At 34.9% G+C, this 72,089-nt stretch overlaps 4 protein-coding genes, 1 long non-coding RNA gene and 1 pseudogene across 7 annotated transcripts; 2 read left to right on the plus strand and 4 right to left on the minus strand.

Moving 5' to 3' along the window:
• The first annotated feature begins 3,546 nt into the window (after positions 1-3,546).
• Positions 3,547-31,255, plus strand: LOC110736188 (annotated as a pseudogene).
• Positions 31,256-33,179: 1,924 nt separating this feature from the next.
• LOC110736187 (zinc finger A20 and AN1 domain-containing stress-associated protein 5-like) lies at positions 33,180-34,358 on the minus strand. Its single transcript, XM_021916346.1, has one exon. The coding sequence runs from the start codon at positions 34,116-34,118 to the stop codon at positions 33,606-33,608; it is 513 nt and encodes a 170-aa protein (XP_021772038.1). The 5' UTR covers positions 34,119-34,358; the 3' UTR covers positions 33,180-33,605.
• An 11,121-nt stretch (positions 34,359-45,479) lies between these two features.
• Positions 45,480-49,192, minus strand: LOC110735999 (AP2-like ethylene-responsive transcription factor PLT2). The gene is made up of 8 exons (XM_021916164.1): positions 48,950-49,192; positions 48,112-48,595; positions 47,712-47,794; positions 47,416-47,424; positions 47,192-47,280; positions 46,843-46,916; positions 46,588-46,715; positions 45,480-46,505 (listed from the first exon to the last, which is right to left on the minus strand). Exons 1-8 carry the CDS (start codon positions 49,095-49,097, stop codon positions 45,715-45,717), a joined length of 1,806 nt encoding a protein of 601 aa, XP_021771856.1. The 5' UTR covers positions 49,098-49,192; the 3' UTR covers positions 45,480-45,714.
• A 6,842-nt stretch (positions 49,193-56,034) lies between these two features.
• On the minus strand, positions 56,035-61,451 carry LOC110736189. 3 transcript variants are annotated; one of them, XR_002514212.1, is made up of 3 exons: positions 61,099-61,451; positions 58,152-58,689; positions 56,035-56,358 (listed from the first exon to the last, which is right to left on the minus strand). It is a non-coding gene; the product is annotated as an uncharacterized LOC110736189 (long non-coding RNA). The 3 variants fall into 3 exon arrangements; XR_002514213.1 differs by having other exon boundaries at positions 58,152-59,042; XR_002514211.1 differs by having other exon boundaries at positions 58,152-61,451.
• Positions 61,452-62,383: 932 nt separating this feature from the next.
• LOC110736190 (protein slowmo homolog) lies at positions 62,384-68,209 on the plus strand. The gene is made up of 2 exons (XM_021916347.1): positions 62,384-63,937; positions 65,344-68,209. The coding sequence occupies exon 2, from the start codon at positions 65,352-65,354 to the stop codon at positions 65,907-65,909; it is 558 nt and encodes a 185-aa protein (XP_021772039.1). The 5' UTR covers positions 62,384-63,937; positions 65,344-65,351; the 3' UTR covers positions 65,910-68,209.
• Positions 68,210-69,538: 1,329 nt separating this feature from the next.
• On the minus strand, positions 69,539-72,084 carry LOC110736191 (zinc finger A20 and AN1 domain-containing stress-associated protein 8-like). The gene is made up of 2 exons (XM_021916348.1): positions 71,894-72,084; positions 69,539-70,464 (listed from the first exon to the last, which is right to left on the minus strand). The coding sequence occupies exon 2, from the start codon at positions 70,452-70,454 to the stop codon at positions 69,927-69,929; it is 528 nt and encodes a 175-aa protein (XP_021772040.1). The 5' UTR covers positions 70,455-70,464; positions 71,894-72,084; the 3' UTR covers positions 69,539-69,926.
• Positions 72,085-72,089: the final 5 nt, after the last annotated feature.

Genomic DNA, 72,089 nt, shown 5'->3' on the forward strand with positions numbered 1-72,089 from the left:
TAAATATGAATAATAAATTTAATTAAGGAGGGGATTTAGGAGTGCCATTCAAGTATTTATCAGCCGTCAATTCATATTTAATTTTGTCTAGGATGCAAATTAGTCAACCTAACAATACCGTTGATTTTGGGGTTTGGAATTAAATTTTTGTAAAAATGGTTATAGCTTATAACTTATAAGAGTATAAGACAACATGCTCAATAGTGTGATTATTTCTTTAGCTCAAGTGTTAAACTATATTATATGTTTTACAATTTTGGTTGGTTTTACATCACATTTGTTACTCACAAAATTTATCAAATGATAAATTTTTTTTAAGACGCCTTTTCTCAGTGTATAATGATAATTTCCTGTAAATTAAACTCCGTAATAATAATATTGCACACCTATAATTGGTATCTTTCAAAGGAAGAACATAAAGTTGATATCTCTATGAACTGACCATTAATTAGCCATTATTTCGTGGCATTCCAATTTGGGGAATCCAATTCGTATTAAACTACTACATCATGCTTCAAAACATACCACTTTTAGTTACACCATTCTTCTTATAGTGGATTTTTATGCGAAAATTATACTATAGTACATAGAAATCAACTATTGATTGGATGCAATCGTAAAAAAAAAATAGCACAAAGTTAAGATGGAGTACTTATAATTGATCTCTATATACTAGTATAATTTTTTTGGCAAGGAGAAAGCTCTATCGTGCTAGAACTTATCACAAGTCAACGTAATTTAAGTTAGCAGGCAACCGGACAAAGTGTTTTGGGAGTGGAAAGGGTAAAGAAAGCTCCATTCAAATTGTACTCTAACAAGATTGTGAAGTACAAACCTTATCACTGGACCAAATCTTAATCGGTAACAATTCATTGACAATGTTGATTGAAAGACGAACTACTCCGTATAGTGTATGTGGGTCACAATTGCTTTATACTTTTTCAGTGCTCTTTTTATTTTCCCCTTCACGCAGTATAGTACTCCATTTTATTTGTAGGTTTTGATAATAATTACAGATAAGCGAAGTGGCTTCAAGTACTCATTTCAATTTGAGAATTCAAGTATGAGTATCATTGCAAACTTGCGAAGGATATTTCCCATTATCCTTAAAAGCAAGTGTTACCTTTAATATAGTTGATTAGTTGTCATATCTCATATATATTGTCCCAAGTACACGTATGATATTGACATTGCAATTATTTTTACTTGAGTTGTAAATTATATTGCATGTAATCAGTTTCTAAACATAGGCAAGCTAAGGATGTCTTAATCATTGTAGTATAACAATCTAGTACTCTAATTGTAGCATTTGTTATGAACTAACAATGCAATTACGCTATGTAGTACTCCGTAAGTCCGTAAAGTATTCCATGAGATATATCATGTTTTTTCTAACAAATTCATCAACATTATTATCAATAATATATGTTGTAAAAAGCCAAATATATATATATATACATCTTGGTTATACATACGTATTTCATGAGATATTTTTTCTAACAAATTCATTTGTCTACAATATTATCATAATATATGTGGCAAAAGTATACGGAGCATCCTGATTATTCAAGTGTATAGTCTCTTACACCTAAGCTAGTTCTTTGTTCAGTGATCTAAGATGTTTTCTACATTGGATCTCGAATCATTGAATTTGGCTCAAAAGCGTGAATTAGCCTTGTTTAAAAAGAATTTTCGTATGTCAAAAATAAAAAAAAAATAAAAAAAAAGAATTTTTGACTTTTTTCCGACCTGAAAAGGATGAAGTGCTTTTCAAGGATCCCGGGAGGCCACTAGGGTGGATAATATACTTCATAACTAATTATAAACATGTCTTCCATCATTGACTTAAGACCACCTCGTATTTTTTTTGACCGATTAGTGGACATATATGATTCCACGGTTGCACACATCCTCTTATGAAATCAAAATGTATCTCTCATCATCACTTGAGTTTTCAACACCGGGTTCCAAATTTTCAAAATTGATCAAAAAACATGAATTATATAAGCCTCCATGTTTGGAGAGTGTATAATTTTGATCCAAAAAGGTAAGGAATTATGGTACTTTCCATGCATGGGCACCCGAAACCTTAAGTGATTGGAACCACCTTGTTATACATCACGCACCCATCGTCACTTAAGCTTTCGATATCGAGTCTTAAAATCTTCGAAATTTATCCAATTTTGTGTATTACAGAAACTTCAAATTTAGACTTTGGAAAATATTTCTGGACTTGGCAAAGTAATTCATTTATTTGCTTCCTAACCTATTTGGTGCCCGGATAATCTAATTAATGCTTTAGTCATGCTTTGCCTTGTCAAATTTAAATCATAAAATCTAGTAAAAAGTACAATTTGAAAGTAGTGCAAAGTCAAAGCGTGTTAACTAAAAAAAAAACTTTTATATTGATTTATTTTCAATAATTGTAGCTTGTAGGCCTTGTTGGGATATTATAAACGGCTATTTCACCAAATGTCACTGAGCAATTGCAAAATTCACCAAATGCCAGAAGGTTTTCAAAATTCACCAAATGCCACCGAGTTTAAAAAAATTCACCGAGTGCCATTAATGACAAACGACCGTTAGTTGACCCCAGCACTTGCCACGTGTCACCTTCTGATTGGTCTGTTTTAAAAAAAAATAATTAAACAAAAATTAAAAAATAATTAAAAAAACCAAAAATATTTAAAAAAATTAAAAATAATAATAATAATAAAAAAAAAAACCACCAAATCCCCACCCACCACCCCTTCTACCACCCTCATCGGCCAAACATCAGCCATGCCGACGGGAACTGCAACGGCAGGCGCGTCGGCGGCCGCCGGCCCCCTCCTCTTTCCCTGTCGCAACCCACCCACCCTTAAACCCAACACCAAAACCCGAAACCCCACCCTCCTCCTTTGAGCCTCTGCCATCGCCATTCCGATGGCCTCATCCATCGTTCTTCCAATGGTGGTTCCTGATCGCCATTCCGAACAACCTAGGGAAGGCCACCAAAGGTCGTTACCTGTGTTCCTTCAAGAGAACGAAGAAGTGCGAGGTGAGTCCAGGCCTAGGGTTCTCAGGGGTCAACACCGATGCCAAGCTATACTTCTATTTCCATCGGTTTGCGACCCGTGATGGGGTGAGACCAAGTCGTGAGTTCTGAAGGAATTCCGACCCACCCACGCCGGAATCCTACAAGAACATTGGCTAGTCGTACATCAAACAACGATCGTTGAAGAGTGGGGTTTTGGGTTTAAAGAGTGGGTGGGTCGCGACGGGGAAAGAGGAGGGAATGGGAGGGGGGTTGGCGGCCGACGGCGCGCCTGCCGGTGAAGGAGCAGATTGCCGGCGACAAGGGATCGGGGTTTGGTGGCAGGGAGGGGTGGTGGCTGGGCTTCTGGCTGCCGATTTTGTTTTTTTTTTTTTTAATTTTTAAATTTTATTTTTTAATTGTTTTTGGTTAGTTTTTTTTTTTTTTAAAAACAGACCAATCAGAAGGTGACACGTGGCAAGTGGTGGGGTCAACTAATGGCCGTCAGTCATTAATGGCACTCGGTGAATTTTTTTAAAACTCGGTGGCATTTGATAAATTTTGAAAACCTTCATGACATTTGGTGAATTTTACAATTGTTTAGTGGCATTTAGTGAAATATCAGTATTATAAAACCTCTAAAGCTTTATAATATTCCTCGAAAAAATCTAGATAACAAAATTTGTATGGGCCGGCTCATATGAAGCAGTACCTTGTGATTGAGCTGCTTCTTTACCACCATATCCCCAGCAGGCTAAATACTTCCCACAGCCCGTATTTCATCCAACAACTAATCAGCATAGGCCCAACTATCAGCCCAACAGGTCTATCCAACTTTTGACTCCTATCCAAAATGCAAATTAAAGAACGCATGCTCTTGGACAACTTTGCAATGGAGGTACAATTTTTATTATACAGCCGCTTTTTTAATAGAATTATGCCATTGAAATTACTAGAAGATGACAAAACGTCAAAGCCTCAAACTCTAAAATTGATTGTAAAAAGGCGCGGAATCAAGGAGTGTGTCCTAACGAAGGAAATGGTGACTCAAGAAAAAGTGAAAAACATAATGTTATTCTCGTCTTCTTAAAGTCTCTATTTACAATGAGAAATTTCAAGTTTCTCAACATGAAATATTTCTCAAATGGCAAAGACGTAAATAAAAACACATTTTTTTTTAATTTTTTTTTTTATTGGGGCGGCCTCATTTACAATATTTGATGTGAGATCTTTTAATGTTACCAAATACGATTTTCTTACAAATTTATTTATGTAAAGATGAACTACTTATAGATTTTGATCAAATCAAAGCTCGACATAGGCTCATATTCGAGATGAAATGTTAATGACTCAAGGTTGTTCCAAGTTTCCAACCTTTAATGAGCCATATCAAGAGAACGAAACTTGATTTTGTGAATTGCAATACGAGGTTCAATTTAGAAGATACACATAATATCACCCTCCAAAGTGTGATATCAAAAAAAAAAAAAAAAAAAAACACAACCGGAAAGTATAAATAGTTAAATACTACTTTATCATTTTTTCCAGTTCAAGGGTGAATTCCTCCATTGAAGCGTACTCTGAATCCTTCGTTTCTCTCCGCCATTGAAGCAGCTTCTTAGGTTAGCTACTTTTTAATTAATTTTAAATTTTAATAATTGAATACTAATTTCACAATCTAGGGTTTCGTTTATTGTCAGTATACTCAATTTGGGGTTCGGATTATTGAACTATTGGTTATAAATACTCGTCTACTTTGATAATTAATTCATATTTGGTTGCTAAAGTGAGAAGCGCAATTATGGGATTCAATAATGTAATGAATCAATTGATCATCTGATACTAATTTAAATCGGTCTCTTTGCAAGGCTTAATGGAGGGAAAAGAAGACGGAAATGTAGATGATGACGTAATTGAGGAAGAAGGCTCGACGGACGGAGATGATGAAATGGAAGAGGGGGAAGACTGCTTTGTGGGTTTTGAAGCAAACAAGAATAGTTTGGATTGTGAAGAAGATGGTGGTGGAGGTGAAGAATTCGCTGTAGTTGTGATGTATTGTTTTTTATTTCACGATGGAGATTGGTTAGTTGTTCAACCATCATAGAATTGGAGGAATATATGGGAATAGTTATGAATTAAGTCTCTTTTTACTAGTTCTGTTTGGTAGTTTAATGTGTCATGCCTTACCTTTGCAATTTCGATTCGCCTACTTCTTTGTGTTGGCCTTTTCACACTAGTTATTTACTTATTTTCCTTTTTATACACTACATATGCAAAGCATTAGCATTCATATAAATGGGTCCTGTGTAAGAAGACTAAATGTATTATCTTTGACTTTACTTGTTATGGCCCCAAAGGATGATTTTTATACATGTTTTTTTGCAGGGAAGTGTCTGATAAGAAGCCCGGGAATGGGGTATCTATTGGAGCAACCCTTGAGGAGATGGATGTTATTTATACATGTTATGGTCGATGGAAACGATCTAGGAAGGTATATCTTTCATGTTGTTGATGTATGAACATTATTGTGATATTTGCCTTGTACAGCGTTTATCTTATCATGTTCGAATGTATCTTCTTACCTTACTTCACACAATTTTATTCAGCCTAAGAAGAGAGGGAGACTTAAAGGATCAAGAAATAAGCTTAGTCCTGAAATTGAAAAAAAACTTGGTGATGCTGCTCTTCATTACGCATATGGATGCTTTAAAGATGTATGTCTTACTTTTTTACATTTTAAGTGCAATTCAGTATCTTGATTTCATTGAACATAAATTGAACATTTACTATTCTAGCGAATTTTCCGTTTCTTCTTTATTTTCCTTAAGTTGTGACATGAAATAATCTTTTTTATTTTTTCTCTGCGATGAATGAGAAATAGTGTGGGTCTGATATTGTTTAGCCCCTTTTTCTGCACAATGAGCACCAAACCGGATATGCTTTTGACTAATTGAAGTGACTATTCAGGTTTCTTTATGACAGACCCCTTTTAGAAATGTGTGTAATTGATTGAGTAATTCGTTTTGTTGGCAATGGGGCTTGCTTCTTTTAGACATGAGGATAGCGAACTTTATTGGGTTATATTTCAAGTTTATTACTTGAAATTTAAGTTGGTGTTTTTAGGGGTAATCTAATAATAACAATGGGCAGATTTTTGTTTAGTTTGTTCTAGAATGACAAAGGACAAACACTTTTTGTTGTTTGTGAAATGTGATGCCTTTTTGATTGATAACATAGAAGTACTACCCTAATATACTTGCTAATGAATAATGAGATGTTAGAGAAAGCACATGACTTCCAATATGCGGTGCTCCAGAAGTTTTCACTCTGTTGCTTCCTTGGATTGCCTCCAATCTCATGGGAGCTCTTGTAAAGTGTTTTGAATGTGACAGGGAGTTTTATACATCAGGATGTATGTTTTGCTCGGTTTTATGCTAGCTACTGCTAAAGAAAGAAATTTTCTTTTTTTCCGGAAACAGTATATGTGTTTGTGCCTTGTCCACTTTGATTCATCATGGTTACAATACTGAAAAAATAAATTATGGATAATATGTGTGTAGGGTTTTCTACACTTGTGCCATGGTCTATGTTGTACCACCAAGCCGCCGAGCAGGTTTCAACCCATACCGGCTGTCATACACTCATGCTACAAAACCTCTTAAGGATAACGTGTACCCCAAGTCCTCAGCTAGCATAGAGGATAAGCTGTTGGACCAAGAAAAGTGGTCCTCGTAACCCTCAAGAACTGAGGAGGTAGGCCTAAAAATTGCTCAAACTCTATAACAAAGATTGTCTGGGATTTGTGTATGTGTGCGTGGGGGTGGGGGGTTGGCGGCATAGCCTGTGGTTCATAGTGTTGCGCACAATTATTGATTTGCCAGCACTGACAAACTGTGGAGCATCTCTTGTTTATTCTGGAGCCTGTACTTTTCACTGTGTTGTTGGAGGAGGAACGCTGCCCTTGATTAGTTGATTATCACCCATATGGAGTAACCAGGAGAAGCTCCCTTTGGTTCTTGACTTCTGGCTTTACTCTTGAAAGAAGAATTAGATGGGTTCCTTTTGACTGTAGTACGGTAGTACCATTGAGAAAGCTGCACGCCTGCACACAAGGCACCTTCACTGGAGATGGTTCAATATCTGATCCTTATTTTATATGGTTTTGGAGTTCGGTATCCTCAGGAAGAATTGGGAAGTTCAGTGAGTCAGTGGTAGGAATTTGAGAAATCTTTTGTGCTGATGCTAAAGGCGGAACCTGGTGGGTAGTAATTTATGTGAAGAGAAATTTTTCCATTTTTTAATGTATTCTGGTGAGAAATTTCACATATCCGTTGTGGAGAATGTCCCCTCATCCTTTTAATTAGCTTATTTTGTTCGTATCTTGTTTATTTTGTATATATTTGGCATTATCCTTTAACTAATTAGTTTGCCAATTACAGGTTGATTTGGTTATCATTAAACATTTTCCAATATTCCAACATGTCTTGTCTTTCTGGTTCCGATTTCAGAACTAAAGTGAACCTCGATTTTCTGCTATTTTAGTGGTTATAATTTATGTGTGTTGCTGTTTCTTTCCTGTAGTTTCCTGAGCATGTGTTTATTGTAAACATTTGACTGTGGGGTTGATATAACATTCAATAGTGAGTTAGTGACACGATGTGTCAATACCAGTTGTATGTCCGTCATGGTTTTGTTATTTTGTGACTCATGCTTACCTAAATTCTGTCTGACTTCAGCAATGTACCTCCTCCCTTTTTTCCTCATTCTCTATCTGCATCTTTTTATATTGTTTTAAAATTTTCTGTGAAAGCCATAGGTTATTCGAAAATAGTAATTCAGCCCTCCCTTTTTTATTTTTTATTTTATATATATCTAATGTACTCTGTGTTCATATTTTTTTCTTGTCTTTTGTGTTGCAGGCAATCAACATATTGCTTGAAGTTGTTCAGATAGCACCGAATATATCTGATACATATCATACACTTGGTCTTGTACATAATTCTATGGGTGACAAACATAAAGCTATGGACTTCTATAGTATTGCAGCAATCATGAATCCGAAAGAATCATCTGTTTGGAAGCAGCTTGTGAATTGGTCCATGTAAGCATGCTCAATTTTGTTTGTCCTAGAAATTTGGCTACTTGGTTCAAGGGTGCATACTAGGCCCCTCCAAACAACAGCTTGGATCAGTTGGATGTTAGTTTGAAAAACCTAGACCAACAGCTTTAGCTACGTGACCCACTTTGGTGCGTAAACTCCAAATAGGTTTTATAAAGGCCCACTTAAGCTCAAACAACTGATGTACCAGTAGAAGGCCTAACTTTCTTATAAGCTGCTGCATCCAGTGCAGGACTTGCTTGATTTCTTGCATGTTTAGGTCATAATATGTGATTTTTATGGACTTTTTGCCATGCTTTTTCTATTGTTTCACTGTAACTAGAGGCCAAGATATCTGGCCGAGCATCAACAAACTTTGTCCCTTTTGATGATAATTTTGAGCAGTGAAAGTTGATGCGGACTGTCATAACTCATAATAATTTTAACATCCTTTTTACGCAGAAAAGAGGGAAAGATTATCAAGCCTTGAAGTACCTTCGCAGAGCAATTAGTGCTGATCAAACTGATGTTTCTCTTAGATACCAGCGTGCTTCACTTTACATGGAGAAAGGGGAACACTTAAATGCTGCTAAAGCATACAATGAAATAGTTCAAATGTGTCCAAAAAATGTTGAAGCACTTAAGACTGCAACAAAGGTGTGATGCTTCTGATGTAATCTCTTGTGATATTATTTTATCTGCTGACTCCTTGCTCTCCACCCCTTTTTGGGCTCTTAAGTACATGTTTACTGTGCAGTAAAATTTTGTGATACAATGAGTAAGTAATTATCTTGCTTGCTTTTCTTGCAGTTGCACAAGCAATGTGGCCAGATTGATCAATCAATCAGCATGTTGGAGGACTACCTCAAACAATCTTCGGAAGCTGATCTTACTGTCGTTGATGTGTTGGCTTTGTTATGCATGGGAAGGAATGAGTTTATGAGAGCGCTTCAGCACATTGAGAATGTCAAGGTGGTCTGTTGTCGTTCTGGAAAAGAGTTCCCATTATGTTTGAAAATAAGCGAAGGTGTTTGCCATGCTCATCTTGGGAATACGGAGAAAGCAAAGGTATGGTGTTTGAATGTTATCATGCTACTTTAAGCACTACATGCTGATGGTTAGTTTAATTAGTTTCTGTTTTCGAAATGTGACTACCAATATCAATCAATCAATCAAAACCTTAATCCCATAAGTGGGTTGACTACCAATAACAGATTAAAAAAAAAGAGTTGATAATACAGCCACATAGCAAAGGAAAGGTAACACATCATGGAGTCGTAAACATAGGTTACCCAAAAACCTAGGCTATTGTAACACAAGTAGCTCAACTGCCCCTTTGAGATAAGGGTATTGTTTTGGAGGGAATCACAAAACCTAAGCTATGGCATTACAAGGCTCAGTAAATCAATTAACTACAATAGGGTATGACTGGCTTCAATTTACATCAATTCAGGCTCTGCTCATCTGTTACATCTAGCATTTTTTATGATACTTCGGTGTCTGTGTTTCATGTGAGTGATGGGGTTGCATTCTACATAATAATGAAATTTGATTAAACTTTTACGATAGCTGTCTGTAGGACCTTTGTTTTTGTTTAGTACTAGCCACTAGGTTGGAGAATTTCTGTAGTAGTGATGATGATTGGGTCTCCACTTTTTGGTTTTTACCTGCCATGAATTCACTATCATTCTCAATTTCTGTACAGGTTTGTTTTAGTCTACTGCAAAGGGAAAATGCAGAACATCAGATGGATCTTATCATGGCAGTGGCAAACTCATTTCAAAATCTAAATCAGCATGAGTCTGCATTGAAGTATTATATGATGTTAGAAGGCTGTTTGGCGAACAGTGTATGCTTGCTTACTTCCTAGTGCAATTAACTTCATGACTAATCTAAGATTTCCTCATTAAATCTTGTTCATGCTTTTTGACTTAATACTTGCTTTTTCTGATTTGCTATGACGCCCTCATTCGAGCGTGTGTGGTTTATCATGGCTAAGAGTCCCACTTATTTTCTGCTGGCATTTTGATTTCATATTCCATTTTATTTATTTTGGCAATTAAATTAATGTCTTATCATTTCCATCCTTGTCCCCGTACCATTTATGCCTTCATCCCCGTGTTGGTGCAAAACTATGAGCTGATGAAGTGTAGAAAGACCATTTTGTAGTGCAGATAGTCATCCCAAAAATTTAGGTGTCGATGTTGAACTAAATCAAATTTGATACTGTTGGCAAATCCGGCTGACAAACAAAACAGTTTGTCATAATAGCTCCATGATACATGGCTATTAGGATCTCTTAATTTTGTTTTTTTAAAAAATGTTAACAGAGTATAAAGCATTATTTTCCACCCAAAAAAAAAAAGAAAGCATTATTGCAATTTTAAATAAATTTATTGTAATATATGTTGCATGATGACTGGGATGATATAGCTTTTGGTTTCTTTCTAAATGAGATGCTGTCAACCTATGGATTATTTAGCCATATGCAGAACTTCTGTTGTAACTTATGATGCCTGAGAAGGTTTACCTCATGGTTGATATATCCAGGATTGGGGGTTAGCGACGGGGTATGAAGGACTATGCTTTAGGCTTGAAGAGGATTTGCCTAATGTTTCAGTGTCCTTTCCTCTATAAGCAGTGGAGAGACTGAAGAGAAACCTGGTGAATCTTGTTTTCTGATTATCCGCTTTCTTTTCCTCTCTCTGGCAGGCAAACATAATCTGTACTAATAGATTAAGCTGCCACTTCTGTTGGGAGCTTCACCCTCACCCTGGACTTACAAAATAAGGCTACAAGCCTACAACTTTGTTTCACGGGGAGCCAAGGTAGATTTTAAGGTTTTAAGCTTGTTTTAAATTTGAAACCTCGAAAGCTCCCCCAAAATCTAGAAAAACTCTTTCACTCTGTCTCATTGTGAGCTTAAACTTGAAAAAAGAAAAGTTTAGAAATTAGAATAACTAGAAGTGACGATGATGATTGGAATTTTGTCCTTGCTAAGCAATTGCTTAACAAGGACAAAGCCACAAAGGTAAAATTGAAGTTTGAGAAATAGTAGAAGTGGGTCTTGAATGTTGTTCTATATATATAATGCATGAAGTTCGAGAGGCTCATATTAGTATGGAGTAGTCCTTCAGATCATGAGGGGGCAAACAATGGTGCGACAGCATAGACTTCGAAAAGAATTAGTGTTTGATTTTGAATAATGAAACTACAACAATAGCAGAATGGTCTATTAGAGAATCAACAAAAGAATGTTGATTGGTTAAAGTAACAGTTTTCTTGAATAAATTGTTATTGTGTGACATTCTCATTCTAAATCTTTTGCTGACGTTATTGTGTTGTCATTTTTGCAGGAACTTGTAAATTTAAAAATTGCTCACTGCTACTCAGCTTTGAATAGAGCTACTTCAGCTATCTATTTTTTTTTTACAAAGGTTTGTGACTTTGTTTTGTCTTTAAAAGGTTTTGTATGCTTATAGGCTTGAGTGTAATGAACATTAGTTGCAGTATAAAAATTAGTCAACCAATCTATTTCACAATATATTACCTATAACTAGCTATATAGCTTGTGCTATGTGCAAAGTTTATTCTTATATTAAGTTTAATATGGATTACTTTCCCACCATGAATTTTTGACTTCTATGGAGTGAAATCAAGGTCCAATAATTTATCTACAATATAATAATTTCCATCTTTACAATTTTTTGCAAGATTGGTGGCAGTTTAAATGTTAGTCCACCAATCTATTTCACGATATACTTCGTATTACCTTTAACTAGTCATATAGCTTGTGTTATGCACTTTTTTTTTTCTTTCTTTCTTATATCAAGTTTAATATGTGTTAATTTCCTATTATAATTCTACAAGTGAAATAAGGTCCAATAAGTTGTCCTGAAATATAATATTTTTCATCTTTACAACTATTTGCAAGATTATTATTTATACAAATTGAGAAAAACAAAATTGTACATATTGATTGTTAGAAAAAAAAATGGCTGACTGTATTATATATATAGTCATTACACAGGGGAAGTTAAATAAGAGAAGATATAAAACTGTTAAATAAAAATGGTTAAATAAAGAGGTATAGGAAAAGATCGAGAAGGAAAAGGAGGGGAAAAGATGGGAGATGATGGAGGAATTTTTAAAAGATGAAGGGTAGATTAAGAGGAAATGAAATTATATGCACTTCTTTATTTGTTAATATCATTTCAAAGAAGTTAAGGGAGTTCTTTTAGGCATGAGTGGACACATGGCAACATGGTGCTAGGTGTTTCTGTTTTTAAATACTCTGTATAATTGTATAGATAGATAGATTAATAGTTCTCTCTTTAATCTATTGGACAGTGATTAAAGTGAAAACTATTAATAGGCCTAAAATGCTGTTTTGATTCATGGTCTAAGAGATTTCCATCTATTGGGTTAGTGACGTTTACTGGGCAGCACAGTGGTTCCTTACATGAGCCGTCTTTATAGCTTTCAGTTGTCACAGACTCAAGAGATCCTTAGCACTTTTATGAGTTTTATCTCTCTTTTTCTTCTTTGGAGGCAGACACGGTCCTGTGGAGTGTGGACACATACAAAGTGCGTGCATTTTAATGAAAATTTTCATGAAATAATATGGACTTGGGTCTCATTTCTATCTTCAGACATGACTGTAGCCACCAAATATATCAATATGATGGTGTTTCACTAAACTTAATTGTTGCTCCTGCTATTTAGACTGAGATAATGCCTCATTTCTCAGCTACTGAACTATATGATTTACTGAGGCTGTTTTCTTTTTCATTTTTCAACATAAAGTTCTATACTTCTAGTGTAGGCTTTGAATCTTTTGTGCAGTGTAGATCTTTGCAAGTGGCAATATTGTCTAGTTTTGTGAACTCATCATATTAGCCTAATATGTGATGTGGTTTTATCTTTCATGTCAGTATTGCAAGCACGAGAAGATGATATTGATACTCGTTTGGCTCTTGTTTCTCACCTCCTTGTGGAAAACAGAGAAGATGAAGCCATAGCATTGCTTTTACCTCCATCTAACACAGGTAGATATGGCTTGTATCTTCTGTCTTCTCTCATCCCCTGCCCCTCGTTGGAATAAGTGAGGAGCTAAGTTGGACAATATACATTTATTTTGAAATACCTTTTCTTCTGCCAGAATTGTCTAATGAGATGGATGAAGATAGGCATGAACCTTGGTGGGATAATGTCAAAGTGAAACTGAAGTTATCTGATATCTATAGATCGAAATGGATGCTTGAGGCCTTTGTTGCAGTGATCCACCCTATCATTCTTGAATCCCTGAAAATTGATCCATTGCATCAGAAGGTACGCTTTTAAAATTTGATATGTTCAAAAGCCATTCTCACATGTAGCACCCCAGACATGCTAATTTTCACGCCTGCCCATGGGTGCAGCTTCTTGCATATGCACACACTCATAAAACGTATGCATCCACATGAATAATGTGCTAGTTTGCTTGAAATGTTTTTCAGCTAATTATTAAGTGGGATTAAGGGTTTCTTTTGGTCTTGTTTATGTTTGTATCCTGTTTCTGGCTATTGACATGTTAATATAAAATTAAAATGATTGAAAGATGTCACTGAATAATTTTGAGCTTTTTTAAAAAATATATAATTATGCTGTTAGGAAATAAGGGTGTAATTGTGTTTGATTAATGCGGAACAAGTCAATGAAAAGTATGAACGAGAAAAGCAATAAAGAAGATAAACAAAGAACACAAGGATTTACGTGGTTCGGTCAAATTAGACCTACATCCACGGGTGGGGAATTCGAGAGCTTCTTCGCTATAATGGAGAAAGAAGGAGAGAATAATACAAGGAGTCCTAAATCTAATGGCTCAAAAGGTATGATTGAATTGATCAACTAAAGGGTCCTTTTATAACATAAGGAAACCCTAATTAAACCCTAAAATTGTGCTAGAGATTAATATGAAATCAGCAAGTAAGCAAGCTAGAAGAGGAAGAACAATGGCAGCCAAAGGAATGATAGTAGTATTATCAAACAGAGTGTTTAACAATACAGGTCTTCATTCAAGAGGAAGGAGCTCTCCCAATACAAACTCCTTAATTAATTTCTTAGATGCATTCCCCCTCAACCAATCACCTATTAATACCCCAAAATTAACCCGTAAACAAACTTAAACACAGCTAAAGCATGGCAGCCAGAATAACAAACTCATAACAAACTTTTCTATAGATTACTATTTTACCCTCTACCCCAAAACTGATACTAACAACCTTCCAACTCAGCATTCTTCTAGCTAATTCTTCTTAGGCCTTCTAGCATAAGTGAAACGGATATCGGTTTTAGGCTGATTCCTTGCAATACCCCCCACCCAAAGTTTCACCTTGTCCTCAAGGTGGAAACTAGGGAACCTGAGATTAACTTCTTCAAAGTATTCCCAAGTAGCTTCAAAGTCCTGCAAACCCTTCTAATGAATCAAAACTTCCATAGTAGCTTGAGAATTTCTCACACCAAGCACTGCCCACGGCTCAACCTCCAACACCAGATCAGCAGACAACTATGCAGGAAGGCTGGTTGGTCAATGCCCTGCCCTAAGGCCTTCTTGAACTGAGAGATGTGAAAAATTGGGTGAATTTTCGACCTAGGGGAAGTTGCAACTTATAAGCAACTTTGCCAATGTTGAGTCTCCTGGTAAGGGCCATAGAAGCGAGGAGATAGCTTATCATTGGATCGTCTCACCAAGGACCTTTGCCTATATGGCTGAATTTCAGGTAAACCAGATCACCCACCTGAAAAACTCCCTCACACCTTCCCTTGTTTTCATAGAGTTGCATGTATACCTGAGCCTGCACTAAATGGAACTTCAAGTCATCAAGTATAGCATCGCGTTCGTACAATTGTGCTTCTACGGAAGACACAACTGTGCTGCTAGCTCAGAACCTGATCAAATGAGGGGGGTCCCTGCCATAAAGAGCCTTGAAAGGAGTGTAGTTGGTGGCAGTGTGGAAAGAGGTATTTTACCAATATTTTGCCCACGTTAACCAGCGAGCCCAAGTATGTGGTTTGCCGTTCACAAAACATCTCAAATAAGATTCCACTCCCTTGTTGACTACCTCAGTTTGGCCATCTATTTGGGGGTGGTATGCCGAGCTGCGCATGAGCTGAGTACCTAAGCTTGAACAATTCCGTCCAAAAGATGCTAAGGAAGACCTTGTCTCGATCTGACACAATTTCAGGTAAACGTGACAGTGTTGAACATATTTTGCCACATCCTTTCTCATCCCAAACTAGGACCATTCCCCTGCCAAACGGTGGTAAGTCTTTTTACCAGCGTGCCCACCCACCAAAGAGTCATGATACTCTTTGAGCAGCTCACATTGCTTCGGGACCACTATCCTCCCCTTGTATTTCAAAACACCATTTTCCAAAGTAAACCACTTTGGTGCTGCTTCCCCTTTTTGTACTTGCGAAATCAAACGTTGTAGAGCTGCATCCTTATCTATAAAAGCCTGTACATAATCCCAACGAAGACCACATGAAGTCACCATAGTACCATATTCAAAATCAGGGCTATGTTGGCGGGATAGCGCGTCTGCCACTTTATTGGTAGGACCCGGCTTGTAATGAATGTCGAAAGTGTACCCCATCAGCTTACTAATCCACTTTTGGTATGCTTGTCCCACCTCCCTTTGTTCTAAGAGATACTTAAGGCTTCTTTGATCGGTTCGAACAATGAAATGACGGCCCAGCAAATAGTGCCTCCATTTCTCTACCGCAAACACAATTGCCATTAACTCCTTCTCGTAGATGGGTTTACCCCTATTTCTGATGCCCAAGATTTTGCTGTAATACGCAATTGGGTGCTCTGCGTGTAGTAAGAGAGCCCCTAAGCCATGCCTTGAAGCGTTTGTTTCAACCACAAAAGGATCAGATGCTGCCAAGATAGGAGCATTCACCATGGCAGCCTTTAGTGTATTGTGGCAGCCTCGGTCCAGCCAAAATTCTCCTTGCGCAATTGATCAGTCTAGGGAAGAGCAATTTGTGCATAGCCTTTAATGAACTTGCGATAGTAACCTGTAAGGCCAAGGAACCCACTTGCTTCAAGTTCGTAGGGGTAGGCCAATCTAACATGGCCTGGACCTTGGAAGAGTCAACTTCTACCCCGGCTACTGAGATGACGTAACCTAGATAAGCCACCCTTTCCTTCCCGACTTCACACTTCTTAAAATTGGCAAACAGCTAGTGGTCGGCTAGAACCTGCAAAACTTGCTGCAAGTGTTCCTTATGAGTTTCAACACAAAGACTATACACCAATATGTCGTCGAAGAATACCAAGACGAACTTACGCAGGAAGGGCCTACAAACGTCGTTCATAAGTGACTGGAACGTGGCAGGGGCGTTGGTTAGCCCAAAGGGCATTACGAGGAACTCGTAATGACCTTCATGAGTTCGAAAAGCTGTCTTATGAACGTCCTCGGGCTTTACCCGAATCTGGCGGTAACCAGATTTTAAGTTAAGTTTTGTGAAAATCGCCGAGCCACCCAATTCGTCAAGTAATTCATCAATGATGGGGATTGGGAATTTATATGTTTCCTTGTTTAGGGCCCTGTAATCAACGCAGAAACGCCATGACCCGTCTTTTTTCTTCACCAACAAAACCAGACTAAGTAATCCCTGCACTGAGCATATCTGAAACCAGCCTCTCAATTTCATCCTTCTGAGTTTGCGGATATCTATATGGTTTGACGCTAATTGGATTAGCACCACTACGCAACACAATGGCATGCTCCATCTGTGGGGTACTAGTTATGTGAAATACATGCTGAAATTCCTACCAGTGGTATGAAGGCCGTAGGAATGTGTGGTTCTACTTCCCCTGCCTTCTTTAAGTGATTCAATTCGAGCAGAACATTGCCTTCAGGGAAATACCAGTTCGCCCTAAATGGGGGTCACCCTTCAAGGTGACCGTGTTTCCATCCAACTGAAATTTCAGTGTTTGTGTCTTCTAGTTGGTTGTGATGGTGCCAAGCTTCTCCAACCATTGGATGCCCAGGATCATATCCGAACTCCCTAATAAAAGAATGAGGAAGTCTTCTACAATCATGACTCCTTGAAGGTCCAGCAGTATGCCTTTACACACCCCTTACCCTTGCACCGCTTCACCGGTGCCAAGAGTTACCCCAAAACTTCTAGATTCAGTTGGGTTTAGACCCAATTTCTAAGCCGCCACATTGGAGATGAAGTTGTGGGTCGGGGTCAATCATTACCACCACGAAGCTCCCATTCACTAATCTGGCCAGACGCATCATTTTAGGACTAGTCAGCCCTATAACGGAGCTCAAGGATACCTCTGGGGTTGAATTCGGGTTTGGTTGAGGTGTAATGAGGCCATCTGGGTGCGTCTCCACCATGGAAAATTCACCGGCGTCATCCCCGTCATCATCATCCACCACGAGCAACACGCACAAGCCGCGGCGTTGACAGCGGTGGTTCATCGTCCACTTTTCATCACAACGAAAGCACAAATCCTGCTCCCGCTTTTGTTGAAGTTCCTTCTTGATCAACCGCCTTATTTTGCTGGTGTTTTTGTGGTTGTTGAAGGTGTTTCGGTTCGGAAAAGGTTGGTAGGTGGAAGTCTGGTGGTTTGGGTTCGTGTTTAGGGTTGTGGTGTTTGGGTTGGATCGAGGGTTTGGGAAAAGGGTACGCTAGGTGGGCATGTTTCCAGCAAGTTTGGGCCGTGGGCTGATCCTCAATTTTTCCTCGATCCGCATGGACAGATCCATGGCGTGATCCAAGGTAATCGGGTCAAAGATCCGGACCTCAACCTGAATTTCCTCCTTTAACCCATTAATATACCGACCCTTTGCGATCTCCTCTGGTACACCATCAATCGGAGCGAAAAGTTCGATGAAGCGTCACCGATAATCAGCCACCGTGCCGGTTTGCTGGTGAGCGAGCCACTGCTCGTGTAGCGTGCCGGTGGTGGTGGTTCTGAAACGCCGAAGAAGCAACTTCTTCGGTGCTTCCCACGATAACAATGGGTGGCGCCAATGCTCCCATTGATACCAAAGCAAGGCGTCTCCGTCAAGCGCGACAATGGTCGCCTCGAGCTGATCCTCTTCACTTAACCGGTAAAAATGGAAGAATCGTTCATGAGGATCCAACCATCCGGGTTTGTTCCATTAGAGGTAAATCGAGTTTCCTCAATTTCTAGTTCGATTGCCCACCATGATAGCAACCGTCTCCATAATCAAGTGACATTGTGAAGAGAATGGATTATCCCACTGGTTTTGTGGTCCATTCACCGGGGAAGAGCGAAATTCCGATCGGATTTTCTCCTGGCCAGCAGCGATCTGGGAATTGATGTCAGTTTTGAAAGCTGCCATTGCAGTGGTGATCTCTTGAGCCACTCGCGACGGAAGCCCAGCTATCTCCTGCTCCAACAAATCTAAACGCTGACCGTGATTCAGGCGAGCCATCTTCTTTCCCAGCTTGAATCGTTACTGCTTTGATAGCAAATTTGCTAGAGACTAATATGAAAGCAGCAAGTAAGCAAGCTAGAAGAGGAAGAACAATGGCAGCCCAGGGAATGATAGTAGTATCATCAAACAGTGTTTAACAATACAGGTCTTCTTTCGAGAGGAAGGAGCTCTCCCAATACAAACTCCTTAATCAATTTCTTGATGCATTCACCTTTAACCAATCACCTATTATTACCCCAAAATTAACCCATAAAACAAACTTAATAACAAACTCATAACAAACTTTTCTATAGATTACTATTTTACCCTCTACCCCAAAACTGATACTAACAACCTTCCAACTCAGCATTGTTCTAGCTAATTCTTCTTGGGCCTTCTAGCATAAGTGAAACGGATATCGGTTTTAGGCTGATTCCTTGCAAATTGTTCCCCAAGTATACTCAAATACCCGTCATAGAAAAGATAAAATTTTAGGAAATATTCAATAAAACACGTAAGCTTAAAACAGACCCAAAAAACCGTCCAACTCGTTCAGGCATGGACGTGCTATGTCGAGCATTTTGTCAGGTCTTCGTAAAACGGCTATAACTTTCTCGTTTCTTATCGGAATTGGGTATATGACCTATTGTTGGAAAGCTCTTGAACCAAGCTATCACCTCCAACTTGAATCACCTCAAAATCACTTGTAGTTTGAGAGATATCTGCATTCAAAGTCAGCCCTACTAGATTTCGAGTCACAATTTAACATATTGATATACGTGTTTTATACAATGGTTTTCCCCGGTTTGATTGCATGATTTTACATGGTTTTGAGCTCTACGGAGCTATTTCTTGCTAACAATCTCTTCTTTAGTGTATTCGATTGTTTTAGTAAGCTTTTCAGGAATATGAAGCGTTTCTAGGCAATTGGACGTGTTTTTAGTAGATTCGGAAGAGTTGATAGCCAAGAACTGAAATTTATGTGGAATGCCCGATCGGGCAGGCTTCGCCCGGTCAGACCGGGCGATGAAGAAATCAAGTTATGAGATGCAATTTTGGAAACGTGTTACGCGCGCCCGACCGGGCGAGGTTCGCCCGGTCAGACCGGGCAAAGAAGGAAAACTGTCGTATTTTACGCAGCCTTCCTCCGCCCGATCGGGCGAGGTCCGCCCGGTCAGACCGGGCAAAGCTCAAGAACGCGTATTTTCTTATTTTTCCGAAATATTATCTTTTGGGGGTATAAATACCCTTTTGTAATTAACTTTTAGACAGTTAGTTTTTCATTAGTTTTCTCCTTAAGCCCTAGAAAACTCTCAAGAACCCTAGTTTTATTTTCTTAAGCAATTTCAATCTTTAATCCTAGTTTTATTAATTGTTCCTCAAGAATTCAAGATCATCAATTGAAGTATTTGGTATTTCTTACTTTCCATCTCTTTTATTTATTTTATAGTTCTTTAATTATGTGTTCTCTATTAGATCTTGTTTTTGATTTAATTATGATTTGTGAGTAGTTTCCTTAATCCGGGATCTTGCTAAGCCCGATTATGATTGATGTATAAAGTAGATCTTTAAATTCCCCAATAATAATCCCAATTGACATGCTTAATTGATTGTGTTTATGCCAATACTAGATTAGGGATAATTAGTATTGTTATCATCCCTTTGTTCTTATTGCAACGGAAGTTGGGTATTAACGGGATTAGGTTATTTCAATTAAGGGTTTGAAGATCATCACGGAAGTAGATGATTGAATAATTAGGAATCTAGGCATGGTGTTTAATGTCCCTTATTCGCTTGATTCCACGGAAGTAGGCTTGATAGTTAATTTGGGAAGCCATTGATAACTCGGAAGAGACCTTTGGTATTATTATTAGGGATTGCTTTTCTTCTTGTCAATTGATTTATATATTGGGGGTAGATTTATTAGTTTATCAATCATAATCGTGGTGATGCTTGATCTTGGATGCTTTAGTTTATTGATTAATATTTCCTCTAGTTAATTGTGTTATTTAATAAATTAGTTGATTATTATCATCCATTATTGATTGGTCACGTGCTTAGTGATTAATTGAGTCTGATTAATTGAATGAACCATAGTCTCTTGGGATTCGATCCTTACTTGCCCTACTACACAGTTAGAAGGAATAGTTAGGTTATTTTTGTTAGGTACGCGATAAGCCTATCAAATTTTGGCGCCGTTGCCGGGGACTAACGGTTTTCATCTAATTATTTGTGATTCGTTTTTGCTAAGATTTTGGTTTGTTGCTTTGGCTATTATTAACTTCTTTTTCTCTTATGAGTTGATGATATACATGCCTTGGAGATGGATGATTTATTGTCACGTCTTGCATCTGGCCATTGTTCTTGTTATTATCTTTATCATGAAAACCCTGATTGCCCTTATAGTGAGTATTTTGTTCGAGCTCCGGATGATTTTAGAATCTTTCCATTCGTATATGATTATTCTGAAAAACAGTTTGTTCTAAATGAAATTTATTGGAGGATTCATGATGAATATTATCATAATTTGTATAATACGTCGGAGGAAGAATCATTTGTTGAAAAACCGATGGTTAAAGAGTCATTGGTTATAGAATCAGTGGTTGAGGTATCATTGGTTCCAATAGAAGAAGAATCATTAGTTGTAGAACCATTGGTTGAAAAGTCATTGGTTGTAGAACCAATGGTTGAAAATTCTTTTTCCTTTGGTAATGAACTTATTCGTGAGCGTAAAATAATAGAGTCGTTATTGGGTGATGATACAGAACAAGACTACCTCCATGTTCGTTCTATTAATTCTAAATTTTTAGCGGAGGAAGCAGAAGGTTGTGGTGTATCTTCATCTTTTTTCTTTTGATTTTTCTTTTTACCTTGAGTTTTCTTTGTTTGCTCCTAATCTTTTCTATGTAAGGATTACTGTGCTTGCAATTGAGCCCTATATAGTGCTTAATGAAATGTTTGCAGGAGCGTATGATAAGTTACTCAAGGCGTTAAGTTCTTCTGATGGAAGGAGAATGGTCAAGCTTAAGACCTTGATAAACTAGCGCTTTACGGGAGGCAACCCGTATTTCATTATTTTTATTTTAGTCTTTTCTAATTTTTGTGTTTTCGTTTGTTTTATTTTAGAGAGGTAAGGAGAGGATATTTTATTCTTGTGGGAGTTTCTATATGTGTAGGTTTTGATCTAGAAAGGTTTCGATTTTAAAGGAGAAGAAAGCTGGATTGTACTCGGGTTCGCTCGGGCAGAGCTCGCCCGATCGGGCGCGCGTACGGATCAGCAAAACTGCTCAAGTTCAACAGGCCGTAACTTTTACGTTTCTTATCGGATTTTTGCGTGTGACCTATCGTTGGAAAGCTCTTCAAGTCTACTTTCCAACACAATTAGAATCACGGCATTATAATTTATACAAAAAAAGTTATGATCAGAATAGTACGCATAACTCAATTTTTATATTTTTCCCACTAACACTTTGTTTCATTCTTGCCCAAATTTGTTCCAAAGAGATGCATTGAAATCCTCGAGGCTTTGGTGACATTGTTGTGGTGATGATGATAAGTAGTAGTCGCCTTGACTACTAGCTTCCCTTTAAGACAATGAGGACATTGTCTGATTTTGGCTTGGGGGAGATTTTTGGATTAAGGTATCTTTCTTTTCTCTCTCTTTTTGTTTTTTGACGTATTCAGTTTAGTTTTATTTCTTTCATAGTCTAGATTTTATTGCTTTCTAGGTTAGATTTTATTGCTTTGAAAAAGAAAAAAACATACAAAAAATACGATCCAATGAATAATAAATCATGCTTCCCTGTGCCCCATTCATGAAAATTGTTTTAATTCTTGGTATATGATGACGAGTATTGTGGATAGGTTAGCCATGATTTGATGTTTGATTGCTTGGATGTCTTAACATGAGTCAATTTTGCCCAACTACTTGTGAATATAGTGCTTGACTAGTTGATTTGGTTAGGAATGTGTGTTAGTTCCTGGTATGTCAATGAAGTTGAGTATTGGTTTATAACTTTGAGTAACGTTTGCATGACTCATTAATATGCACATTGAGGAGGACGAAGGCATTTGTTCCTCTAGGTGGCCTTCAGACGATATTAGATACATTTGTTCCCTTCTTGCTACCCATGTTGTTGCTTGTGCCCTTTTATTGTTTATTTTGCCACATTACAAGCCTATTTAAGCCCCATTGGTTACTAGTCCCAAGCTTGGCTTGGGGGAGCTAATAGTGAGTGAGGTGAGGGAGTTGTAGTGTGCATGTAATTTGCACAATTTTGGGTGGATTTGAGAAGTTTTTTATTTGTTCTTATTGTTGTGGATTGAAAAAAAATTGAAAATTTATTGTGCAAAGAAAAAAAAATTCCAATGTGAGATAAAAAAAAGAAAAAGAAAGAGCAAAGGAAAAAAAATTGTTTCAATGTTCAAGTGTTCTAATTGAAGGCTGCTCAAGGAAAAAAAAAGAGAGTTCAAAGTTTGTTTGTTTACTCAAGTTCTATAATTTTATATTTTGTATATATGAGTGAAATTTTAAGTGTTGGAAATTTTTAATATAATTGGGATGTTTGGTGAATTTTTGGTAGAGCTGAGTTGTGTTGGAGATGATTTGGTCATTAATTTGTTTTGACCTTGGTTTTATTTATTAGGATTTTGGCTCCCTTAAGCATAGCTTTACTCTTACATTTTCCCAAATATTTCCCACCTTTTACCCTAGCCTTACATTACAAGCTTTGAAGACCTTCTGACCTTTGTGCATAGAGTTGTGTGAATGTGAAATTAGTTGTTTTCCAATGCAAAGAATGATTTGATATATTTCGAGTCGACTGCTAGGTTGAGTGCTTGTTTTCTTAAAACACACGAGTGCGTGAGCTTGGGAGGGCATTGTTCACATTTAAAGGAGTTGGATGGAGAGCGACCGAGTATATCTTTTACTCGCCACATAAATGAGAGTTGAGTGTGTGAACACTAGTCTTGAATTCTATATGCTCTTGTGGTTTGCTCTATTTGACCATTGTCAGACAGGATGAGTAGTTAGATGGATTTGATTGGTTGACTTTGATGCATAACTGTCGAGTTTACCTTTAATCGTATTTATTGATTTGAGTTACTTTTGGGGTGAAGTATTGATTTATTTATTCATTGCTTTGCTTAGGGACAAGCAAAGGTTTAGCTTGGGGGAATTTGATATACGTGTTTTATACAATGGTTTTCCCCGGTTTGATTGCATGATTTTACATGGTTTTGAGCTCTACGGAGCTATTTCTTGCTAACAATCTCTTCTTTAGTGTATTCGATTGTTTTAGTAAGCTTTTCAGGAATATGAAGCGTTTCTAGGCAATTGGACGTGTTTTTAGTAGATTCGGAAGAGTTGATAGCCAAGAACTGAAATTTATGTGGAATGCCCGATCGGGCAGGCTTCGCCCGGTCAGACCGGGCGATGAAGAAATCAAGTTATGAGATGCAATTTTGGAAACGTGTTACGCGCGCCCGACCGGGCGAGGTTCGCCCGGTCAGACCGGGCAAAGAAGGAAAACTGTCGTATTTTACGCAGCCTTCCTCCGCCCGATCGGGCGAGGTCCGCCCGGTCAGACCGGGCAAAGCTCAAGAACGCGTATTTTCTTATTTTTCCGAAATATTATCTTTTGGGGGTATAAATACCCTTTTGTAATTAACTTTTAGACAGTTAGTTTTTCATTAGTTTTCTCCTTAAGCCCTAGAAAACTCTCAAGAACCCTAGTTTTATTTTCTTAAGCAATTTCAATCTTTAATCCTAGTTTTATTAATTGTTCCTCAAGAATTCAAGATCATCAATTGAAGTATTTGGTATTTCTTACTTTCCATCTCTTTTATTTATTTTATAGTTCTTTAATTATGTGTTCTCTATTAGATCTTGTTTTTGATTTAATTATGATTTGTGAGTAGTTTCCTTAATCCGGGATCTTGCTAAGCCCGATTATGATTGATGTATAAAGTAGATCTTTAAATTCCCCAATAATAATCCCAATTGACATGCTTAATTGATTGTGTTTATGCCAATACTAGATTAGGGATAATTAGTATTGTTATCATCCCTTTGTTCTTATTGCAACGGAAGTTGGGTATTAACGGGATTAGGTTATTTCAATTAAGGGTTTGAAGATCATCACGGAAGTAGATGATTGAATAATTAGGAATCTAGGCATGGTGTTTAATGTCCCTTATTCGCTTGATTCCACGGAAGTAGGCTTGATAGTTAATTTGGGAAGCCATTGATAACTCGGAAGAGACCTTTGGTATTATTATTAGGGATTGCTTTTCTTCTTGTCAATTGATTTATATATTGGGGGTAGATTTATTAGTTTATCAATCATAATCGTGGTGATGCTTGATCTTGGATGCTTTAGTTTATTGATTAATATTTCCTCTAGTTAATTGTGTTATTTAATAAATTAGTTGATTATTATCATCCATTATTGATTGGTCACGTGCTTAGTGATTAATTGAGTCTGATTAATTGAATGAACCATAGTCTCTTGGGATTCGATCCTTACTTGCCCTACTACACAGTTAGAAGGAATAGTTAGGTTATTTTTGTTAGGTACGCGATAAGCCTATCACATATGCACATAGTCTGCCAAATTGACAACAATAAGTAAAATTTCCTTGTGCTTGAGGACTTTGAAAATAAAAGTAGGATTGTCATACCCTGGCTTATGATAGACGCCCTTTCAATCATCAAGTTCTGATTGAATAATTCAATTTTGGGGCTCCTAGTGTTGTGTGGTGGTCAATTGATGCCTTTCAGCAGAGAGAATCCATATGGCAAAGAGAGTGGAAAATAGTGGTCTAAGGAATATTATCAATAGAATTAGGGAATTTGTGGTTCTGAATTTGATTCACAACTAGTTTGTGTTCAAGTAAGGCTCATTCAAAGTGGGTTGTTGGTAAGTTTTGGTACTATCCCTGCATGAATAATAAGGAGACAAGCAGGTGAGCTACAGCCACCAGTTTTACCCAAAAACATCTAAAGAAACTTCCTAGATGCATTTCTGTGGCTTTGTCTTTTGTGTATTCATGTTTGTTCATACTTATGTGAGTCAGCCAGGTTTCTACTACTGTTCAGAAACAAAGCAGTCTAGAGTCTTTCTCTGACGTATCTTTATCTTTGTGTCTGCATCTTGAATTTTCTAAGATCTGTAAATTTGATTATCTTGGGCTTTTGGCTCACCATATGTTTGACATTCCTGTCTTGTAAATCTGACTGCCTCTTTCTATTTCCTATACTTTCAGGCAAAACGAAGGTCAAGGCTCCGAAGGTGTGAACCACCAGAGAGAAACAACATTTTAGATCCTCAAAATGTTGATCTGTGAGTATTTGAATCCTTTGCATGTAATTTTCCATGCATGAAGTTTTGCTCCTTTTATTCATCAATCTTCATCCTCTGAACCTTCCCCAATAATGGCATCTGCTGGTGCTCAGCTGCTCACTAATAAAATTGTTTCGACTTATGTCTGAATATCTTCCCTGCCCTCTCCACCCACCATCACGACAAAGTGCATTAGGGATTGCCTTTTCAAGCTCTTGTTTTCATACTGCTGGCCGGCTGGCCGGCTGGATGGCTAGCTGCTGTATATTTGAAGTTGTATTTTGCTAATACTAATTACTACACATGGATACGCAACATAGGTTGAAAGCAATCGGAAGATCAAAAGAAGAGATATCAGCAGCAATGACTGCTAGACTCGATTCGGAAAGTGATGATTCAGAAAGAGAAGATTCAGAACGTGACGTTCAAGTAAGATTGAACTTTCAATCTTGCAACATCAATCCCTCCTGATGAGTGATTTCAATTTGTGTACTTTCTGAGATCAATATACTTTTCTTTTAGATTTGTTCTGCAGCAACCTCTGAAGCAGCCTCCATTGCCTGACCTCTTCTAGGACAAGGAGCATTCAGCTTTGATCTTAGATGTCAGTCTTCATATCTTGAATTTTATACTAATACTTCTTGCTTGAATCATGGAGCTATATTTCATATGTTGATGATACAACCACTTCTTGCCATACTTCATTTCTTCAGTGCTTCTTTGTTTGTTGGCTGCTTCTATTGTTTGAAGTCTGTTTATTGCTGCTATCATAATATCTCATTAGAGTTGTCTGGAAACTCTGCAAAGAAAAAAAGGGAATAATCTGGGTATCCTTGTACTAAAATTATACAGGATATAATTAATAACTGAGGGAGGTATTGCTGGACACATATCGGCTTGTTTTTTGCAGTATATAATCTATAATCCTGTACACATGTATGTTGCACCCTTCTCTTTGCAACTGCATATGTACAGTCATTATTCTGGATGTTTTTATGCTGTGTTTTGCTCTGCGTCAATCTAGCTTAGTCAAGAGAGATTACATATCAAGGACTTGAGAAGAAATTTTCATTAGGTAGCTTGCACCTAACGTAAAAGCTGAAGCTCTTTAAGCGATTGTTTTCCCTTTGGTGCTGTAAAGAGTTTGTAGATAAGCTTAGCTGCCTTAGCCTGTAAATTGGGTGGTTCTGCTAGATGCTCTTGTTGTATCTTTGTCTTTTATAAACCAAGGAGGATTTTACTTACATCAGTTGCTAACTTCTCCCTAGGCAATCTGATAGCTTTCGCCGTGCTTCTTGATGAATTATTCCCACTGACAATTCAACATTCTCTATGTTAGTAAAAAGGGTGGAAAATGAAGAGAGAGCTACTTTGAAGGAGGAAAATAGGTAAGGAAAGATAGTTAGCTTGATGGAAGTGGAGACAAGGATTTTCAGAGAGAAAAAATGAAAGGGAGAATTTGGGGAAACTAAGCTAATTTCCCCAAATTATAGAGTAAATAATTTATATTACTTGCTTCTCATTGGATTGTTAGATGAATAAGATAACATCTAGCAAGAATTTTTTTCACTATATTATATTCTTCAGATGGCCCAGCTACTCTCTTCTAAAACTTTGTCCCCAAATCAATAGGTAATGAGGTAATGTATAGTTTGAAGTAATGATTTATAGATGGCAAATAGTTGCATACTTGCATTATGTAAGCTCTCTAAGTAGGATCTTCAGCTCCCATCTGAATGTATTTTAGGTAGCCTTCTAGATGCTTACATTCAACTCTATCTCTTTAATGGGTTGAAACCCACATCATGAGTTTTAAATTCTGTGTCTGTGTGAAATAATCTCTGGATTAATTAGCTGTGTGTCTATGCTAGTTATGCGTTGCGTTGACATCTTTGAGAAGGTATAATGACGCTTTGGAACTTATAAAGCTCACTTTGAAAGTAGCTTACAAGACGTTGCCTGCTGGGAAGAAGGAACTGTTTTGATCTCTCGGTGCAAGTAATTATTAAGCACAATATTTACTTTCACCCTATTCTGTTGTGGCTTTTTTCGCTTTGAATGGACCTTCCCTGTCTTTTGGTTGACCCTTAGTATGCTCAAGTTTGGTCTGCAAAGATACTGAGGTGCTTTAGCAGCCTATGTTGCGTCATTAACAAGAGGCATCTTGTATGCTTCTGTTTATTTTCTCCCATAGATGAAGCATCTTCTTTCTTTGCAGAAGTAGCATGGAACATCATTGACCCCTTGGAGGGGTTTGACTATGTACGCTACATTGTTCAGAAGCATCCACAGAGTATTGCTGCCTGATATTGCTATTACAGATTATTCTTAAGGTACTTAATACCCTTGCATATCTTATACAATCATGTGTTTATTAAAATGGGGATTGATTCAAGCAAGACGAACAATAGGGGATGGAGGTAGAAGGGCTAGACTCATCATAGATTAGGCATTTCACAAAATCTTGAGGTTTGAGTTCAGTTGTCATCATCTTTTTATCTTTCTATGTCTATGTAGATTGGAGAATCGGCTTTCAAAACACAGTAAATTGTTGCACCACATGCGAGTTGAACACAAAGGTTTAATACCACCCATGATTATAGTTGGAAATCAGTTTACTATGATCAGTCAACATCAAATAGCTGCGAGAGAATACTTGGAGGCTTATAAACAGATGCCAGAAAACCCATTGATTAACCTCTGCACTGGTATATTGTCTCTCTAAATATTACTCAATCAAATTGATATTGCTGGATTTTTAGTATTGGTATTGTTTCTTTCTGTGTAGGGACTGCCCTTGTCAATTTAGCCCTTGGACTCAGGCTCCAAAACAAGCATGAATGTATTGCACAAGGCTTAGCATTTCTCTATAACAATCTACAACTTTGTGAAAACAGCCAGGTCAGCATTTGATTAAGTGAAATTGTTTTGAGCATGGTTTTATTGATGTATGCGTATGATTTATATTGTTTGATTAAATCAAGTAAAGATCACTTTCCTTACTAGGATTAGAGAATCTGAAAAACTATCAAATTTCTGATTCCAGGCTTTGGAGGATGCAAATCTAGGAGATGATATTGATTTTGCTTAGTAATTGTACTTATATTTTGACTTGAAAAACACGTAATCACATTAATTGTTACTAGAAAATGTACCTGAATGACAGAATCAAGACTGTTCAATTTTAAATAAATAATAAGAGTAGCATACATTGTCTAAGAAGTTGCATCTTCAATTCTTGATTGAGTTGCTAATAGAAGGAATTTTATCCCTTCTTAGTCTCTCTGACCATGCTCTAACAAGTAATTTAGAAAAGAAAAGAAAAAAAAAAAAACCCCAAACACATGCAAAAATATGAATAACTTCCAAGTGTTTTCTTGGAATTACTTGACCAAGGTTGTTAATTAGTGTCACCTAACAAATTAATATGCTAATCAGATTTTTAGAAACTTTTCATTTGCTGTATGTCTTTTAAAGTTGTCTGCTTTATGGATTGTCCGTCATTTCTTTCAGGAAGCCTTGTACAATATAGCTCGTGCATACCACCACGTCGGACTTGTCTCATTGGCAGGTGATCATTATGAAAAAGTTCTCACAATATACCAAGAAGATTGCCCCTTACCGGAGTTTCTCAAATCGCATAAAGATCGTATAAAAGATCCAGATTTGGGCTACTGTAATCTCCATAGGGAAGCAGCATACAATTTGCATTTGATCTACAAAAGGAGTGGAGCAAATGATCTTGCAAGGCAGGTATTGAGGGATTATTGCACCTTATAAGATGTCTATATTATGAATGTACAGGGTAGGAAGTCAATATAGGCCATGCGTCATACCCATACTACCTCCGGTTTGCATTACTCGTAACAAAGGGATATTATTTGTGAGATATAAAATATTCCTTTGTTGCGAGTAATGTGAACCGAAGGTAGTATGGCATATCCATATTATGAATGTACAGGGTAGGAAGTCAATATAGGCCATGCGTCATACACATACTACCTCCGGTTTGCATTACTCGTAACAAAGGGGTATTATTTGTGAGATATAAATATTCCTTTGTTGCGAGTAATGTGAACCGGAGGTAGTATGGCATATCCATATTGGTTAGAGCATGTTTATGCTGTATTTAATTATATTGTGTTTAGCAACAACTTTAGAGTAACTTTAAGGGGTCTGACTAAGTCAAAGTTCTAATAAAAACGAGAAGTAGTGTTTGGTAAAGTTGTGGTGAATGGTAGGTCTTATATTTATAACTAGGTTAGTACTTGTGCAAAGCAACATGAATGTATATACTTAAGGAACAAGTTAGGTTAATAATGTCTTTATGTTCTAAAAGTTTGAAAGTATATCATTCCGCAAGCATAATGAGCATCATACCCATGGGACTTCGAGAGGCCTCTTGGTCGAAATAGTTTTATTTGCTTGTTACCTTTAAATTTAATTAGTCATGGACACACCTTTTACCTTCGACTCAAAGTAGCCTTGTGCCTTTATTTGATCATCTAGTGGGCATGTATGGTAACAACATTTTATTACATTCATCCCTGCCATTCAGTGGCGGAGCATTGAACCCACCATTTAAAAAAAGTAAAAAAAATAAAGAAGGTTGAAAAAAATCTTGTAAACTTGATTTAGAGATAGCAGTCTAGCTCAGTGGTTGTCATAATCTTGCTTTACTATCCAGTTTGGGCCCTTTAAACTTGTGTATTGAATTAATAAAATTCCGGCTTGTTTTCTTCCAAACAAAAATGAATTTTTAAGTTATATAGAGTATATTTTTATTTGCTTAACAATTCTGAACCTACACTTCAAATTTTCTGAATACGCCACTACTGCCTTGACAAAGTACTAAATCTCATACAAGCTTATCTACAATATTTATAATTATGATAGAGCTAACAAATATAATGAAGATCATCTCTTGAATGGTGAAGTAGATGAGTTTTTTTGGATTATTAAAACAAGACCATAAAGAAAACCACCTCATGATTCAACCATTCATTTATATTAAACAAAGTATTATTATATAGATGAGTAATACATTTTCTGCATCTTCTTTTTTTATAAGTGTTACATGTTGACCAGACATATTTATAGGTCGTTTAATTGACGTTAATATAACAAGATGCAAGTGTAATATTAAAGCTTGTTAAAAAGATAGTAACGGTAGCAATTTTTGAAAAATAATAAATTTGAGGAAATAAATAATAATGAGTAATAATACAAAAAAATATAAAAAGCATGAGTAAATAAAATTGGCAACCGTGAGAGCATATATGTATAATATTAAACCGTCATAGTTAAAAAGTAAACGGACCAACACTTAAAAAATAAAAAAAAATAAAAAAAAAAAAAGAAAAAGAAAAGAAAAACAAAACAGAGAGTATAACATAAATAAATGAATTAAAAAAAATTGTGGGAAACATAAGATACGATAAAGATACGAGACACCCAAAAAATAAATAAATAACTGCTTTAAACAGACCATTTTGAGAGGAAATGGAGGCTTTTGCGACAGTTAGCATGAAGTTTTTGCCTTTGCTTCATTGTGATAGTATTAGATGAGCAGTATCCAGTTTTCTTTTTCCTCTTTTTTCCATTTTTTTGGCTTTTTTTCTTTATTATTAATTTTATTTTTTATTCCTTTTATTCTTCATCTTTTTGGTTCCTTTCGACATCCAACTACCCCACTATTATGTTGCGTTACATATTCTTCCACAAAACTCGTTCAATAATCTTATGTTGGGGTTCATTTTCCCTCAAGACTTGGTAGTCTTGTGTTAAGATGATTTCATTTTATGATCAAGGATACAACTAGTGTAATACAATATGTATATGGCTAGTATGAGTAAGACACCCTTAAATAAGCTAATGAATCGAGTTATGTAGTCAACTTGTCATCTAATGAAATAAGTTCGTAATATAATCAAAATTGTTTGTTTAAGGTTGTTCGATCTATTGTGATTTAAATGTTAGATTTTGATCTACTGTAAATTTTAAAAAAAACAAAATGGACAGAGTAATAATAACTTGAATAATGTGAAATAAACATAACTTATGGATTTTATTGTTCTTTGCAATGCATTGACGCTTTGTTACTATACTCCGTACTCCGTGAATAGCAATTGATATGAACTTCATCCGTTCATCTCTTTTTTAGTCTATTAATTATCTATTTGAAAGATGTTGATGTGTCATTTTTATTACTAAATCGAGGTCATGTTTTTGGAAAAGTATGGAAACCTTTGCTCCTTACCACATCATATCATCTTTTAATCTTGCTTTTGAGATTGTGTCAAAGCTCAACTTCCTTACGATTATGGTGTTTTCACTACTTGCAAAATAGGTAAGTTTTTGCATCTTAACTCAAGTATGTTGAGGAGATCTTACTTACGGGCTAAATTCGATATGTCTACACATAAACTTTCTTTAAGGCGTCATTCTACAAATCTTCATATCCATGATCTCTCTTTGAATTTAGCACTTGTGATCGATCGAATGCATCAAATTTAGCAAATTCAATAACTTGCAATCGAGTAGGTGTTTCTCTTTATGTGCCCTTGCGAGCTACATCTCAATGGCTTTGTTTGGTTCATCTACGTGTTTCGAATCTCAACCTTCTACAGTTCTACCTCATGGAGTCATGGTGCATACTCCACAATCTCGTCTTTTGTTCATCTAACCTATATATCCTTTAATACCAAATTCTAGTGGTAAGATGAGTTTGATTCGTGGCGTTGCTAATGTCATTAGCAAATGCCCGAGAAATCGAGAATCTACTTCGGTACTTCCTACCCTTCATTGACCTCATTACACGGTTGCCACAATAGTATTCAAAATGAAAATGTCAATGTCATCTCTCTCACTAACACATCAAACACGCAAAAGTTATGTACATTGATTTGGTATTCAATTGAAAATTCACATTGACATAATTCTCCAGCCTACCATGATTGAATCCAGTCGCAATTTCGAATTTAAATTAACATTTAGGTTATCTCGAGACGATTGGCGATCTCAAGATAACCTATTACCATACAACACGAATACACGATCAATCTATTTTCAATTTCATCCACACAAAACCATTCAATAACATTTCCAAAAGAGTACGTAGTATATGGACAAGATATGTAAAATTACATTCAATTTGTAAGGCTTAAGTTGAAATTGAATAAATAAATAATCACAAAATCGAATAATTAAACTTGTGAATAATTAAATCAAATCAAACCAAATAAATAAAGAATGATGAATAATTTAATAATAATAATAACCAAGTTAGCCACTCAACAATTTTCTTTTTAAATTACAACATACTCGTAACAACAAATAATAATACAAGTAGTACTACTCAACCCATTTTAGTTCATGGTTAAATTTCTTAAATATATTATAACTACTATCGAAGAATTACTTCAATTTTAAATTTTTTTTTTTCTTTTTTTTTTCTTTTTTTTTTCCTCCGTAAAAAAGAGAAACAAACAAATAATAAAAATACAAAAAAAAAAAAAAAAAAGAAAAGTCACAACGCATCTTGCAATAATGACAATAATACCCCTCATCCCCAACCACCCACTCACCCACCACCTTATCCACCATCGTCAATCAACCAAAGCCTCAACCATCTAAATTTTTTCATTTTTTCCATTTCCTCTCTCCTTTGACTCAAAGTTTGACCACCATTTTTTCTAAACTTTTAAGATCTTAGCAGCTCTAACAACAGGATTTTCCCGTGCAATCGCTTCTCTTCCTGCAGTTTTATAATCATAACTGCAATCATGTCGATCTGAATACCTGTGTTCTGCACAAAACAGATCTCCACATCTACATCGAAACCCGGTTAACCCGACCCGTTTCCCGCAACCTAAACACCGATTCACCGCCTTTTTCACCGTCGTTACCGACACCTCCACGGTCGTCGTCGTCGTCGTCGTTGTGGTCGTCGTTGTTGTCGTCGATACTCGACGATCTTCCTTAAACGACGTCGTTTCAACCAGAGGTTGATGGTTTTCTTCTTCGTTTTCGGCTCCTCGTTTGGATCTGGGTCGGGCTGGATCCGGATCTACACGGGTCATATCGGGCCGGGTATTGTTTGAAGATGATGTGAGTTTTTTGCAATTATCTGGGCAAGAGAGAGAAAGGGGTGTTTCAGCTGGTACTTTCAGCTCCAAAGTCTCATCTTTCTCTCTCTTCTGCGCCATAATTTTTCTGGGTTTTTTTAAATTTATTTGCAGAAAAAAATTCTGGGTTTTGGAGAGAGAAGATTGAGAAATGGTGGGTATTTTTTTTTTTTTTGGGGTAAAGGAGATAGAGAGAAGAAGAAGAAATGGAGGATGGAATTTCTAAAGGATGATGTTGTGGGTGGAGTTAAGGGTCAGGGGTAAAATAATCAAAAGGTCGGCAAATGGAAAAGGGAATGAAAAGAAAAAGGAAAATATAAAATAAATTTATTAATTAATATTAATAATATAATGGAAAAAGGAAAATATAAAATAAATTTATTAGTTGATGTTAATAATTTTGCTCATTGGAAAGCGGAGCACCACATTTATGCCATTAAATAGAAGATTATAGTCATATGACATTCATTATAATTAAGCTTTTCCTTCATGTGGGGGTTTCCCTTTTTAGTAATAGGTATCTTGTGTTAAGGGTATTTTTGGAAATTTGTATTTGGAATTGTCGTGATTTTCCAACACATTGTACCTACTTGATTGGCCTCCTATTAATATTAAGAATATTAATTATAATAATTCATTTTAATTAGGATGTATAAAATAATATTAAGATAATATTTATTGTTGAGTAGGGAAGAAGAGTAATAGTAGTAGAATTATAGTTTCTTTTTGTGAAAAGGATGGATGGCAACATAGCTAAAAAGATGAGGACCACAATAGAGGAACATATTTTATAATTACTTATTTTATAATTTTAAATTAATAATTAATGTAATTACATTACTACCAATATTTTGTTTCTTTATAAAAAATAAAATTAAATTAAAAAAAAAGCCTCCTTTGGCGTGGGTTGTGCACTCTGGAATCCAATATCCAACACAATAAATTGGGTGGCAATTTGACATATGGATTATTTCCCATCCATCTGATATTTTTAATTTTTTTGTTGGTAATTATCCATATGTATGACGATGTTACACTTCATGATCTACCAAAATACAGAAATGAAGTCACCTTCAACTTGTCAACATACATAAAGTATTTGATCCCATTTTACATCCCAATACACTAAAATAATTTTTATGTTTCCATTATTGAGTGTATTACCTTTTACCTCTAAAGTAAATGTTATCTTCACCTTAAAGCTAAAGAATAATATAATATGGAAATAATCTTTTTAAATGTTGCATTTCATATTGATCTTTGATATTTATTTATTCCTCATATAGAATCAGTGGCGGAACTTGGGCCAAAAAATTAAGAGGGCCAAGGTTTGATCCTTCAACCTTTTGCACAAAAATACAATACTTAACTACTATGCCACAACATTTTATTTGTAATTATTAGACATCATATTACTCATAATCAACAACTCAAATATGCTTAAGGGGGGTCGGGCCCTTACCCGCCCTAACCAAGATCCGCCCCTGTATGGAATCATAATACTACTTGTACATACAACCTTAGTGTTCATTCAACCTTGCTTTTTTATTTCGACTTCATGTAAATTTAAAGGATTTATAGATATTTATAAAAGCGTAATTAAAAGTAATAGAAACTATATATTATTACCATATTAACCAATATTTGAAAATAATACAGTTTTAAGAGTCAAAGCTATATGCAATATTGTAATTATACATATGTCATGCTCGTGGCTAATTTAAGAAAAATTATAACATGTATTTGAGTATGTTGAGATAAGCGCTCCACATGTGCTACATCGTGTAACTTATGTCATGCTCGGCTAATGTGAGTGATTAGTTACATGTTTCGAACATAAATTGATGAAAAATTATTGACATATATAATTGGTAATGCACAACTCAACTAAAATAAGAAAATTTCATGCTTGAATATTTTACCTTAAAACGAAATCAGACTAAACCATGCCAACAAAAAAAAAAAAAAAAAATCGAACCAAAACACTTTATTTTTGACAAAGAGAAAATGACCACTCTAGTCTTAAGGTAAAACGATGTTTACTTGGGAGGATATTTAGCTGTAATATGAGTGTAGATGGATGATCCACGTAAAAAAATACAACCATATTTTATTTACGTCTAGCAGTAGTGGGCCTAGTTATGTTGTTGTGACAACATGCATGAAATTCAATTGCAATTGGTTGTGATTAAATTCAATTAATTAAAAGATTTTTTTGCTAATTGCTAGGACCTTTCTAGAGCGGTTCACAATATACGGTCAATATATAAGATTAGGAAAACTGACACCCACTAAATTTACCAAGTTGATACGTTCAATTTGATAGAATTTTTTTTTTTTTGGGTGATGCGAGTTGTAAATAGTTGTTCTTATATTTTTTTATTGTACTAAATTTGTTTACGTTACCTAGTATGATTTTTATTACATGGCCAAATTTTACATGAATTAGTAACATTTTAAACATGCCATATTATGATTTTGAAGTTTCGTGCTTGTTTTTTGACTCGTGAGAAATTTATTAAATAGCATAATAGGCTTGCTCAGTATTACCGCTGGTTTTAATTATTTATAATTTTTTATAGTCGTACTTTTCTGTTTAATTAATAGGATACAATATGATTTCATTTATATTTATCAGTGCATAAATATGTCTAGTAAAAAAAAAAATATGTTACACTTGAGTGGATTATAACAAATCTAGTCAAGTTAAATTTGTAAGTAGCGTTACAAGTTAAAATATGTCAAGAAGCTAAGTTGAAGCGGAAAAACTATGATTTAAGCTGAACAATAAGCTTAAAAAGTCTTATTTATGATAACCATGATGATTTTGAAAATTAAAGACGGAAAAGTGACACTATTGTTTTTTAAAAAAATTTGTTCCTAATTTGGGTTTTAATCCTCAATGCTCAATAGTAGAGGGTATATATTAAAAGATGTTCCTAAAAATGTCGATGTGCCACATAATTCCTTTTTTGTTGCGCCACGTCATCTATACTATATCTCTTAATGCCACATCACCCAAGCAACCAACATTATTGAATATAAAAATACAAGGATAATGAGGATCGAACCCCTCAACCTCTTATAACAACAATAACCATTTCACCATCTAAGCCAATTATCAAATATATTGTTAACAAGTAAAAAAAATTATATAAGTGCAAACCTTAAGATTCAATTAAAATAAAATATGCTAAAAAAAAAAATCAATTTTAGTTTGACAATAACAATTACATTTTTAAGAACCCTTTACAAAAAATTTATCGATTACACGTTTTCAACGGTAGCAACCCTGGATAACGTCTGGGCTATTCACTAGTTTAACATAAAAAAGTAGAAGGCCTGATATTTCAATACAAATATGTAAATCCGCTTCAGCTTATTTTTTACAAAGATGACCCCAATTTGGGCCCGGCCCAGTATACCTTAAATGGGCCTGTAGTTTCTTTTGTAATGTTGGCTGATTTGCATTCTTGCCGTTTGTTCAATAAGTAGTAAATAATCGAATAATTTGAAGGATTTTGAACAATTGAACCTAGAAACCATTAAAATCAATTTGCATATTGTTGGTACCTTTTCAGCATCTTCCACCAGGCCACCATAATCAATCATAATGACGACACCACTCCTACTGAGCGCTACTCCAAACCCGGGTTAATTATTAAACAGAAGGAAGCATTGAAATTACAAAATTGTCCACAATGTAAAGGATGAAATGATACAATCAGACTTATTGCTCAAACCACATCCAGACTCTTACTACTAGAAGAAATCTTTTTTTTTTTTTTAATTTTTTTTTTTGATGCAAAAGAGGGTAATGACCCAATACTAAGAAAACAATTACACAACCATTCGTGGCAAAGCATTTCTATCTTATGGAATAATAATAATTGAGTTAGTTTCTGTTAAATATTTCTAGATATGTGTAAATGAGTAAGGTGGACCCCGATTAGACCTCAACTCTCACAGTATTTTTGTCCAATATTTGCGAGCCAAAAATTTAGGAGTAGAGGGGAGGGTAAGGGAATCCTTACCCATATTAAGGTGTCCCTTTTATATCTATAAGGTACATGCCCGAAAGATATAAGGTACATGTTACAAAATTATAGGGTACATCACATAAAAATAAATAAAAAATAAAAAAATTGAATTTTTGCAAATCTTTTTTTAATTTTTTTTTTTGTATTTTTTTTTGAGGAATTGCAAACTTTAAAGTACATGCCATATATTTATAAGGTACATAACCAAAAAATAAAAAGTATAAGGTATATCACTAAAAAAAATAAAATAATAAAACCTAAGGAAAAAAACCGAAATAATGTACGGAGTACTTTTTAGTTTTATTACATGTACCTTATGTATGGTTCTCACCATAAACATGGTTCTCATATGAACCTAAATATATACTACCTCCCTCTCTTTTTAGGTGACACGTTTCTTAGTCACGTTTGCCAATGCACAAATTTAACCATTAATATATTTAATTACCGAAAGCAAAAATTCTAAAAAGTTGATATTTTGAAAAAATATATTGTGACGAATCTAACAATGTCCCACATGACTATATTTTTCATTACGTACAAGGCACAAAACACAGTTAAAGAGGAGTGTGTAAATAGTGCTAAAATCAAAATGTGTCAACTAAAAAAACGGAAGTAGTATATATGTAAAACTACACACACGAAAAATGAAATAGCAAGAATCATGTTCTTTGTAGCCCAATTTTTTGTCCAGCAACAACCCCGCAACAAATTTCCAGCCCATTGGTACATTTTGGCCCGTGACGCATCTGGTTCTTTGTTTGAATTCGTTTCAGTCTTTTGGCCCAAAACTCCAACCCAAGCTTCTCATCACTCATCACCAACTCGGTTAACTGCCAATTGTTAGTAATTATTAAACCCCATGCCATTTTTAATAGGAAAACTAGTTTTTAGGTTCGGACAATGTCTCGAGTTAATGCATTAATTTCATGTTGAAATTTTTATTTATATTTAATTTTGGCATAATGACATATAATATGGTAATAGCTTAGTGGCTAACACTATAATTTTTAACTTTGAGGCGCCACAGATTTGTTAGAAATCACATTTAAAATCTTCTTAGTAAGAGGGAAGAGGAGGCGGAAGCGCAACCAATGCGTGATTTTGTCATAAAAAATATTAACCTACTATTATTGGAAAACATAATTTTTGTGAGTCATTAATTAAAACTATAAAAATTGAGAAATTTTCTAATACTTCGTATTTTATGAATATTCTTTTATTTTTATGCTTTACATAATTAAATAGACATACTCGTATCAAATTGTTTACGAAATTATAAAATGGTATATTTTTAAGTTATAAAAATATCAGCATATATAGAGACGCTACCAAAACAAAAATTAAATGCTAGATCCATTTTTAATGAAAGAAAATGTAGTACGAGTAGACTCTTTTTATCCACTTTCTAAGATTATATATACACCCTTAACTAGAGAAAGTGCCAAAACTCTCCAAAACCGCCATCAAAATTCCCTAAAACCCAACAATTTCTCTTACTAAAAAAATTTAAAAATGAAGATTCTTCCAGAGTTAATTTTCCCCTTTTTCTTAACTCTGTTCCTACTTAAAAACTCAAGCTTTGCTACTGCTACTACCAGCATTAATTACACTGATGCTGGCATTAATTACATGATTAGCTTCCTTAAACGTATCCATTTTCCTCTTGGTTTTCTTTTTGGTTCAGCTTCTTCTGCTTACCAGGTAACTAATTTCCTCCACATTATTGCTAATTTGGTGTTTTATTTTCAAAGATTATTGTACTTTGCTTTTGATATGATCCTGGGATTATCTATAATATATATTAAAAAACGTTAGAGAACATTGTGATCCTGGGATTATCTATAATATATATATATTGTACTTTTAATATTTTCAGATGGGATTATCTATAATATATATATTGTACTTTTAATATTTTCAGATGGGAAAGTAAGCAAGAGTGTGAACCAGAAAGGAATAGCCTATTACCACAATCTTATCAATGAACTCTTGGCAAATGGTTAGATTTTGTCACACTCATGGCTATCCTTTTTTATGTTCTATTACTTGCAACATTGTGATTGTTCTGTTGCTGCATAATGGCAGGCATACGACCATTCATCACAATTTTCCATTGCAAGATGAGTATGGTGGCTTTCACATAGTGTAAGTTATTTACTTTTTAGTAGTCATCACGATTATGGCCACTGACCCTTATGCAATCGCGCATTACCAGCTTCTTGCTTATGGTGCAGCTGTTCAAATTTATAGACATAAATATCAGGTCTTATTTCATCTATCCCAAACTTTTATAATTTATGTCTATATTGCTATTTAAAGTTTTATACCTTTACCACTGAGGCGCTGACATGTGTAAGGTATATGCTAACTTAATTAATGTATTTAATTAGATGCTGTTAAAGTGAATGTATTGGATGAAATCTGAACTAATGTAAGTTTGTAACATCTTTTAGATACCACAGGCCTCTCAGAAAGGTGTAATTGGCATTGCTATAAATTCAAATTGGTTCATTCTAAACCAGAGACGGAAATAGAATCCGTTGCTAAGTTCAGCAACAGAAAACAAAACAACGTCGCTAGTCTCATTTAGCGACAACCGTTTTGCCAACGGAGTAATTCCGTTTCAAAATCTATCGCTACCTATATTTAGCAACAGAAAAGTACAATCTAGCAACGGATTTGATCTGTTGCTAAATGTCTATTTTTTCGTAGTGAACTATTTTAATTATTATGTGTTTAAATCAATTACATGTATACTGTATAGTATTAATGTCTCTTATTTTTAACCTTTAATTGGATTTTGGTTGTTCCAACATTGTATGTAGGAAGCATCTCTTCCAACTAATTTTCCGAGTTTTCCTAATGTTTAGCAATTGGAGATATATGTTATGCTTTCAAACGATGGAAAAGACAACCTTCTTACTTTGATCCCTCTCATTAAGGCATGCCCTGTGTTGCACACCTTCAAGTTGAAGGTAAATTTTTTGCTTTGATTATTGAAATTAAATAAATGTTTAAGATGTCATTAAATTATTGACGGTTGGTCTATCTATCATTTGATGTTGGTTTGCAGCTTTTTACTATTCGTGAACTATCAAGATCACCGACGATGTTAGTAAAAAATGATGTTCAAATTGAAACAATACGTGCCCATAAGCACCTTGCTGTTGTAGAATTTGCTCGTTTTTCAGGAACTAAATCAGAGGTGAATCTAGCACTTATTCTGGCCGAGCATGCTTCCATGCTTAACAAGTTAATTTTTGATCCTTATCATCACTATAAGAAAAAGGTCAATTTTCGACGGATGTGTTCCGACAGACACGAAAATCCGTCGGAAAAAACGAAATCTTTGATGGATTTAAATTTCGTCGAAAATTTCCAACGAATTTAGATTTTCCGTTGGAAATTTAAATCCATTGAAATCGAAAAATAATTAATTTCTGACGGATTTTCCGTCGACAAATAATTAATTTCCGACGGATTTTAAATCAGTAGGAAATTTCCGAAGGAATTTTAGAGACTTCCGACGGATTTCCCATTTTTAATTTAAAAAGAAAAGAAAAAAAAAAACCCATAACCCCCCACTCTGTCAATTCTCTTTCTCTTTCCTCTTCTTCTTTTCCCTTCTCCTTTTCTCGTTCTTTCCCCTTCTCCTTTTCTCTGGTCCTCTAATTCTCCTTCTCTCTCTTCTTCGATCTCCTCCGTCATCTCTCCTCTTCTTCAATCTCCTCCTTCTCGATCTCTTCTTCTTTCCCCTCTTTCTGACCGCCTCAAACGGCGACACCACCGCAACAACGACACCACCACCGCACAGCAACATCAACTAACAATTTTTTGTGGTGGTTCTACGGTGGTGTAGCAGCAACAACAACAACAACAACATTAAACGCGGCGGCCCGTCACCCACTTTGAAGGTTTTTTGTAGATCGATCTAGGTTAGATTGTAGATCTAGTTTTATTTTTGTGAAAAACAATTCTGATTATAATTAACTTTTGATGTAATTGTAATGTTATTTTATTAATTTCAGAAGCTAATTGTATATTTATTTATTTTGTTTTATTTCAGTTTTTATTGTTTATTTTTTTTTCGGATCTTTGTGAATGTTTATGGTGGTGGTAGGTGACTATTTTTGTATTCTGATTTTATTTTGGGGTTCGGATGGTGAGGTGGGTGGTGGTGGTTGGTAGATCTGGGCGGCGAGGTGGAGATAAGAGATCGATTATTTGGGTGGTGGGTTGAGGATATGGGTTAGGGTTAGGGTGGTGGGGAAGGATACGGGTTAGGGTGGTGAGAGGGTTTTTCAGACAGGTGGTTTGGTTGGAAAACGGGTTGGGCAGGTGGTTTGCTGAGAAAAGGGTGGACGTGGTGGTGGTGGGTGGTGGGTGGTGTGGGGTGATATTTTTTTAATTTTTTTGGTAGGAATTTCCGTCATAAATTTTCGACGGACTTTTTTGGGCCGGAAAATCTCTTCCGGCTCTTCCAATAAAGGAATTCCGTCGGAAAAGTATTTCCGACGGAAATTCTGTAACACCCCCAAATCTCCCTCTACGTAAATACTATATTTACACGTATAAAATACCGTAGAGATAGAGTTGGGCGTATTACAGCCACGTGAAAACGTAAGGCTTACTTAAGTACTAAAAATGGCAGCGGAAAATAACTGACTTTATTAATATTATAATAACCATAATATATAGTTCGAAAATACTCCAAATAAAAACATGTCTGACTCATGAATGAGTAAATTCCTAACTAGGTGATCCCAATCCCGATTCAAGCATGCACACGAACAACTCTACACCTGAAATCAAGACTGCTTACCAATAGTGGTAAACAGGGCGAACCAAAAACAAAAAAAAAACGAATTAGCAAAAACGCTAAGTACATATAAGTGCAAGGCATGTAAATGTTTTTATTAGACAAACATGCTTTCGAAATAATTATTCCAATTTAAACTTGCCAAAAGTCACTTTCCAAATTTAGACTTTCCAAAATTGAACCTTCCAAAAGTAGTAACGTCCATTAATAGAAACTTTCCAAACCAATAATTTCCAATTTTAGACAAATTTCCAAAATCAATTTTCTTCACCTAAGTTTGCACACCCCCCAACAAGTTAAACTATACTCGAGGAAAGACCAAATCATACAAAGCTCATGGTCTTACTTAACCAGTCCCGGGTAGAGGGACAATTAATATAATAAATACTCAGGCCCATAATGAGCTACAAGTTTAAATTAATTCTTTAAATCAATAGCTTGAAATTCGGTGATCCATAAACAACTTTTATTAAGCTAAACTACACTTTTGAAGATCAAACCTTTAAATCGTAAAATTATATTTTAACTCAACATGAAAACCATTAACTTAAATCTTTCATACGCAACATTTATTCGAACAATCATTAAAATAAACATTTACCAAAACATGCATTCAAGCTTGTATCAAGGACCTAGCCACCTATACGTACCTTGATCACAAGAATAATTAAGGTACGATCACTAAACTTGATCACGATCGGGGGATTCCTCCGATCCTACACAATTAAAATAACCTTAATTAATATAAGGTTAACAAAATAAACACAAAATAATACTCTACTTGTGCATGAACTACTTAGATATTAAATCTTATTTACTTTTTTAAACACAATTTATGCTATTAGTATCAATTAGTGCTACTAGCTGTGACGTTAGTATCTAAATGCTTTAGCTTTCTTAATAAAGTAGCCTTATAATAATATAGGTAATAATAATCATAGGATTAGAAATCATCATTCTATTTTATTTTGTATAGACTTGCGGAAAAAGAAGGTGAAAGAAAGGCAGTAGCTCACGGCAGCAGGTCACGGTAGGCTGGCAGCAGCGGTTGGCTGGTGTGGCGACAGTTGGGTGGTGTGGCAGCAGTTAGGTAGCAGTACGTAGTGGTGGTTGTTTAGGCGCCAACAACGGTAGTGCGGTTGCGGTGCGGTGTTTGTTTGAGCAAACAAGTAGAGGAAGAGGAGGGCGTGAGATTGAGAGTAGAGAAGAGGGTTTTCTGATTTTTTTGGTGAAGGATTGAGGGTCTATTTATAGTGTTTAGAGGGTAGAAAAATATAGAGTTGAAGGTATGATAATTATGATAAGTTTTGGGGTTTGTTAAAATACTTCTTCTTCATTATCCTATTTTGCTTCCTATCATCATTCTTCCAACCATATGTATATCATAAAATCATTCTTAATTAAAACCATGGTTTTGGCTAGCTTCACATCAAAATCTGTTATTATTATTATTATTATTATTATTATTATTATTATTATTATTATTATTATTATTATTATTATTATTATTATTATTATTATTATTATTATTATTATTATTATTTCCTACGAAAATCATAAATTAATTAGGAATATAGTTAAATTTGATAATTAAATCAAGTTTATCATTAAAATACAACTATAAAATATTTTAGATAATATCAAAATCGAAATTAGTTGTAAATCATAAGATAATTAAGCTAAGGTTGTTAAGTATTATTAAGATAAAATCCGAAAAATAATATAGCTAAGTTCAAAACAACGTACAACATTAATTAATAAAATATAGACCGACCAAGATCATAATTTAATTTTGAAATATGAAAATATTTAATTTGTTCGAATAATTTTGGCGCCAAAATTTAAAATTTATTTTGGCTCCAAATTTGAAGAAATTACTAAATAATTAAGAAATTATATCAAAAAATTAGGGGTATTACAAATTCCGTCGGAAAATGTCGTTTTTCCTACAAAATCTTTTCCGACAACCGATTCCGACAAAAATTCCGTCGAAAACGGGATTTTCGACGAAATTCAGGGTGCTTCAAAATGGCCTATTTTCTAGTAGTACATTCTCAAATTGGTGGAAATACACACATATATGTGGACTTTGCAAATAATATATTTGAAAATATCAGCCTTTGAAGAAGACGAGCAGAGGCACTTGCAAAGCAGATTCGAGGAGGTGTTGATGTGGTGATTCTATAATAAATAGGATTATTTTATTAAAAATTAAACAATTAAATTGTTTTCTATAATGATGCTAAAAGAATCATTTGACTATTACATAGATCTCATGAGATTGTTAATGCTGATAGTTGATGACTGTAATTTATTTACAACCTCGGTTTCTTATTATGTCTAATTGTCAACAAAAGAATATTAGATCTCATAAATAATACCCCTTTGTTGCACATAAATATCGGAGGTTTTATTAGTTTATGAATAAACTATAGTTGTTGTACTTAAATTAAGTAGACCCAACAAAATTTCACTTCAAATATCTTGGAATTGAAGTAATTAATAGGGAGCTAAAATTATTAGAAAATGGACATTTATCAAATTTTATAATAAAGTAAAAGTTGCAAAATGAATATATAATTGAACCATAATCTCTCATTTAGCTTTCCCATTGAAAATGAACCTATCCATCCACTTAACATTTTACTTTTGTTTTTTCTTTCTTTTTTTTATAAGGCTTGATTCCAAGGTTAAAACACACAAAAAATAAAAATAAAGCAACTAAAAATGTAACTCTAAATCCCTTCATATTTCCCCTCCTCCATGCAAAAACTTGTCAACTAACAATGCAAAATTATCCCTGATAATTTGATCATCAGTCATTCCACATTGCAAAGACTCCATTATTCGGTCCTTGAACCGTCTCCGTCGACCACCCTGCATAACTTCCTCCACCACCACCAGCAGAAGGCATGTCATAGTCCACCTTCACCAATGCAAGAGGCTCAGTATCGCCGGCTCCCACAGGGTTACTTGTCGAGGAGGCGGACCCCATGCCATTGATCCCGGCCCCGCCTCCAAGGTAGGCGCCACCACTATAGCTCCCACTTGAACTACCATTGTTGTTAGTATCAATGACACCAGAGTTTGAGCCCATGTTCATAAACCCATGTAGCAAACTAGGGTTAGTTTGGAGATAATTATTGTACATGATACTAGGGTTTGAGTAACTTGATTGTTGGTACAATTGCAAGAATTGAGCTTCTTGAGAGTAATGTGAAAGGGAAATGTTGTTGTTACTTTCTTGACCATGGTTGTTTTGTAGGGTTAGCAAAGGTTGTGGTTGGGTGTCTTGTTGGTGGTATGGTAGTAAAGGGTAAGCATGAGTGGCTTGTTGGTGGGCCCCGTACCGGCTCGAGGTTGAGCTACTAGCTCTATATGGGTAAGTACTATTGCTTAGGGCAAGCATTTCCTCCCTCTTTCTAGAAGATTCTATGGCTTGAGCTTCCTTAAGGCGCTTGGCGGCTCCTCCTCCTATGGGTAGGGTGTTGCTCTCTAGGATGGCCTTGACATCGTACCGGCTCATGTCAAAGTTTGTCACAGCATTGAGGCCTCTAAACTTGATGGCCGCGATGTCATAAGCTTCCGCAGCCTCCTCTTCTGTGCCTGAATGAAGATTATCAGTTAGCTTAGTTGGTAAAGTCAAATATATTCGTACATGACAGTAAACATTAACGAATTTACTTACTAAAAGTTCCCAAATAGAGATCTTTGTTCCCCGCTACTCTTCCGATTCTTGCTTGCCATCTCCCATGTTGATGGTGCCTCGTTACACCACGATAAATTGATGCACCTCTAGAGAACCCACTACTCTTCCTATAATACCATTAAGATAATTATATAAATAAACAGATAATTAATGAGAAAAGGTTGAGTAAATTATTGCAAATAATCAACAATGCCATACATACTTAACTTGGAATTATAATCTAAATTCACATACCTTCTAATAGCTGCTACGAATTCCTGTCTAGTCATGTGTTTCATGTCTTCTACTTCTTTCTCATAGTTGCTTATCTACAGTCAATCATTGGCGTTGACCAAAAAGAAATAAAAAATGCATAAGCATTGCCTAATTTTGAATTGAATAAGGATTAACATCTGGGAAACCATCTTACAACCCTTAAAATTTTGATGGTTTCATAAGATTTTGATATAGCCTTAATTAAGTGGTCGAACAAATCAAATTTGCTAACTAACACAGTAGCGCTAGTTTGTACTAGTTATATTATATGTTGGCAAATATATAAGATCGCAAATTAATAACGAGTAGTTATTGAAAGAAACTCAACTGGAAAATTTGTGGTGGTAGATGTTCCCCAATACTTGATTGCAGCTAGATCATAAGACCTTGCGGCCTTCTCTTCCTTATCGTACCCTCCTGTTACATATCGCACGTTGTTATACGTTGTTGCACATCCAATATTTGTTGCACTTTGAAGTGAAGAAAAGAGTTATATATTAGGCATTTAATTTATTTGATATAAGAGTAACGTATTAACTTATTTCTACTCACCAAGATACACTGCAGGAAAGTGTACGTACGTCAAAATTGATACGACCAATTAGAACCCAACATGCATGGTTATCAACCAGGAAAACAAAAAAAAAGTTAGTAACATTCGATAATTAGTCTATAATATAGTATTAATTTGGGATTAGATCGATCCAAATTAAGGAAGTAAAATTGACTACAGAAAATGAATAAGAATTTTAATGCATAATCCTTAAAATTAGCATAAATAATCTTGATTAAAAGAGAAAATTGTAACGATGAAAATAATAATAATAGGAAAGATAAAGAAAAATTACCTTGACGACCCTTCCTTGATTGTCCTTCCCTTCTACAACTATTATCCCAAAGATGAGCTTCATATCTTCCCGTCCACCTATGCCTGGCTACCATTTTTCTAATTAGCTCTACCATAAATAACACGAGTGTAACATAAACATAAAATGAAACGAATCAATATTTACATTTTTTATAAGCGCGCAATGTATCTTTTCTGGACCATCCAATTACTCGATTAATAAGAGGGACAACAATTAATTTGTAGAAAGAAAAATAATTATCCTAACAACCTCTCTTTGATTTTATTAGAAAATGGACCGTCTATACTTCTATTTAATACTTGTAATTTTGTTGATGATGAAAGGTACATAATCGCTAATGGTCTATAAATATTTAACGATAGGCTAAAAGAATAATTACCTAGTAACACCTCTATAAATAGAAGTTCTTTGCCCAAAAGTGTCAAGTGTCCTCCTAGGAGTAGCCTCAACCACAGGAGTAATCGCGGTGGTGACAGTGGCAGCAGTCGAGGCAGCGCCAGTGGCGGCGGTGCTAACATTGTCACCACTCGTTTCGCAATTATTAGTGCTAGAAGGTTGCTGCTGTTGTTGTTGCTGTTGCTGCCCACTACTTCCCATGGATAACGTTAATGATTGCAAGCAGTTATTCGAGTTATCTTGGTATTGATCATATTCGCTAGTGTTACTAGCTGCTGCCACGGTGTTTTGCACCGCGAGTAACCCGTTGTTGCCGGAGAATAGATAATCTGATTCACTGCCTTGGCCCATGTCACTAAATGCTGACAGATCCGGCGAATCATGGTGACTTTCCGATTTTCCTACTCCTAGGAAATCTGCTATCTTAGGGACCTCGTTAGCGCCTTGTGAGTTGAGCAAGTTCCATTCTATGAACAAAAAAATAGTAAGAGTCATTTAAGTACTAGTCAAGTAAAATGATAAAGAAAATGCAAAAAATTGCTATGTTAATCTAAATAATTTGTCATTTTTAGCATTTTGTACAACAAATTATACACTTTTAGTGATAGTAAATGAACTTAATGATGGTATTGGATTATATTTGAACCTTATATTTAGTTAGATACTATATGTATATATTGAAATTAAATTCGACATTGAAAAAAATAAAACTGACAACAATTAATTATTTAGGATTAGAATAAGTATTTATAGATATAGATATAGATATTAATAATTACGCACTCATTATATATATACTTATTCCGTAAAATAAGGTTTACCTTGAGCTTGGCCGAAGGGGTTGTCAATGTCGGAGACAAGGCCTAAGGAGAATTGTTGATGAGGTTGTGAATTGGTGGATTGAAGATGTGAAGGATGAGTAGGAGAAAGAGGAAAAGATAGCCAATTGTTTGAATTCATTGAGCTCATAAAATAGTTATAATCTTCCTCTATTGTACTAATAATTAAGCTTAATCACTTTGTAATTCACCGCTTTCTTGATGATAATAACTTGAGCTTAATAAGCATCACTTTCCTGCATCACAAATCAACAAATAAAAATATAAGATAAAAGTAATTTAATATAACAAAAACTAGCATATTAATAATAGAGTATATGATGAAGTTTAAAGATTAATTACCACAAAAATCCTACTAAATAAAAAGAAGTAAAAAGGATTAGGGTTTACACCCTGTATACTACTACCTCTCTACTTAACTACTCACTTTCTCTCTCTAGATTTAAGGAGAGAGAGAGAGAGGGAGAAAAGAGAGGAACAAGAGAAGAAAAGTGAAAGAAATGCATGGTACTAAATATGCTTGAGAAATTAAAGCTAAGTGTTTGATTAATTTCAAGAACAAAATTAAAGGGGATATTATTTTTGGCAATACCAATATATTTGTAGCTTGAAATTGTTGTTGAAGTCCTAAAAAAAGAAAAGGGACTTTTTTTGGTGGTCTAAGTAGTTTTGGATACTCCACATTCCAAGGCTCTGATCTAACTATTAAGAAGAGGGAGAAGGGTTTTGATGATCTTAATATATACCAATGTATTTATATATATAATCCAACATTAAAAATAAACTAATTAAATATGAAGATACATTCGTGTCTTGCTGCTGATAAATGGGTAGTTCCACCTCAGACTTATTTTTTGTTATGACAAACCTGCAAGTCCAACTGCAAAATTCCAATCCCTTTTATCCAAACTCGAGCATGTCATAAGGGATGAGACCATTTCACACTATCTTATTATTATGAGACGTTAAATATTGTCCTTAAAGTTACTCCGACCTCACTATAAATTCTACGGAGCGCTTAATTTAAAACTTATTTGAATTAATGTTATAATTTATAGATCCCCCTAAAATGTATTTCTCATATCACAACGCAAACATATTATTAATTAGGTTATTTTTTTCTTTTGTAGAGATAGTCACAAAGACAAATGATACAGATGTCTTTAATATCAAGAATTGATCGTCAAACATGTTATTTGTGATTTAGTAATACTCGTATATTATTTCATTGCTATAATTTTTTATATATTATGAGTGTATTTTAAGAAGTTATGAGAGAGTAACTAAAGACAAATATAGAGTTACTATAACAAGAATAATACAGTAGTAATTAAAGCAAGAGGTGGGAATGAATTAAGAATAAAACTAATTGTTCATGATAGTTTAATTAAATTTCTAATTAAAGCTATAAATTTTGCAAAAAATGTCGAAGCAAGTTGATCAAGTGTTGGAACTCTCGACCTCGTAGTGTGTAATAAATGACACCCCAAACCCCAGCATTCCCCACTCTCAGCAAATCCTCTCACTCTCTCTCTTAAGTCGATCTTAGCCCTATCTCAACTATTGTCTACGCAAAGTAACCGATTTTCTCTCCCAAAATATCAGTCTATATTTTTATCCTTTAGCGACTAAGCTTATTCGCCACCACATACTCTTGAATGATTATTATATCACAAAAAAAGTTTAAACATTAAATGATACAAATATAAATAATGACGGAGAGAGTAATTAGAACTTACTGAAGAGAAATATGATTATATATCTTTCAAATATTAAATGATGATTTAAGTATTTCTTATTTAGTAGAGAAAAAAGGTTTTGTTAGTTCTATAACACGATTAATATAATTTGATTTACAGAGTATTAACCACATATAATTTTCAATTATACTCAAAAGTAAGTCTAAGTTTAAAAAAATTTATAGCGTTCAGAATAATTTACTATCGGTAATTCAAATGAACATATAAGTGTCAATATATGAAATATTTTGTACTAATTATTATGGCAATATGACCGAAATAAAAAACCTAATAGTATTATTTTGAATTGATGGATAAATGCATGTGTAATATACAAGCTAGTAGGTAGCATGTTACAATACCATAGCTAGCTACAATAGTAAAAATGAGAGTTTTATTAAGGAATGAAGGAATTAGTAACTAGTCTAGTTAACAGTAAAGGCATAAGGAGATCTCTTGAATAGGCACCCACACCAAAGGCCAAAATTGTAGATCCCCGAGTGCTTTGCATGGGTTGAAGATGTGTGCGTACGGACGTCAATTATTTTAAAACCAATTTTAAAATTAAATAAACTCCGACATATTAAATATTCAAAGAACTGCAAATAAAGGAGTAATTTTTACTCTTATTCAAAACAACACAACCATGAACTGTTCCCTTCTTAGGAAAAAGTAACAAATTAAAACTAAAAAAATGTTAAGATTTTTATTAAATTAAATTAGATTCAAAAAGAGAGAATTTAAGAAAGTTCAAAGGATTTCATTTCGATTTTCCCAAGTAGGAAGTCTGTTGACTGCCTAATTGAAATCCGCGATCGTCAAAGGTGAAACCCTCATTAATTTAGTCTACTTAATTTGTAAGTACTTAATTAATTAATTTTTAAAAGAACTATTGTAGTTAATTAATAATTATTATTAATAAGAATCCAATGCATGCATGTCTCCTACAAACTACAAGCTTCTCCATCAAATCCCACCACGCCTAATTAGAGACAATATAACATATTTATCTTATGTCATTGTCTCACTACCCTAATGTAGATACTATCAATTTTATGTTTTGCATGGCTTTCATATTATAGAATATGAAAGTGATATGATTTTTTTAAAAAAAAAACAATTTTAAATATACTACCCTATAAATTCATAAAATTTGCAAAATACGTGGTAGATTAAATGCATAATTACATGTATACATAACAAATCAAATTACCTATAAGTAGGAGTTTACAACCATAAATAAAATTAATATTTGACTCGTGTTTTTACATTTTATGAGTATATATTTTCACAAAATATGATGCATATCAGAATGGATTATATAGATGTGATACAATTAGTATATTATACAGAGTATTAAAGCATACTACGTATGTATTTTTTTTAAAATGCCTTTAACTTAAAAAGTTAGAAACTAATTACTTCCATTTAATTATATAATCACGATAAATAATCATGAAATGTGGAAGTAGTCTATTCACTTATGAAAGAAAAATTACTTCCATTCATTATATACTCACGATAAATAGATATATGTATTTCATCCATTTAATATTTAATACAATACACTACTACTCTGTATGTGAACTTAATTATAATTATACTATCAGCGAGACAACTAAATTACATAGGGAAACTCATACTAGCACAATAATAATAAGCTAATTACAAAAGCGGACATGAAGAATAATTAGCATACAGTTTTTTCATTCCCCTGATCAAACTGATAATAACATTTCCCCAAGTAGAATCCCTAGCTATTGGCGTGGAAGCTTTATGCATACTGACCTAGCTAGATTTGTTCATATTAATTCTTAAATCACCCTTTTAATCAGAACATTACATAACATGATATGCATGCAATAATTAAATAATTAACCTCTAATTTAAATACATATACTTGCTTGCATATATGAGCACTGTCAATAATCTTTTTATATATAAACTGCCGCAAAATTATAAAAGATAGAACCCATAATTTTAGGGTCAAAACCCAAAATAATAAAATGATTCTACAAAATGCGTGTCAGAATCCTGACATAATTCTAAAAATTGAATGCCTTATTTTACTATTCCATGCCTAATTATATGATTTGCTGTTATTCTACTCTTGTTTAGTAAAGTTGCATGATTAAATAATTAAATGTGATGCTTGTGCTATAATTAAATCACTCCTTGTCTTAGCATGGATTCAATTGAATATCATCAGAAATTAACCAAAAACTGAGACATCTATCATTCACAATATGAACAAATATGATTACACAAAATGCGAGTTGTGTATGGTACTATGGAGTAAGATAGGGTTTTCCATGTAGGTTTTAATTGAGCACAAACATTATAATTTGGTTTTTGATTTGGAGTCAAGGTTATAAGACTTGTAAGTTGTAACTAGAGAGCGCGATAATTTAATCCATTAACATTCAATCGAAAGCAATTTGAAATTTTTTTAAACTGAAGAAATTATATCTAATATCTTCCTCTAAAGCAAAGTATTTATAAATAAGACCATCGATTATATCATTATATTTTATGCATCACCGTAACATAGTAACATAAAATTATATAAAACGCGGTTAGGATCCCCTCCTTTCGAAGATCAATTCTAACGCATGCATAATTTTATATGCAAGAACGAACGCACGTAAAATACAAGATACAAGGAAAACAATCACCTGGTGGCAGCTTCTCTGCTCTGAATTGCACAGTAATCACCAAGATCAATCTAGCAAGACGAAATTAAGCAATTTGTTATTGTGTAGGCGACATTTTTTCTCTCTTTATCAAAATTTTAAATAAAATCCTCTCATATATAAAATCCTCTCATATTGTTAGATTTATTTATGTATTAAAATTCAAAGTAGATACAGATAATAGTGATGAAATTCTGATTAAACTTATTCTAATTCTCCTTTATTTCTCACTCTATTTCTCTGGTTTTGGGAAATTGTGTTAAGAGATAAAATTGCAGTCTACTTAAATTAAATACACTTTACTTAGTCCTTTGACGATTTATTTCTTTTAATTGGAAGAAAAATATAATCAAGGTTATTGTTTTTTTTTTTTTTTTTTTTTTTTTTTTTTTTAAAGTTGCAATAGCAGTGAATATGGGTGACACGTGTCAGTTAGTAAGCTGGAAAGAGTTCTGATGGTCAGCAACCAAATCAAGCCAATAAGGAGGTGTCTGCTTTCATTAATGTCAAAAAAATGCAAGAAACTAAACTTTGACTGCCACTTTAGTAGCCAATTACTGTCGTAAGTTTCATGCAAATCTCCTCCAATGGCATCACTACTTTTAGTATGATCAAATCTAGTCAGTTACGGGTAGTAAAGACAACCATATCTTTTATACTTATGGTAAATTTATACCAAGTTCCCTATCTCTAAGGAAAAAAAATTATTTATATTAGTTTGTCGAGATTACCACATTATTCGTGATTGTAATCAATGAAATGATATAGTATTTCATGTGAGACCGACTTTAATCTTTCAAACTTACATAATAATAGTTACAGTGTTACGTACATAACATATACAGGGTGTCGATCCTTTGATAATCATAGTTGATGCTGCAAATTTCAAATGTGATGACTGTATTGATGTCATTATTAATACAGATTATGGTAATATTATGGTGGTTTTGAGCTAACTAATTTTATATAACATAATACAAAATAAAGTTAGTTCTAACTACACTTTAAGCCTGTAGGATATACATATTAACCAAAAAATATTTAGCAATTTAGCAATTTTGAATTGCTCGTGTACACACTTGTACGTTGTACATGCTACATTCTAGTATCAAATTACAATAATCTTAGAGATATTATTTCATACATATGTCATATGAACCTTCTTAAAATCTAATATTGACAAGATTTAATTGAGATATTGTTGTTTTACTATTTGAGTTTAGCAAATATGTCTAGCTAGATATGACTATAATATAATCCTATTAACATGAAGCATCTTAATAATATCTTATAAGTATCTATATACAGTGTTTCTTTGAAGATTTTGAGATGTCATCATGATTGATGAAAGATTTATTTCTCGTTTCTATAAGCCACTTCGAATGAAAAACTACAATCTAAATTTCACAAAATGTAATTTGGGGTGCACAAAAACAAACTTAAGCTTGGCACAAACTCTACAAACTTGAAATACTAATAAACCCAATACATCAATAATTATACTCCGATCCTAAGTGATTTTTTTTTTTCTTTTTAATGTGATACTCGTATGATATTATAATAATGTTAATATTAGCCTAAGAAAATATTGGAACTTGGTGCAATAGATTGGACAAAGTTTGAAAATGTGCTCAACAAATGAGGGAGGGCATCATGGGAATTATTAAGTAAACAAAAATTAATTGGTGGGAGGAAACGCCGGGGAATTGCTCGTGTCGCCTCGAAACAACATCGACCCATCAAACTAATTATTTAAAAATTAAGAAGAAAGGTTAACCCCTCATTTAAAAATAAAAAAAAAATAAAAAAAGAGGCAAAAAGGTGTGCAAGTTTAAGAAGAAAATTTTTCTGGTTTAGACTTCAAAGGAACTGAACTTTGGTGGATCTTGTAGTTGTACTGTTGTTTAACCCCTCACAAGTCACAACATCAACTGCTGTCATACCTATGCCTAATAACCTACGCCCCTATTTTAAGGTTAGGGTTAAGCAAAGCTAACTAGGTTTGTTTCCCCTAAGTTTATCTCAAGATGAGATTTTTAATTGCATATTTGTATGTGTGCTAGTCCAAACACTATAGATGCACGTTGTTTTTGTGTATGTATCAATAATTGGCAGTGTGTGTCATACATGCGCTTTAATTACTAACATGTGTATCGTCTAGATTGTTAGCACTTTACATCAACATGTGCATCGTGTCTCTAGATTGTTAGGGCTTTACGTATGGTATCATCATGTGTATTAGCATGATAGCACACGAGTTTGTCATATGTCTAAAATGTTAGCCGAGTGCATCTGCCTCAAATATATGGTAGAATTTGCAAAGAGCAACTTCACTTAATTGAAAGTGTTCATGTTTTTTATAATTTGCTAACACTAATTTGTGGTGTATTCACACTTCACAAGTTCACAGTACTTTAATCACTTTCTTAGAAGAAAACACAAGCAACATAAAAAAATCAACATGGTACAACTTTAATAAAACGAAGGAATTGCCATTTTGCAGAGAACTTTGATATTACAAGCAACATAAAAATCAGGGACATGAGATATGCATAATAAGGGCACTCTTTTATCACTCCAAGTATGAAAGGTTAACTCAGTAATTAAACTCAGTGCAATTCTGCAACAGTGTATCTAAGAAAACGAGGCTCATCCTTTATTCATGCTACAAGGTACCGATTAAAACTTGATAATTTCGAAATCCTGTAATTATATGTTACAATATTTCCCACACATTAATCACTATGGAAAATATACCACATTCTCGATTCTCCTAAACTATAACATAAGATAACATCTAGTTGTTGCTTAGTTTCAAGAGACATACATGTATAGCACCATGTATTGCCTTGTAAGTAGTCCGTATATGTTATCAAGGTTTGTTGGAAGCCACCACCAAACGAACAGGTCGAACACATTAAAAGGATTTCAGAGTCAAACGAAACATGTCGAATTCAAGCTGGAAAAGTTTGAAACAAAAAGGATATCCATTAGAAAAGATAAACGTAGCTGTATATGAAAATATAAACTGAAGATAAGAGGTATAATCGTATTTAATACAGTAAACAAGATGTAAAGAACTGTCTACAAGCTACGAGAAACAGGAAGGTTATAAATTCAGTGCACAACTAGAATGAACAAATAAGGACAATCATGAGATTAATTCAGCTGGGAGTAAGTGTTGCAATCATTATTTGATCAAACTGGGAGAAATTAAAGCAGTTCTCTATGACTAACCTATAGATATCTGCAAAATTCCGGGTTTAAAAAGATCTGTATTCAGCAACAATGGCCATGTGCATGAAGCATATATCAAATACTAATAGCATAAGGTGAAGCAACCATTTTGGCGTCTTGATTACTGGTCAAGAATTGTGGTTCTCTACTTTCAAGCATAATGTCGACTAGCACGTGAGCTGCTCGTGCTTAGTAGAGCAGCCACGTCATTGGTTGAAGCACAGATATCCACAGATTTCAAGACACAGCAACTTAGAGAAAACGATAGGTCATTTAATTAGCACATATACAAGCAAATGACAGCAATGGTGGTAGTTTAGATTTGAATGTGGGCATCAGTCGTAATTACTAATCCACAATCAGGTTGATGATGCTTAAACAAATGTTTCCCTCATCGACAATCCCATGAAAATGGTAGGAGCTTCTCAACATCGATAGAACATATAGGAAAATGAGACTTTATTAGTATTTATTACTAAACAAGTGGAATATCTGCAGGGCATGTGCATGGCATTGTCTTGTTCCAAGCAATGTACAAAATTATATATCACAGACCACACATTTAATTATAATCTTAATGCATATAAAATATCATAGATACACCTTGGTCGGGGAGAAAAGAACTTCCTCAAATTTGACTTCATGCATCTGTTGATGCATAGACATTTATGCTTATGTTTACTTGCATTTCAATATTTCCCAACTGAGGGAGTTTTTTTGTTATAGATGTTTTAAAAAACAGTTAACTCTCACAATCAATAATTGAGCATATACTTCTAAACATTTCATCAGATTTTTTAACTATACAGTACATCATAATTGAGTGATACCGGATATTCCACGAATACGCATACACAATGACCAAAGCAACTAAAAAATCAATATCCAATTAAATTTATGATCATTCAGCAATAGTAAAAGTCCAAAAACTCGGCTCTACCACCTATGCAAAATCAGCAGAAAGTCTGTACATACGTAAAGTAAATACAGTTTGTGGCAATTCTTAGCAGATAACTTCAACTAGTCTGAAATATGGAATGTTAACTTACTCTTAATAGCATAGGCAAGCTTAAGTTAAAATATACTGACAGAAAATTGGTTTATCTGATATCCTGCAAGGCACGGCATCCAACTTTTTAAGTTGATAATTTATTAATTATTTATTTTTTTTCAGGAACAAAAAGTTCGTTATATCATCACTAGTAGACCAAATTATCTGCTTTTTATTACCATTTACCACCAGCACCGCTAAACTTAAAATATCTACCCTATAGATCTGAACCCCATAGCACAATGTCCCAGCAAGATATAGACGGAAAATTAGGAACACCTCAAGAGCCAAGCATGGCAAACAACCAAGTAAACAATAGTACAAATAAAAGTAAACCAACATCTGACTACTGAATCTTTAATGGACAACCAAAGATAGTAGAACTAAGATTCTAAGAATGCAAATTGCAAAGCACCAAAAGTAACTTCAGGCTTTTAATAATAGGTACAAGTCAGACAGCTTACCATAACATTTCAGTAGACTATCAGCTTTAGATTCCTTCATGTAAACAGAAGTCCCTGGCAGTGTGATGCAATCATCCTGCTACAGCCCTGCAGATAAGGGGTGGAAAGCAAAAAGAAAACATCTAGTGCAGACTAGATAAATTAGGCAGTGGTCACTGATCATAACAGTAAAAAAAAATATAGAACTATACAGACAAATCTGGAATGTACAAGAGATTGTAAAAAGGATAAAATTTAACCTTATATTCACTTGGCCAGTTTTTTGCATTATTACTACAGTCCAGGTAGGTGAGGTGTTGCACAAAGTGGAGCAATACAGAATTAAGAATCATCTTAGCCAACTCTAAAACTTGTATATATCTTCTCAAGCGAGGAAGCTCCATAACTTTACCTAGGGTGGATTTCTTGAAGTGCATCTAATAATGACTCGGTTAATGCTCTTTAAGAGCTACTCAAAACAGATTATTAGTCATCAAGCCCACTGCAATAATGGCGTTAATAGTCAAGGTATGCTTTTACCTCCCCTCCCCCTGCAAGGCTAATATAAAATAATAACATAAAATAAGAAGAGAAAGATGTATACTTCTGGCATAAGCAGTTTATAAACTTGGGAGATCCAACATTAGAGTTCATGATGTTTCTTAATATACAATGCATGATAAAGTAGGGGCTCATTGAGTGAATTGCCCTAAACATTCTACATTGACCACTCAACAGGAAGAAACTGCAGGACAAAGAAGGAATTTACTGTCATTGAATGTCAAGAGTCTCAGGACATGCAACAGCAAAATATCTCTCTCCACTGCAACATGCTTAATGAATCTCTACAACAATGACATCGAGCAAAAGGGGAAGAGCCTATTATATTTGATTTGGCATCTTCAATTTTGTCTACCAGCAACATACAATGCAGAAATGGATTCATGTATTAATGAACTGATTGACAGATTAATGTATGTAGCATGTTGTTGCAACAACCATAAATTGACAATAATCAGTTTCACCGAACATGTAGTTGACAGATTAATATATGTAGCATGTTGTTACAACATCGAACATCCATAAATTTGATAATAATCAGTTTCACCAAACACTGTTATTAAGGTTTCCTTGATTGTACTAGCACATCCCCCTAAAATATGCATATGTAGTTCATTACTTGGTCATTTAGGTCAAGTAGATCTCAGGGAGACTTTAAACTTCAGAAAGGACAAATAAATTTAGTGAGTACATATTTGTTATTTTTACAACACTGTTTACTTACAACTGAAAATAGCTATGTACAATCAGTGAATTAAAATTCAGGTTCACTTATGAAATAATTATATAATTATGTATGGCTAATATTAGAATATATACAAGAGGGTTATAGCACAGTATACCTCTTATTGTAGCCTGTAGAAATAGCATGAATTTCAGACAACACTTCTAAGACCTTAAGTATGGCATAAAATTATGAAAGCTAGTAACAAATGACATCGGAAGCTGAATTCCATAAACTCAAATAAGGGAAAAGATCCATCAATCATGAGATCAATATGAATCAGAAACCATATACAGACATACCCTTTTCAAGAATCAAATGCACTTATATTTACTAAATTACAAATTTTGACAAGCAGCTTAATAAAGTAATACTTCAGTTACCCTGACACCAGAATACAGACATTATGTGATCGAGTGTCTCACTGTGCAAAATGTTTCTAACACTAAGATTCAAACGTCGTAAAACCAGAAATCAATACTCTCATCAGAACCCCAACAAGCCATGATAAATGTAACCTAATTGTACCTTCATGTTTATGAGGCAACTTGAAGTCATAGTTCATATAACATAGTAGTTATTATTGATAATGATCATGAATCATCACAATTCAATAATCTGGTCTGATTGGGTCCCATCCATAATCTTCACTTTGCGGCAATAACCAAAGATGCTAAGTGGTCTAGGGCAAAAACCAAGAGACCCAACTTAATAATTAAAAAGGAACATGTACAAAGGTAGTCAATAAAGTTGTACATGGAAGATAGGTTTATCGAAAATTTCCCTATATTTTGATTTACATAAATAAAAGTTGAGGGTCTGAAAGACATAATTCCTGGTTTGCCAAAAAAATAGGAAACACGGGCTATTGAAGAACATTAACAAGAATACTTTTCCTAATTCATTGATCACAAAGAGACAAAAAACACGATTTCATTCTGAAAAAGAAAGAAAGGAAGGACAACAAAGTTTGCATAAAATGGAGGACTACGAAACTCTTAAGCAACATAAAATCTCTTGCATACTGTAAAATCACAATGTATTTTCATTTTACAAGTTCATCAGCTCAGCAACTTTACTAGATTGAAAACTACTTCACCTTTTCCAACCGGACTTCCGGAACAAACTTTTTAATAATCATTGGCTCCAGGTTGGGGCAGGGCAAGACAAAATACATACATACATTCAGACCTCCCAAAAACATTCATCGGTGAGATCAATTCTAAATTGTGGATGCATTTGTGAATTTCTTCCAACCTAAAATCTTAAGTACAATCTAACACTTACAAACTTACAATTATTAATATGCTTTACCATATAAATCACTTTTATCAAGTATAGCGCTAATTATCGCGAATCATCGTTTCAATTCACCAATTCTGATAAATTATGCTCAATTACTTGTCTTAAAACAAAATAGTTTTGCTATACATAAGTTAAAAGCAAAATTCAATGCACAATCTATAGCAAATCAAAGAAATCAGCAAAATTGTTCATCACCAAAAGGAAACCCTAATTTCACGTCAATTCGAACTCTAATTTATAGAATTCAAGATTTAATGCTACCGAATGCATTCAAATTCATCGAATGACGGAAAACCCTAAAAATGGAATTTGTAATCAAAAATCAAACAAAAGCTAGCAAAAATCAAAAACACTAAAAATAGACGAAATCTAGCTTACCTGAGATTGAAGGAGCACGAAGAATTCGTCAAACGATGAAAGCTCCGTTAATCTGCCATCTTTCTCTCTCTTGAAGTCACCTTGCCATGGCTTTGCTTATTGTTTTTTTTTTTTTCCAACGTTTGCGTTTCCCGCCAAGAAAATTCCGCTTGAAAGATGAATATTTACTTCCTCTGTTTCGTAATAATCGACTTGCAAAATGTTGATTGCTGTGTAGTAGGTATTGAGATAGAATTTCATAACATCAAATTTTAACTAAAATTTAATTATTTATATTTAGGGTCAATATAACGTGTTGTAGAGTGATAATTATTCTGAACAAATGTGAAAATGTAATTTAGCTATGATCTAAAATTTTCACCAAGTAAACTATTCCCTCCATCTCGTTTGTACTCATTTGGGATAATCGGTGTCGAGGTGAGATCAAATCGAAAAAAAGTTAATACATGATTAAATACACGTATTTCAAGCAACACAAATAATTTCACGGTTCTATTCACATAATATTAATTTAACAACCAACAAAGTGTTGGCTCACTTGGTAAGGTTCTTACCTCATATCCTAAAGGTTTGGGGTTCGAATCCTACCAAGTAAGGGATCGTGAGTGTTAAGGTCTGGTCAAAATCATCCTTACCATTAAAAAAATAATTTCATAACATATATCATTAACAAAAACAAAGTGTACACAAAGTTTGATGCCCATTATTTCATCATTTCCATATCTTGCACCATTTTATCATATTATTTGAATTACAACTACCTTATAGTGAATAAACTAGTAGTGTAGAAAATTATTTAGATGGAGATTTTAATTAAATGAACATTTTAAGAAAAAATGCAAGTTTGTGTATTTGATCAATTCACCCTGCAAGATTTTTGCAACAAATTTAAGTTGGTCTTAGTTTGTCGCATTAGGGTTGATATCTTTCCACTTTGTATGACAAACGATGTAGGGTTCATAACTCCGCAAGAGCGAGATAGATTAAAGATTTAAAGAGTTAGGAAGAAAGATTGGCATTTATATAATAGAGTTGTCGCTTAAAGTTTAGTGAAATTATAGTTCACTTCTAGACTCAATTTTAAAAGTAAAACACAAGTAGGAAGAAAATGATAACTTAAGTCTCTTGACCTTCCTATAAAAAAAAGTTACAAAATTGAACCAAGGTAATATTACATTTGTGCTCCATTTTTAACTTTTTCTTTATTCTAATTCTCGCTAATATGTCCTTTAAATCCTTTAAAAATGTAATTCTACTCCGTATTAAAGTTTTTAAATAAGATTGGGAATAATCAATAATAGATCTTTATCCTCAAAACGCGTCCGGTGAAGACTGAACCCCCAATCTCCTAAGGCTTCGCATCTAGTCTTTCCAATATATTGACCGCCATTAAAAAAAAGGAAAAATTGCGAAGAAGGTCCTTTTAAGTGGTCGACCTTGTGAGAAATTAAAGGTCCTTTAAAAAAAATGGTGGCACAAAAGGTCCTTTATGGCGATTGGGTAGTGATGAGGGTCCTTTGACCAAACTCCAGCGTTGACCTCCGTTTTCCGGCCAAAAAAAGTCACGTGTTGTGCACGTGATCACTTAAATCAGTTTTTTTTTTTTCTTTTCTTTTCTTTCCTCTTCATCTTCTTCCTCCCTTTGAATTCCACACCTCCATGAATGGCATTTCCGGCCAGACCTCCGCCCACCACACCTCCACCTCCGGCAACAAGGAACCCCATCCCTTTCCCCCACCCTTTCTCCCTTTCAAAAACACTCCAAACGAACCTTCCCTTGCGCAAGACCAACATTAACCCACGCAACACCAATCAGCCATCGCAAGCAGCCACCACTCCACCAATTCCAGCCAACCGACAACGCAAATAACAACAATTACATCAACAATAACAACAACCACAGCAGTGTTGCCACCTTCCCTTCACTGTAAACAACCCACCTTCACCGTCAATTCTTTACATCTCCAACCAATCAACCTCCTCACACTCCAACAACAGTAGCAACCCTTGCTTTCTTTGCCACCAAGCTCCACCACCCTGAAAGCCCCCTTCCTTACCTTGTCTCCCTTAAAACCCTTCTCCACTCTTACGAACCACTCAACAACATCAATTAATTTCCACTCTCATACCATCTCCCTCATTTTGCATCACTGGCAATCTCCCCACAATTGCACCTTGGTAGCACCAACAATCGAAGCAACAACACAGGAATACCCTCTTGATTTGATTTAATTTAATTTCAGAAAAGCAACATTAGGGTTGAATTTTAGAGAAGTAGCATAGTAATACCCCACAACTACTGAAGAATTTTAGAGAAGGAACAACTTTAGAGAAGCAACATAGTAATACCCCATCACTACTGAAGAATTTCAGAAAAAAAAAAAGTAACAATTTTAGAGAAGCAATACAGTAATACCTCACCACTACTGAAGCAACAATGGCACCTTCTATTGTAAGGGGAAAAGGGAAATCGAGGAAGAAGAGGAAAAAAAAAAAAAAAAAAAAAAAAAAAAAAAAAGCTGATTTAAGTGGTCACTTGCACAGCACGTGACTTTTTTTGGTTGGAAACGGATGTCAGCGCCAGAGTTTGGTCTAAGGACCCTCCTCACAACCCAATCGCCTTAAAAGAACTTTTTGTGCCACCCTTTTTGAAAATGACCTTTTTCACAAGCTCACCGACTTAAAAACACCTTCCTCACAATTTTTCATGAAAAAATAAAAAATAAAAAAAATGTATTACTCCTCAAGAAACAAATAAGAGAAAATAGCTCTGCAAAAATCCACCCCTAACTCATCTCTACTTTGATCTCTCTTTTTCAATCTTCCCAAATCTCACAAGGTAAGTTCTTTTTCTATTTTATGCAAACTGTACTTATACTTTAATATCTCGAATGTTTCTAATCAATGCCAATCTTCAATTTTTGACTAAATTTGTTAGTTTTGACTATTATTTGAATTTATTGATCATTGAATTTCCTATTTCGCTGATTTCTTGCTTTTTGGGTTGATTTGGGAGCTGGGTTTGTGAGGAATCGTGGTTAAATTTCGCCATTGTTAGTCATTGATTTGGTGGTTGATGCGGCGGAGCTTTCCAAATTAGGGTTTTTCGTAGGATCTTATATAGACAATAGTTAGATTAACTTTAGGAATTTAAATTTAGTTAATTTTGTGTTACTTATGCTTGAATTTTGAAGGAAATCAATATAAAATCGTGTTTTTTTTTTTTTTTTTTCCTTTTCGGTTTCTGTATCTTGATGATTGTGGTTGTTGGGGTTTTGAGCTGGCTTCCTGCCTTCCTCTGAGAGATTTCAGGAGCTATTTAGACTTGAATTGATAAGAACAACATATTAAATGGGCCTTTAGCTGATCTTGAGCTTGTATGTACGAGTTCAAATAGGCCTTGAGCATATGTATCAGCATTCAAGCCAAGCCGCCTTTGAGCTTATAAATTTAAGATCACACCCGGAAAAAGTTAGGGTTCAAGCCACTTGGTTATTCTTACACCCATAATTGACTAAATGGACAATGTTGAAGGAGAGATGATGAAAGCATTCCTGAGATTGTTGGCTTGCCTCATTGGTTTAAAATTATATGTCAGTTGCGAACAGCGTGTTAGTGTCTTTCAATCCCTTAATCTCATTTAGGTGGAAACTTTATCAATGTTTGGTGCTATGTGTCTTGATCTAATGCTATATCAATCAATCAATCAAAGCCTTAATCCCATAATTGGATTTAATGCTATAAGTTAGCTTAATTTTTCAGGTAGTACATAAAAATAGAGTATATGTTTTTGAGTGTTTTATCTTATGGATTTTGGAAAATTGGCTGTGGATGGGTGGTTGAGTCCATACTCTTAAGATTATCAACATATTAATATATTGTCACTGTGAGTTGTTTTGTTTGATTTGATAAACCCTGATATTCTTTTTAAGTTTAGAGTTTAAGTTAGGCATAAGTGTTCCTCCATTTCCTTTTCTAGCTGTAGGAATTTAGAATCTCTTTTGTTTTGTTAGTGTGCTGTTTTCCTTCTGGTCTGCGTGTGTGAGTTTCATCCACAAATTGTAACAAATTAGGGAATAACAAAGTTTTGCTGCATTCTCAATCTGATTGTACTGTGTGCTTCTTTTATATTATGATGGATAATTTATGTGTTGCAACCACTTGGATTGTGTAATGTGTATAAATGAAAATGCAGAAAAAAATATGTATCGAATTGTTTCTTATTTAACTTTAATCTGTCCACAGGGGGCGTGATGGTGAAGGCCTACAAACAAGAGCATGTCTACCAGCATCCATGGGAAAGAGTGACATCTGCATCTTGGCGCAAATTTTCTGATCCAGAGAACAAACGCACTCTCTCTCACATCCTTGAAGTTGACACTTTGAATAGGAAGCTAGAACCTGATACTGGGAAGCTTTACACCACTAGGGCAATCACAATCCATGCTCCTGGACCATGGTTTATTCGCAAGATGGTTGGCCAGGATATCTGCCATTGTGTTGAATCTACGGTTGTTGATGCTCAATCACGTTCAATGCAACTTATTACTCGGAATGTTAGTATGCAGAAGTTTGTTGAGGTTGAGGAGAAAATACGGTATGATCCTCACCCTGACAATCCCTCTGCATGGACTCTCTGCAGACAAGAGACTAGCATCAGGATAAAGCCATTGTCAGCCCTTGCTTCAATGGCAGAGAAGGTGGAGCAGCGATGTGTTGATAAGTTCTTGCAGAACAGTGTCAAGGGCAGAGAGGTTATGGAGAGAATGTGTAAGTATCTCGAAGCTGAATCTAGTGGAATGTCCATTTGATTCTGCTGTTGATCTCATTTGATTATATATTTGCTAGAACAAGGTTCTGAATTACAGACCCTTTTAAGAGGAAATAGAGATAGAATGTTCAAATAATGTATAAGCATGAGCTTAAGAACTTGAGAGCTTAGAAACTAGAAGTCTTGTTGGACTTGCCGCAATTTTGGAACCAATATACTTTTCCCAGTTAATCTAACATGATTATATGAGTCAGCATTCCTGTTATTTTTTGATACGAAACTGTTTTACAAGTTAATACCTTTTGAAATATGGATGTTGCAAGACATGCTTTTGTTTTAGTACACAATTATGTGGGGTCTTGTTGATTAATTGAATGGAAGGTTGTCATGTTCATGTTATACATATGATGTAAGTATATGACTATATGAGCATATGATTGAAACAATGGTACCGTCTGTGTTTATAACTCATAAGAAACAATTTTTACTGGTTAATTCCTTTTGCTTATATAAGGTGGGAAGTTGGTGAAATTGATCTAGTGAATCAGGAATGGAGAACCTTATTTGTATTCATTGGAGATTTTGGCTAACTTGCATACATTATTTTGAATGCTTTGTGCTTATGCATATTAAATGGTGTTATTGCTTCTTAGTACCATGGACACTCGTGAACTTTCACAGGATTAGGCCTATATTACTATAACCCTTCTTTTATTAGGATTTGTTGTTTTTGTAAGTCAGCATATTGTGAAAATTTGGTGGTTCTTCCCCATAAGAAAAAATAGGAAAAAAAAAAAAAAGAAATTTTGGTGAATTTCCCTGAATGATACCAATGAGAATGTTTAAGCTCAAATACTCGTAGTTGATAAGAGGTGAATAATTTTTGTGATAGATTATAGGAAAGAGTTTGCATTATGCAAATTTTCTGGCAGGCAATTTATTGAAGCTGTTAGAGTTGAATATATTGGCCGGTAGACTGGTTTCTTCTTTGATGGTCTGCCATGGTGCTCCTTGGACTATTAAGTTACTTTCAGTATATCCTCTTGTTGCTTTCTAGAGATGCAGAAGACTAAAAATGCAAGTCTTGTGAAAAAGAGTGAGTATAAAATAACCGAAGGAGAGAGAGTGAGAGTATCAGGCATTATCCTCAAACTATATCCAGTGGACAATATTAGGTGATGGAGGAAAGAAATTGTAAAGATGGAAAATTGAGAAAACTATTGAGTTGGAAATGGTGTAACTGAACTCATAGGTTAATCTCGTTAGTAAGTTTTGAATTATGATGATTAGATTGAGTGTTTAATGGAGACTTCTATAGTTCTTATTAAGACACTTGAAAGGACTGTTTACAGACTCGCCTAGCTGGAAATGATGAAGGCAGCTAACAAATCAGATGTTATGTTGACCTTAGCCAAATTGTAGTTCAGAGTAGAGTTAGTTTCCTCTAGATTGAGATTAAGGGACTACCAGACAGTTGGTAAGCCACCCTTAACCTAAGAGCAAGAAATGCTTGTTCTTACTGCTTGCAAGTGTGATGTGGCATCTGGCAAGCCGCACGATATTTTGTGATTCCAGTTGCCTGGTATATTTTGTGCACCCTTCCAGAGGTTCATCTTTGAAGTAGGAATTTCTCTCCTAGACTTATCGAAGAATTTCTGTTTTCTATTCGAGGCTTGCCTCAATATCCCTTGCAACAAGATAATATATGGTAGTGGATTGGAAGCTTAGAGACATAAGATCAATAGCTGTGTAATTTACTGCATATCTCACTTTGGATGTCAAAACAGTTAAATGATTGAATTAGCAAACTGTCTGCAACCATTCTACAGTCGGAAATTACTATAGTGGTCATTTGGTTGCACTTAAAAATTACAGAGTACTCCGTACACTTTAAAGTTCCAATTCTTGTGGAAAGTGTAGGAAGGTGTTTGGCTGGCTACATAACGCCGGACTTCCCTAGGCCGGATTCAGCAAGCAACTTCCCTTATTCTCTGTATTTTGTCAACTAAACAATTCCAAATATTATACGTCCTGCATAAGTATCTGCTTAATTAAACTGACTATATGTATACTTGTATGACTATCCTTACTCGTTTCGCCAGGCAATAAATGGAGTGTAAAGTGTATGAGTAGAAAGAACACTTCTTGCCCATGCAACGTGGTATGGCGAAAATCATGCCTCCCCATATTCATTCACTTGATGAATGCACATGGAATGTTGAAGCAGACTGTAATATCAATTGCAGCTGTCAACCTTTCAACAGTAAAATTCTATAGAGAGCTAAAATAACGTTTATATTCCAACTATCAATCCCAAAAAAAAAAAAAAAAAAAAAAAAATCCAACAACATCCTGACAATTTTGTGAGCAACAACCTGTCTTCCCCATAATCCAGAGGGATGTACGAAGAGGCAACTCCTGATCCTGAAGTCCTGAACACACAAGCCCACACGTAGGGTTTGCCTTTCAGTAAACTGGTTGATTTCAAGTTTGTTATTCGTGACGATTTCAGATTGTGCTGAAAACCTTTCAAATCGTACTCAGCACAAGATATATAGTGTTGAATTTGGGTTCGTTGTACTTGTACATGTTCGTGTTCGGTTGGCTTAAAAAGATTACACAATACGGAGTATGATAAAAAGTTCAAATTATGTCATATTCGGATCATTCGTGTTTATATTACATTTGTTTCTAAATTATCCGTGTTGGACTTGAATCTAGTTGTATCATGTCATAAAAGAGATAAGCCAATTTCTAAATACAGGCAGCAATAACTTGCCCCGAGTTATACAAAAGGCTATACTCTCGGGGAAGACAGCATACCTGCTGCCTACTTCTTTTTCCAGAGAGCTACATCTTTTTAGGAGACAATTAATTGCATACCAAGTGAACATGATAAGTCCTTTACAATCTTACATGAAAAAGGTCGTCAGTGTTTCAAATTACTCCTCTAAGGGCGATGGGCTTCTGAGTTATGATGATAATAGAAATAGAACAACCAACTAGCCACCTTGTGATCTACTTGAGTCATACGAGTAATATGTTCGACTTTGAGTTGTTACATTCGAACTCGTTACCGCCACTCCTTTGCTATGATCGGAAATATTGAACATGGTTCGACTTTGAGTTAATATATTCGAACTTGTTACCACCACTCCTTTGCTATGATCGGAAATATCGAACATGGTCAACACAGACAATCTTACTATCGCTGATCCAATAAAAAATAAACTAAACTTTAATAATGTTGCAACGAGAATACTTTTGATGAACTCATTGTATGAGACAAGTCTAGAAGCCTACGGAGTATTGGATTATGTTTTGGCTCATCTAGACAACCACCAATCCACCATATTTTTAGTGCATTGTTCTTGTTGCAATAGTCAATACCCACTTTCGTTTAAAATACCTTTAGGTATGCAAAATTAATAATCAATTTTGTTTTACCAATATTTATTCTAAAATTGAATTCATTCTTGTTACACCATACTAATAAGTTAATAAATAATTATTTCAGTTGACGTTTTAAATTTTCCTTTTGCTCTGTGATCCAAAGTTCCATCCATGTTCTTAGATTTATCCCATCATTCAAACATCCTCGTATAGTCCCAAATTTTTTGGGTAACTTCTCACGATACGGGACAGTTTAAATGATATGATTGCCTGTGCTCGGCATAACGAATAGGTTTAAGTAAAAACAACAGTTAGTTTACAGAATGAAGAAGACATTTCTGAATATCACAAATCATTTTCACATAAACTACTCATAATGCCATTTTTTCGGCCAGAAGGGACACATTACAAAGCTAATTTAAGAGATTGTCCATCAAACCAGCACAGGTAGAAGAGATAATCAGAGCCAACAACACATTTAAGGCAATCACAAATAGAGAATAACTTGAAGCTGCAAAGCTGTCCTAACTCGCCGTTTCTCCAAGCAAACATATCCATTGTAGAGGACACCTTCTTGATAATATGCAGCCAACTCAAAGAGAAAGTCTCTTTGGAGAAAAGGATGCATCGTAATTTTGAATGCTCGAACTTCACACCTCCAGCCTTAGATTTTATCGAGTTTTTCAGCCTTAATAACAGGGTTGGCTTTAGCTATGGCATCACGAGCGGCAGTACGGTAATCAAAGGGGCACTCGTGTTTGTCTGAATAACGATGTGTGGCACAGAAAAGATTACCGCACCGGCAATTGAATCCCGTCAAGCCTACCCTTTTCTTGCAAGTGGTACAACGGCTAGGCCCTTGTTTTGGCTTAGCATCTCCACTCTCGTCCACCAAATCTGTTGATACACTTGACTCTGGTGCAGGTACGACTTTTAGTTCAATAGGTTTGACTTGCAGATCCACCGTCGTGCCAACAACAACAGGTTCCTTGCCGTTGCCGCTTGATGATCCATTCACTATATTTTCAATAGATGATGCGGCAAGTTTAGCTTGCTCCTGCTTGAGAACGGCATCTTTGTAGCACTTGGAGCACATGTTCATTGTTGCCACACTCCCAAAGAATCCACAATTATTAATGCACAAGATTGGTCCTTCTGGAGGAGCTTGGCATCCAGTCTCATCATGATCCATTTCCGAAGTTCTGAAGCAGAACAAACAGGCAAAAAGAAAAATAAACCGATTAAGAGTTGCATAACTCTAATAAACAAATTACGAATGCATGACTTTCATTTTTTGCACAAGAAGCAGTGGATAGCTGCAGACAGATTATAAACCCAGAATTTCTAGGAGCCCCAAGATGTTTTACCAGTTGCACAAGCCGGCATCTCTGGCATGTATCTACACAAACCAGAAACCAACAAAAATGACCATTTATCGCGCACTTGCCAAAAACTCAATACATAACCACAAAGGCACAAACCATCAATAGCACAAATGCTGACAAACTAATGTAAGGTTGTATATTAGACTGAAGTTTAATGTGCTTTCTCAACAGCCATTTCAATTTCGATAAGAATGATGCCACTGAACAACATAAGAAGTTAAACTTCAGCAGACTGAAATGCATGTTAAATGCTAAGCAAGCTGAAAAACCCTCATCCAACTGATGTTCTAATGAAATACCAATATGACTTCAACATTTAAACACCGCAACTACAGGAGAATACCACAAAGACCACCCTGCCACCTCCAATTGTTCAGACCGCAAGAGAAAGACAAGGCGTCGAAGACACAAAATGAGCCATTACCAATTCAAAACACTAAAACGCAAGAATAAAAGTAAGAAAATATAATTCTTCACTATACTAAACCCTACGAGAGACCTCCCCTAAATTTTTCGCAATTCGCCAAAGATACATGCCTCTTAAATTTCACAGGAAAATCACACACCATTTCACATGTAATTAACTCATACACACAAATTCAAAATGAGATTTCTATCTATATCAAAAAAATGAAATTTAACAAGAACACGAGATATAATTTCCCAAAAGCAAGAGCAACAACTAGCTAAATTAAACAAAGGTCACACCAAATGAAAACGAAACATAACCAACTAAAAGGTATCAAATTACAGATGCTTAATCAATCAAACTTTGCACCTAATTATAAAGCAAAAGGAAAAATGTAAAATTGACGCATGTCTATTTTTTTTTTTAAAAAACCCAATATTCAACGAATAAAGTTTCAATCTTTCACCCAATAAATTCAACAAATCATACAATATTCAAATTTCTACAGCTAAATCTATCACACCCATCTCAAATTAGTTATGTAAAACCCCTGATTTGGGAGAAATGAATCAACAAAATAATAAATAAAAAAAAAATCAAAAATTCAAAACCCTAACCAACAAAATTCAATCAAATTCCTAAGAAAATTACCCTTTAATTCTTCAAAATCCAACACCCAGTAAATCATTTAAAACCCATCAAACGTTCGAACAAACAAACAAAAAGTTAAATGCAAATTTAAAAAATCATTTAAAAAAATTAAAATAAAATAAAAGCAAATAACTGTTGAAATAGAAATGAGATTTAAAGCTAATCAAACCCAAAAGAAAAACAAACCTGGAGAAAGGCGAAGAGATCGCGAAGAAGGGGAAGAGAGAGAAAGAAGAAGAAAAAAAATGGGGGAGTTAAATTAAAATGGGTATTAAAGAGAGAAGAAATCCTTCTCTCTCTGTTTCTCTCTCTAAAGAGTTTCTCTCTCCTCCCCTCTCTTTCGTCTTCGTAATAAAGAGACGTTCTCTCTCCGCCAACGAAC

This window comes from Chenopodium quinoa, unplaced genomic scaffold, assembly GCF_001683475.1.
Source record: "Chenopodium quinoa cultivar QQ74 unplaced genomic scaffold, ASM168347v1, whole genome shotgun sequence".
NCBI lineage: Eukaryota > Viridiplantae > Streptophyta > Magnoliopsida > Caryophyllales > Amaranthaceae > Chenopodium > Chenopodium quinoa.

Bases quoted from the DNA above. Each gene is read 5' to 3' on its own strand.
- LOC110736190 (XM_021916347.1), top strand. From the start codon at position 65,352: ATGGTGAAGGCCTACAAACAAGAGCATGTCTACCAGCATCCATGGGAA.
- LOC110736187 (XM_021916346.1), bottom strand. From the start codon at position 34,118: ATGGCGCAGAAGAGAGAGAAAGATGAGACTTTGGAGCTGAAAGTACCA.
- LOC110736191 (XM_021916348.1), bottom strand. From the start codon at position 70,454: ATGGATCATGATGAGACTGGATGCCAAGCTCCTCCAGAAGGACCAATC.
- LOC110735999 (XM_021916164.1), bottom strand. From the start codon at position 49,097: ATGAGCTCAATGAATTCAAACAATTGGCTATCTTTTCCTCTTTCTCCT. The intron at 46,917-47,191 runs GTTGAGTTTCTT...GATTGACTGTAG, and splicing joins CTACCACCACAAATTTTCCA to ATAAGCAACTATGAGAAAGA. The intron at 46,716-46,842 runs GTATGTGAATTT...ATGGTATTATAG, and splicing joins TTCGTAGCAGCTATTAGAAG to GAAGAGTAGTGGGTTCTCTA.